The sequence below is a fragment of the Portunus trituberculatus genome, chromosome 50, assembly GCF_017591435.1.
Source record: "Portunus trituberculatus isolate SZX2019 chromosome 50, ASM1759143v1, whole genome shotgun sequence".
NCBI classification, from domain to species: Eukaryota; Metazoa; Arthropoda; class Malacostraca; order Decapoda; family Portunidae; genus Portunus; species Portunus trituberculatus.
The window spans coordinates 24,647,618-24,719,706 of NC_059304.1; the positions used below are offsets into that span (position 1 = coordinate 24,647,618).

At 40.3% G+C, this 72,089-nt stretch overlaps 5 protein-coding genes across 9 annotated transcripts in view; 3 read left to right on the forward strand and 2 right to left on the reverse strand.

The window, feature by feature from the left end:
* LOC123500083 (nucleolar protein 56-like) overlaps nucleotides 1–9,046 on the forward strand; it is a 14,802-nt gene extending 5,756 nt beyond the window's left edge. For both annotated transcript variants that reach the window (XM_045248729.1, XM_045248730.1), the window contains exons 5-8: nucleotides 1–393; nucleotides 2,047–2,232; nucleotides 7,763–7,863; nucleotides 8,105–9,046. The exon at nucleotides 1–393 is cut by the window's left edge and continues 197 nt beyond it. In XM_045248729.1, the coding sequence (XP_045104664.1) occupies nucleotides 1–393; nucleotides 2,047–2,232; nucleotides 7,763–7,863; nucleotides 8,105–8,440 (1,016 nt within the window). In that variant the 3' untranslated portion in view covers nucleotides 8,441–9,046. The remainder of the gene's footprint in view (nucleotides 394–2,046; nucleotides 2,233–7,762; nucleotides 7,864–8,104) is intronic.
* A 14,308-nt stretch (nucleotides 9,047–23,354) lies between these two features.
* LOC123499916 lies at nucleotides 23,355–24,392 on the reverse strand. The gene has a single exon (XM_045248449.1). It carries the CDS (start codon nucleotides 24,390–24,392, stop codon nucleotides 23,355–23,357), a length of 1,038 nt encoding a protein of 345 aa, XP_045104384.1.
* Nucleotides 24,393–26,598: 2,206 nt separating this feature from the next.
* On the reverse strand, nucleotides 26,599–47,476 carry LOC123500085. Its single transcript, XM_045248731.1, has 8 exons — nucleotides 47,414–47,476; nucleotides 46,938–47,015; nucleotides 42,390–42,540; nucleotides 41,104–41,260; nucleotides 39,258–39,421; nucleotides 32,875–33,009; nucleotides 32,302–32,493; nucleotides 26,599–28,614 (listed from the first exon to the last, which is right to left on the reverse strand). Exons 2-8 carry the CDS (start codon nucleotides 47,009–47,011, stop codon nucleotides 28,438–28,440), a joined length of 1,050 nt encoding a protein of 349 aa, XP_045104666.1. The 5' UTR covers nucleotides 47,012–47,015; nucleotides 47,414–47,476; the 3' UTR covers nucleotides 26,599–28,437.
* Nucleotides 47,477–53,730: 6,254 nt separating this feature from the next.
* Nucleotides 53,731–56,559, forward strand: LOC123499917. The gene has a single exon (XM_045248450.1). The coding sequence runs from the start codon at nucleotides 53,731–53,733 to the stop codon at nucleotides 56,557–56,559; it is 2,829 nt and encodes a 942-aa protein (XP_045104385.1).
* A 7,862-nt stretch (nucleotides 56,560–64,421) lies between these two features.
* The window catches only part of LOC123500086 (putative transferase CAF17 homolog, mitochondrial), a 12,580-nt gene continuing 4,912 nt past the window's right edge, over nucleotides 64,422–72,089 (forward strand). Inside the window, exons 1-2 of one of the 4 annotated variants that reach the window (XM_045248733.1) lie at nucleotides 64,466–64,717; nucleotides 67,376–68,562. In XM_045248733.1, the coding sequence (XP_045104668.1) occupies nucleotides 67,419–68,474 (1,056 nt within the window). In that variant the 5' untranslated portion in view covers nucleotides 64,466–64,717; nucleotides 67,376–67,418 and the 3' untranslated portion in view covers nucleotides 68,475–68,562. Of the gene's footprint in view, nucleotides 64,718–67,375; nucleotides 68,563–72,089 lie in introns of those variants that run through there. The other 3 variants (XM_045248734.1, XM_045248732.1, XR_006673169.1) reach the window with 3 other exon arrangements.

Here is a 72,089-nt window from a genome sequence, read left to right on the forward strand (position 1 = left end):
TCTCTCCCATTGACCTCATGAACATAGAGAGGTTTGCCAAGCGTGTCTCCAGCCTCTCTGACTACCGCAAACAGCTGGCACAGTATCTCAAGAAGAAGATGGACTTTGTGGCCCCTAACCTGGCTGTATTGATTGGGGAGGTGGTGGGGGCTCGCCTCATCTCCCATGCCGGTTCCCTCACTAACTTGGCCAAGTACCCAGCCTCCACTGTACAGATCTTGGGAGCAGAGAAGGCACTCTTCCGTGCCATAAAGACACGATCCAACACCCCAAAATATGGCCTTATCTACCACTCCACATTTATTGGGCGAGCTGCTTTGGCCAATAAAGGCCGTATTTCCAGGTACCTGGCCAACAAATGCTCCATGGCCTCCCGCATTGACTGCTTCTCAGGTTTGTTATTTGGTGACCTTATATTCACACACACACACACACACACACACACACACACACACACACACGGTCCCGGTAGCTCAGTGGTTAGAGCGCTGGCTTCACAAGCCAGAGGACTGGGGTTCGATTCCCGGCCGGGTGGAGATATTTGGGTGTGTCTCCTCACGTAGCCCTGTTCACCTAGCAGTGAGTAGGTACGGGATGTAAAAATCGAGGAGTTGTGACCTTGTTGTCCTGGTGTGTGGTGTGTGCCTGGTCTCAGGCCTATCCCAAGATCGGAAATAATGAGCTCTGAGCTCGTTCCGTAGGGTAACGTCTGGCTGTCTCGTCAGAGACTGCAGCAGATCAAACAGTGAATTACACACACACACACACACACACACACACACACACACACACACACACACGGCTCAATGGTAAAGTGGCTGTGTCTGTGTTGGCAGGCCTAGGTTTCAATCTGTGAGGTTTTTCTGCTGATAGTGGGGCAGTTAGTGTCTCTCCTGACCAGGGGACGATGGGGTCAGTCTTACTTGTTGATCAGTAAAGGCATTTTCAGTAGCGGCGCAGCTGGGGGCAAACGGAGGCAAGTTTTCGCAAACACGAGCAAACGCCTTTCCAAAGCGTTTGGTCTTGTTTGGCAAACGCTTTTTAGCCAATCAGCGTTGAGCAACCCCATCAACCTCATGGAATGAGATCAAGAAGGAGTTACATTTCGAATAAAACTGAATAGTAAGACGTATGTTAGGCCATAGAAGTGGGTACTGTAGATGTAGATTTACGTTTACATATTGTGCGGCATACTGGAGAGAACCGATATGAAAAACACGGCGTGAAATAAATGAAGGAGTTGGTGGTAGCTGGTGACATGTCGCATCTATCCGTCCTTGTTGTGGGTGTTATCCAATTCCATACTTCTAGTCATGACTTCGATACAATAATGGAGTTACTTTTCTATTATTAGGTGAAAAAATCATGTTTTTGCAAATCCTTATCATAAAGTAATGAATGATGGTAAAAATAGATTATCTGCTAATTATTGATTTAATTAAATTATATAACACCTTCAAAACAAGCCCGCGTAGATCAAACCACTTCCAGGACTGAAGATCTGTTGTTTTGATGAGTATTGCGCTGGTCGGCCCTCAGCATATACAAATGATGAAACACTGGTGACCTATAATACTCATCATCAAGGAATAAATCTCCAAACTCTTCCACTATGCTGCTGTGTTTACATCTTGACCACAGTGCTGGCTCAGGCGACTGATGTGTACGATAACTTCTCCCAGGGATTGAGATCACAGTGACACGGTTGTCTAGCACCACCGACGGTGTCCTCAGCACTGTCCTGTTCAGCGTGAACTCAAACATGTTTGGCCTTGCGGTTACGCTACTGAAAATGCCTTAATAGTAACCTCTGAGCTCAAACTGACTCGGTGACAGCTGGTGGCTACAGATCCACTCATGATCAGGTCATGGTGAGCACACTCATAAATGTCTCAATAATCCTTGTGACTTCTCAGAACTCAGGTAACATTGCCATTATCATTTTCAGTATCATTAATAAATTTATAAGTAGTTGAACTCATAAATGGTGTACATTATCTGTATTGTCAAGCAGTGTGACTACATGACATCCCTGTCTAACCCCAGAGAGTCTGTCTTCGGTGTTTGGGGAGCACCTTCGGGAACAGGTAGAGGATAGACTTGCCTTCTACGAGACTGGAAATATTCCTCGTAAGAATGCTGAGGTGATGAAGGAAGCCCTAGAGGAACACAATGCAAAGATGAAGGAGGAAAAGAAAACCAAGAAAAGGAAACTGGATGAATCCATCAATGGTAAGCCATGACAGTCATTTTAGCAACCTTTTGTAGGTGTTAAGAGAGAAATTCCTTGATTTCAGATTTAATGCATTAATTAACATGACATTTTCTTTAAAAAAAAAAACTCGCATATACAGATGGATCCAGACTTCATGAAAGCAATGTGTCATCTTTTGTTCATGGTAGCTATTATTGGCTAGAGCTGCCTTTAGAAATGATGGGGCTATGAAGAAACTAAACCTGATTGTGTGTGTATGTGTGTGCAAGAAAGATAAAGGGGAGAGAAGAACTAACATCCACATGTATAGAAGCTGATTAGATAGAGAAATGAGAGAGATTCAGTGCATAAGGAAATAAGAAATATATGCTTAGAGACACTCAATAAAAGTGATAAATTTACAACTAAAGGTACAGCAACCCCTGCTTACTGAACAGGTTACGTTCCAAAAAAACGTTCGTTGTGCGAATTTTCGTTAAGCAAACCCATTATAACAAGTTAGACCCCTGACTTGAACTTCCATTGAGAGTAAAAGCGAGAGTGCATCATAGTATAGTAAAGGTTTAATTAAAGTAAAAATTATGAAGTTAAACATTTAAGCAGTTTAATTTAAGACCGAGTCATTATAATGTACACTAATGTATGTATGTAAGTAACTTCGTAATGTTGATGATCTTAAATTTATGAAGGGAGGGAGAGTGGAGCAGGAAAGACACTACTAGCTGGCAACCTGTGGAATGTAAACAAAGGGTGCATCATTGTACTACATACAGAACTTGTGTACCACATTTCCACAAGGCTTTCCATTTTATCCATTGTAGAGTCACGAGTTCAGGTGGTTCTTTTAGCTTGTAATGAAGATATGGTCTCACCAACCTTAATAGAGTCTGGTGACTTGAAAATTGTAGAGACAGTAGATGGAGTCAAGATGGTGGCAAACAATGCTATTAGTTTTCTCACTCGTGTCTGTGAATAATATCCAACTTCACTTCGAGACTAAGAGACATCCTGGTCTTTTTAGCAACGCTAGGCAACATTGCAGGGCGTTTTGGTGGCATGTTGAGCATGAGATGATGAGCTGGTGCTGGACCCTGTTTTTTTTTTTTTTAACTAAGAGCGGGGAAGGATAGGAAAGTGAGTGGTGCACGTGTGGTCCACGAGAGGTGCTGGTGTATTCAAAAGCATGTCGGCTTGTGTGATACAGCAGGGCTTTCAAACTTGGAAAAAATTACCTGGATAAAATTTCGTTAAAGCAAGTTTGGTGTTCATTATATGAGCAGATGGTAGTAAAAGGAAACATTCGTTGTAACGAAGTTTCGTTGTGTGAATGTTCGTTAAGCGGGGGTTGCCTGTACTCAGTAAAGGTAATGATTTAAAGGCCAAGATATATTTAAATAAAACTTAAGTGAAACATTAATTTCCCTTGACCTTTCCTAATCAGTGTACCAGTCTGTTTGTTGCATATGAAATATGTCAATCCAAATAATTGATGTTTGTGCGTATGTGTTTACCTAGTTGTATATTACAGGGTTCAACCAGGGCTCATAGTGACCTGTCTTCATATCTACTTTTATCTGACTCTTCCTTAAATTTATGCACACTTTCTGCTGTTACAATCTCTTCGCTACATTCGTCTCAGATGTCCATCGTCTTATGTGAAAAACTAAACTATCTAATGTTCCTCAAACATTGACTTTTCGTGATCATATGTGAGTGTCCTCTTGTTCTTTTTTCTCCATCCTCCATCAGTGATAACAGGTCTTGTCTGTCTATCTTTTCCATATGGTTTTCTAACTTGTACATCATTATTAGATCTCTCCTGTCTATCCTTCGAAGTTAGTAGTTCCATTTCCTTCAGTCTTTCTTTATAGGGAAGATTCTTTATTTCTGGCACCATCTTTGTAATGGTCCATTGGATTCTTTCCAGTTTCCTGATGTCCTTTTGCAGGTATGGTGACCACACCACTGCTGCATATTGTAGTCTAGGTCTTATCATAGTGGTTATGATCTTTTACATGATACTTTTATCCATGTAATTGTATGTTGAAGCAAAGAAGCATTTATGTTTCTTTCTGGAGTCAGGGTGTCTAGTATAATCACTTCCAGGTCTTTCTCTTCTCTCCTTTTCATTATCACCTTTTTTCCCCATTTTGTATTCCCATGTAGGTCTTTATTACTCTTACCCATTTCCTGGTATTGAATTCTGATTTCCACTTTTGGCTCCATTCCCAGGTCTTGCCAGTAGCTTTCTGCAATTCCATGCAGTCCTCATTGTTCCTTATTACTCTCATAAGTTTCATATCCTCTTCAAAAAAAATTGTGTAGCTACTCATATCCTCTTGTATAATGTTAATATATGCTTGGAACATAATTTGTGCCTGCACTGAACCCTGTGGCATGTCATTAGTAACTGTGCTCCAACATGATGGGGTGTCTCTTATCATTGTTCTCATTTCCCTTTTTGTTAAATAGTCCATCATCCAATTTAAAATACTTTCCTGTATTCCCTCAGCATGTTCAATTTCCCATAGGGGTCCTCTATGTGGTACTCTGTCAAAAGCTGTTTTAGTATCTAAATTCACTGTGTCATTCCATCCATTTCTCCATTGTACTTCATCTATTACTCTTGTATAAAAGCTTAGTAAATTTGTCATGCATGATCTTCCTTTTCTAAAACCAAATTGTGAGTTATTTATTATTTCATTTTCCTCCAGATATTCTAATCATTTTTCTTTAATTATAATTTCACAGATCTTTCCCACAACACTAGTCAATGACACTGGTCTATAATTTAGGGAGTCTTTTGTATATCAGGACTATATTTACTTTTTTTCCATTCCCTTGGTACATTCCCTTCCATTAGAAAGCTGTTGATCACATCCCAAATTGGTTCCACCAGTTGTGCTTTACATTCTCTCATTGTCCATCTTGGCACTCCATCTGGCACCATTGCTTTTCTTATATCCACTTTTCTAGTAATTCAATAATTTTCTGTTTATGCACCACAACATTACTTAATCCCTCCTTCGTCACTCGGTTGTTTGGTTTTATAAAGTCTCCCTCTTCATTAAATATTGATTTAAAGCTCTCGTTCATAAATTTACTCATTTCTTCCATTGTTTCATATATCTTATATCCCGTAATTAATTTATTGATGGTCTCTGTCATTTTTCCACTTATATAGCTTGTCGTCGTCTTCACATCTCTTCACTACATCTTCAAAATTTCTCTTTCTTCGTTCTTATTCTAATGTATTTGTTTCGTGCCTCTTTTTACTGCTTCTTGTTTTCTTCATTTCGCTGCTTCCTTAATTTTTTTCCAGGCTGCATCCTTACACTTCTTAGCTTTTGTACATGCAGCATTATATCACATGTGTTTGTTCTCTTTTATTCTATTCAGGAACATATCTCAATACCCCCAATTGTACTTGTTTAGGATATTTCATACTCTGAACTGTCTTGCCTTGCATGATTCCCTAACAATCAATCATTAATTTCTTAATCCTTCAAAGTTTGTCTTGGCGTGATTCAATGTGCTTTTTTTGTCACTTATTACATTTCAAAATTTCCTGATCCTCTAATTCATTTTCCAGAACCACATGATCACTTTTTCCCATTGGGTTATGATATATAATGGATGGACAAGGCCTTTATATATATATATATATATATATATATATATATATATATATATATATATATATATATATATATTCTCTTGTTCTTTTTACCAGACCTTCCATTCTTCCAGTTTTATTTCACTTATCCCCTTTTCTGTTTGTACATTAGTGTCTAACTTTTCCTCTAGCCCTTGTATACAGTAATACTCCGCTTAACAAACATTCATCTAACGAATTTCCAGTTTAACGTATTATATAAGTTAGACCATAAAGTCCGCATAACGTACAACCACATCCGTTTTAGTGAATTTTCTGGGTTTGAATTTACCAGGTGAGGGACCGAATGCAGCAGCTTCACTGTGATTGTCTGGCTCCCCTCCTGTCTAGCGCTCCTGGAGCTGGATCCAAGATTCTTTAACAACCTCAGAGCAACTTCCTGCCGCGAAATGGCTTCCATGAATGCTTGGAGGGACGAGGACGAGGTTGCTCTGAGGTTGCTGGGAACACCACCTCTGGAGGTGGTTACTGTCTTGTATATGCATATATGTACACAAAATAACATTTCTATTAGCTTTTTACAAACCGTGTTCCCAAGGAAGGATTGTTTTGTAATGCATAAAGTGAAATCTTACATGGAATACCAAAAAATAAAGCAGAGATGATGAGATTGGCCACAGACGGCGGAGACTCCGGCGACTTGGCCGCTTCTTCTTGTGACCTTTTTAGCTTGGCGTGGTCTTTCACTACGATATTAAATTTGTTTCCACTCCTCTATTGCCTGCTATAATGGATATCATATCCTAGTATTCAATACGCTCATGCCATGAAGATAACCTGGACTCCTTGGCAGTGAGTGATAGTGAATTACTAATGAAATACCACAGTATTTCATTAGTAATTCACTCTCTTGCTTGTCACATTTCTCCCTTAGCTCTAGGTTTTCCACTATCAGCTGATCCTGCTTCTCAAATGCCACAACAATCATCTCCCTCAGACACCTAATTTCTTTTTCCACTGTTATTATCCTTTGCACATTGGTTTTTTCCTTTTTAAAGCCACAAAATTCCAACCTCCCAGCAGTTTTAAACCCATAGGTGTTTCAGTCATTTTGGGTCTTGCTCCCCTGTTTACATTGGTGGCAGCATCATCTATATTCTCATCTTCCATACTTTTTCGGGCTCAACACAAGCAAAGTCCGTATAACTTAAGAGACAGGATCAAAAGTTCAGCCCCCTCTCCCCCTCCAGTACATCACCAGGTTTGCTGGATTACTGAGTCAGCATTATATCCAACGCCGAAGCTTTTGATTACATGTCTGCCTCGGACAGTGTCACAACACATGCACATGTGTGTGTGTGTGTGTGTGTGTGTTTATTAACCTAGTTATATTGTACAGATTTCAAGCAGGGCTCATAGTGTCCTGTCTCCATATCTCCATTTATCTAAGTTTTCCTTAAAGTTATGCACATTATGTGCTGTAACAACTTCATTATCCAATGCATTACATTTTTCACCATTCTGTGTAGAAAACTGTATTTTCCAATATTTTTCACACACTGTCTCATCCTGATCTTTTGTGTCCTCTTGTCCCTCCATCTTCTGTCAACAGCACCAGGTCGTCTTTGTCTATCTTTTCAATATCATTAACTATCTTGTACATTGTTATTAGATCCCCACATTCTCTTCTATCTTGTAAGGTTGACAATCCCATTTCCTTCAGTCATTCTTCATATGTGACATCCTTTAATTCCGGCACCATCTTTGTAGCAAAGATTTGAGTTGATATGTTGCTTTACCTACAAATAAAAGCAGGAAAGCTGCTTCATCAAGTGTTGAGATGGGTGTACATGTGGAACAGAAATGTTATTTATCAATGTTGATGTGAAAGATGAGCCATTGTTTTTTATGAAAATATTAAATTTCCGCAGGTGGTGAAGAAGTGGCTGAGGTACCCAAAAAGAAGAAGAAGAAAGGTGCTGAAAAAGTAACTGTAGTAGCTGAGATTGAGGTGAATGAAGACCCTACTCAGGCAAGTAGTTTTTCATAAAAATGATGGACAGTAATGATTGTTAGAGAATAATGGCACTTACTGTTTGGTGATGGAGATAGGAGTGTGAAGGAAGGAATATGTGGTGCATTGTTTGAGTCATCCCATGCATGCATGTTGCCTGATATATACATTGACTTTTTTCAGTTTGCTTGTTACTGCTATTGTTTAATAAGTAGGAACTGTATGAGATCTTGCACTGTTAACATAATCTTACACACAGAATCTGGAGGATTCAATAAAGAAAAAGAAGAAGAAGAAGAAGCTCCAGCAACAGGCAGATTCAGAGAACCTGAATGTAGAGAAGATGGAGATGGAGGTGGCATCAGAAGTAACAGCAGAGTCTCCCAAAAAGAAGAAGAAGAAGAAGAAGAATATTGAAGAGCAACAGGAAGGGGATGCAGTGGATGTTATCAATGGTGTAGGGGAGGAGATTATTGCACTTGAGGAGACCCCAAAAGTAAAGAAAAAGAAGAAGCATGCAGAGGGTGCCATACAGGAAGAAATTATCCCAAAAGCAGAGGTATCTAAAAAAAAGAAAAAGAGGCAGTCTCTTTAAGAAATTTCATTTTTTCTTTTTTTCTATAACTATTGTTGAAAGTTTATTTACAGTTCTTTATTGCTATTTCATTAGACTTTTAAATATTGTCAGTTTTTTTTATTGCCTTAGCATTTACCATCTTCATTTGTTGAGATAATAGGTATCATTCATTGATCTGCTTATTTTGTGCAGCCTTGCATTGAGCTCAGACAAAGACAAGTACACTGAATGGTGTTCTTGTGTACCTGTTGAGTTTGTACTTTGTTTGATGCTATGTGGGGGAAGTCTTCCTTCTTAGCACCAAAAGTTCCTCTATTCATTTAGGTGTGTAAATTGATATTTGGTTTTAATGTTAAAAATTATGTAAGTAAATACTGGCTGTTTAAGTCAGCAGTGCTTTTGTAAATTATAATGTTTAATTAAGGTAATTATTTTCATTAGTTTGTGACACAATTCATTAGCATGGAACAAGATGATGCATCTGACTACAGGAGCTTGTTAGTGTAATCACATGTAGGGCTGGTGCTACAAATTGTGGGACCCAATTACTAAATTCATATGATCATGTAAAAGTTCAATCCATATTAAACAAAGCATAGATAATTAATTATATATCAAATGAAACCTTAGACTCTTTATTTTCATATGATTAACTTATATATATATATATATATATATATATATATATATATATATATATATATATATATATATATATATATATATATATATATATATATATATATATATATATATATATATATATATATATATATATATATATATATATATATACACACACACACACACACACACACACACACACACACACACACACACACACACACACACACACTTTGTCACCGGAGAAATACATTAACAAGATATTTGGGAAAACATATAACATGCTTCAAAATATTGGTCTTGCATTCCACTACCTAGATGAAGGAATGATGAAGAAGATACTATGCACTTTAATAAGACCCCAGTTAGAATATGCAGCTTGCATCTGGTCACCGCATATGAGGAAAAATGTGAAGAAGGTGGAAAGGGTACAGAGGCTGGCAACAAGGATGGTACCAGGACTCAGGGAGTTAGACTATGAGGAAAGACTGAGGAAACTGGGGCTGACCACATTAGAAGAGAGAAGAACAAGAGGAGACATGATAACTATGTATAAATTGGTGAACAAGATTGACATACTGGATAGAGAGTTGATAAAGGTGACCACAAGTAATCATCTCTGAGGACATGGAAAAAAACTAATAAGACATCTGTCTAAATGATGTGAGAAAGTAGTTTCCCGCATCGTAGTATTGATAAGTGGAATAAACTGAGCAGTGATGTTGTTGATGCAGTGTGTGTCAATCAGATGAAAGAGAGATATGACAGGAGTGGCCAAGGAGACAGGACACAGAGAGATTAGCTCGGGCCCTGTAATACACAAATAGGTAACACACACACACACACACACACACACACTGGAGCCATCAAGCAGGATGCACGCATCTGAGCAGCTTGCTGAGATTACTTCAAAAGGAGTTGGACCACAGGCCTACAGGGGGAGAGGGGGCCATAGGTTCTCCTATCTCCAAAGGAAATAAGTGTTAGACCACATATAGCTAATTAATGAACAACAAGAGATGGAACCAAGTAGCGCTGCCAGGCACACGATGGAACCAAAACATACGCCGAGTGAGAATCAATGCATTATAGAAACCCCTATAGGTTTAAGAAAACTGACTGATGATATTATGGATGAGGATTTCTTGGGTTTCCAGGATGAAAGAAGTAATATGAGAAGACTTGTTAATATAGAAAGAAAATTAAGATACATGAAGGAAGTGATGACCAGTCTTATGGATAAACAAGACTGACTGCTTGCAGAAAACACAGCCCTGAAACTAAGAGTAACTGAATGTGAGAAAGTAAGTGAAGTAAACCAAGAATTGAAAGAGGAGATTCTAGAAATAAGGAAGCAAAATGATGTTCTTAAAACATGTCAAAATTATGAAAGCTCTCTAAAGAACTTGCAGGATAAAGTGCAGCACGGGATTACAGACAGGGTAGAAGGTGGTCTAGGTGATAACAAGTTGAAAGAATTAAGAAATTAATGGAAACAAGAGCAAGAAGAGGAAAAAGTCAAATTTTAAGAAGTGGTAAAGGAACTCAGGTGAACACCAAAGTCGCCGTAATAGAGGTTATCAAAGAGAAGGAAGATTTAGTGCGAGATATAGTGGACAAGAAAAAAGCTTTAAGGGATGAGAGAAAAGAAAAATCCAAATAAATTCACAAGAGAATGTGAAGAAAGGGAAATAGCCAAAACAGTTATCAAACGAGTACAAGACAGCACACAAGAATTTGAGCAAGAGGTGGAGGAAGTGATTAGACTGGGAAGGTACACTGAAGGAGGAAAGAGACCAATGAAGGTGAAAATGAGATCTCAAGTGGCTGTAGAGAAAATTATGGCTACAAAAGGGAAGCTGGCCGATGATGTCGATCAAAAGGAAATATGGCTAAAAAGATATATGAACTTAGAGGAAAGGGAAAAAGCCAGATGTAATGTGTATTGTGGAAACAAAACTGAAAAAAAGAGATTCATTTCAACTTTAAAGAGGAAGGATATAATATCTGGAGGAGGGACAGGAAGGATAAAGGAGGAGGAGGAGTGCTAATAATGGTTTGTAATAACATATGTGTGGAGGATGTGCAATGTAGAGAGGATAAAGTGGAAGTATTGGGAGTAACCATCAGAACAGTAGATTTGAAGAAAAGTAAAATTATAGTCATTTATGTTCCACCAAAGACTAATACATGGGGATCAGAAGAGCATAAAGATATGCAGAGAGGCAATAAAGTGCCTAGATAACATGATAAGAAGAGATAGAAGAATACTCTTAGTTGGAGATTTTAACTGTAAAAATATAAACTGGAGAGAGATGGAAGTAATGGAAAATGCTGGGCAGTGGAGTGAGAAAGTGTTACAGCTAACTATGGTTAATACAATGGACCAGTGGGTGGAGGAGTCCACAAGGTACAGGGGGGAAGAAGAACCATTGTTGCTTGACTTAGTCTTCGCAAAGAAACCAGAGTCCCCTCCAATCATACAATACCTTAGTCCAATGGGGAAAAGTGATCATGTGACAGTAGAGATACAAATGCAGGAGGAAGACAAGATAAGTTACAGAGAGGACTATAAAGGAGAGAGATTAAATTATGCAAGAGCAGCTTTTGAAAAATTAAGGAGTTATTTTGCTGATATTTAGTGGAGTAATATTATGTGCAGGAAGACTGTACAAGAGAAATATGACATTCTTACAAAAATACTATGAAGGAGTAAAAAAGTTTGTTCCTGTTTATAGAGTTCAGAAAAAAAGTACATACATGGTACAATGCTAGATGCTTACAAGCAAAAAAGGCAAAGGATAAAGTGTGGAGGAAACTTTTAAAGCAGGGAAATGACTATAATAGTTGGCAGTACAAAGATACTAGAAATGAATATATTAGAGTAAGGAGAGAGGAAGAAAGAAAGTTTGAGAAAGATGTAGTGGATAAAAGCAAGAATGAACCAAAACTTTTCTACAAGTTTATAAACGTCAAAACAGAGAATAAGGAAACAATTGAAAAAATAATTAAAGAAGGAGACATACCAAACAGAGAAAGAAATGTGTGAAATATTGAATGAAAGCTTCAAAAAGGTATTCACTGAAGATGACTTCACAGAACCTAATAGGACATTGAATTGCCAAGGATTACAGGAGATTGCAGTGCACAAAGAGGATATTGGAAGATTACTGGACAGGTTGGAAGTCAGGAAAGCAATGGGGCTAGATGGTGTATCAGGCCAATGTAATACTGATATTTAAAGGAGGAAGGGCAACTGAACCACTAAACTACAGACCAATGTCACTTACAAGTGTCGTAGGGAAGTTATGTGAAATAATTATCAAAGAAAAGTGGGTTAAATTTCTAGAAGAGGAGCAAGTCATATCGAACAGACAATTTGGATTCAAGACGTTGGTCATGTGTATCAAATTTAATAAGCTTCTACTCCAGAGTTATTGCAGGACTTGAAAACAGAGATGGATGGGTAGACACAGTATACCTGGACATTAAAAAGGCATTTGATAAAGTCCCTCACAGAAGACTTGTTTGGAAACTAGAGAACATAGAAGGACTGCATGGAACCTTGCTCGAATGGACAAGAGATTATTTGAAGGATAGAGAAATGAGAACTGTGATCAGAGATACATACTCATCTTGGAGTAAAGTAACCAGCAGGGTGCCACAAGGGTCAGTGTTAGCCCCCATCATGTTTCAAGTTTATGTAAACGACATTCACATTGGGATAAACTGCTATATGAATTTATTCACTGATGATGCAAAGTTGCTAAAAGTTATCAAAACCAGAGAGGACTGTCTACTGTTACAGGAAGATTTAAAGAAGATCTATGAATAGAGCAAAAAAGTGGAAATTGGAGTCTAATGCCAAGAAATGTCACATAATGGAACTAGGAAAGAGTAAGAGAAGACCAGTATGGAACTATTTAATGGGACAAGAGCAAATAATGAAAACAAATGAGGAAAAAGATCTTGGAGTGATCATACAAGAAAATCTGAGCCCTGATAAACACATAAACAAGATATTTGGACTATCATATAAGATGTTGACTAATGAAAGAGTGGCATTTCATTACATGTATAAAGATATGATGCAAAAAATCATCACGAGCCTGATACACCCCAAGCTGGAATATGCAGCAGTAGTATGGTCTCTGAGCTCTAAGAAAGATATAAGAAAACTGGAAAGGATACAGAAGATTGCTACAAAGATGGTGCCGGAATTAAAGGACCTCACATATGAAGAACGACTGAAGGAAATGGGACTGCCAACCTTACAGGATAGAAGAGAACGTAGGGACCTAATAACAATGTATAAGATAGTAAATGATATTGAAAAAATAGACAAAGAAGACCTGGTGCTGTTGGCAGGAGATGGAAGGACAAGAGGACAGGAAAAGAAGATCAGGATGAGGCAGTGTGTGAAGGATGTTGGAAAATACAGTTTTCCACACAGAACGGTGGAAAAATGGAATGCATTGGATAAGGAAATTGTCGCAGCACATAGTATGCATAACTTTAAAGATAAATGGAGATATGGAGACAGGACACTATGAGCCCTGCTCAAACCCTGTACAATACAACAGGTAAGTACAACTAGGTAAATACACACTCAACCCTTGTTTTTTCAGGAGTAAATGATGCAGTCACCAAATGTGGATTTTTGTCACCTTAGACTATTTCAATCAATGCAAAATTTTATTATTTTCATTTCCCTGACCAACCAAACCACAGCAAACTTAACCTAAGTTAACTTAACACTAAAACTAACTGAACAGTACCGTATATTGCGGCTTATAAGTTGATCTGGCACATGTGTCGACCTCTATAATTTGACCCTAAGTGTTGTACTATGGGTGTACCTTATAGATAAGTCAAACCCCCTAAACTATTACTTAGCCTGGCCCAGTGTCACCCTGAGGCACTTAGTGCTGGGTAGTAAATTAAGTTTTACCTACAGGTAGATAAATAAAATAATCAAACATTGAAAACACCACCAACTTCAAGCATTTCAACTTAAACAACCAGTCAGGTTTTACCTTTTTACTGTACTTGTCTGTTTCACCATTATATCAGATGAATATTTACTTTGAAAAAACTAATGGTAAGTGTCCAACCATACAGTTCTGCTTCAAACATTGGAACAAAGAAATGAAAGTAACTTACTCATGGGGATTGCACATATTCCCAAAAGGAATATGTTCAAGGGTGATTTGAATAATTCATTGGTAAGGAGGGACTCATGGAGGCCAGATAGGCTCAGAGATGCCTCCTTCACCACTTGAAGGGGACTGACATCTTCTAGTAAGTGGGAATAACAATGTACCTCATTGTTGAACCTTGATAACTCAGACCCCAATAAGTCAGTTTTCGTGATAAGTCAAACTCGGACTGGCCCAGGGACTGAAGTTCTAGTTTTATTTCACTTTCCTATATCGTTTTTCATTGATATTATAAAAAAATCTGATTCCAACAAGAAATTCCATTTTAATTGTAGTTTAAAGTGATAACAAACAAAAGTCAGAGTTTATACCGATTTTGTGAAAAATTTCTGGTGCAAAAAAATAATTTTTTGAGATTCGCTCTAAAGATTTTTCATAATTTCATCCTTGTTATGTTATTTGTGTTCATCTAATTGACATGAAATTTTCACACATGATTGTTTATTCGATGGTGACTTATTGGAGCATGATAAGATGATAATGTGTCAGATACCCATTCCTTGAGAAAATATTCACTAATACATGAGGGTTTGGAAGGCGCCATCAGCAGCATCACTGCAATTTGGCATTTTACGACGGAACTGGACACTGTCTGAGTCATTATTAGTGTGTTGAAGTGAGATAAGGATACCGTGAAGTAATTATTACTATTGTCCAGCCTGATACCTTTGTCTCAAAATAATCTTTTGTGTAATGGTGTTAGTGTGAGAGTTATATAATGTATAGTTGTGATGATGAAGGTAGTGAGAAAAAAAGTTTGAAAAGATCGTAGCAGTTTCATTATATAGAGAGAGGATGAAGAAGCATGAGGTGTGGAGTGAGGTGAGGGTCTTGTAGGGGGAGATAACACTGGTGACGAAGGGGAGGCAAGGGTTCAAGGTCCAGCTGTTAGCCTTCTTGCAATTATATGTTTATTTTTTGTTGTCTATTCTTATTGAAGTTTCTGATTCTAATTCTCATCAATTTATGTCCGTAAGGGGATATTTCTGAAAAAATAAAGCTAAGTGACGTATGACCCCTCTTGATGCCTGGCCATGTACTGAGTCTCAGAGTGAGAAAGAGACACACACAAAAGGTTGAAATTTATCAAGAGAAAATATTCATGTAAAATTTTTTGCATAGACACAAATAATAAGTGATACGGTACATAATATTTTATGGTGAGTCATGACGTAACTACACGAGGCATTTGAAACTGGCTTCCTGATGGGAAAGGTATTTGATTATCAAAAAATAAACTACACTATCTGGTAACTTAGGGACTGAAGGTTTCAGAGAGACAATAATCCCAAAATAAATCCTGCACTACTTCCACTACTTTTTGTTTTGGTGTGATGGGGGGGTGGAATTCATATAAGTCAGACACTCACATTTCATCCTTTCCCCCTATTAGTTCGAGTTAGCGAAGGTCAACAGTAGTTTATTACTATAGAATATCTTACTGATACAAAAACTAAAAACATAATACCCAAAATAAAAAATATTTAAAAGCATAAAATGATATTCAAAATTTCGCACCTAAGCAGCTGTTCAAATGGAATGCTCGCCACTAGGTGGAAGAATTAAGCAGTCAACCATGATAATTTCATTACAAAATTATTGCATTTGTAGCTTTTCCATCAATAAATTCTATAGTAATTAACTGCAGTATTGTGTAAGTATGTTATGTTCCTACTTACTACAGTGTGAGTATGTGCAGTCTTCATGGTTAGCAGTTTCCAGTTTTTACTGTCTTGCTAGAATAATGTTTAAACACAGCCCTTAGGCCAAGGTGTCAAGAGGGGAGGTGCATCACTTAGCCCTCTTTTTAAATTTTTTTTTTTATTTATTTATTTATTTTTTTAGAAATAACGTTCTTACAGGCATAAATTGATGAGGATTAGAATCAGAAACTTGAAGAAGAGAAGACAACAAGAAAACAAGCAGATGTATCATTGGGGACAGCTGGACCTTGAATCCTCGCCTCCCTTCCCCTCCCCTCTCCATAACGCGGAGACCCTGCCTCATCCCACACCTCATTGCCACCTTCTCTCTATATCATAAGACTACTGTTATCTTTTCAAACACTTTTTTCTAACTACCTTCATCATACATCACATAACTCACAATAATACTATAAGAAAAGATTATGTTGATTGATTGATTTATAACTTTATTGTTGTAGAAGTGTATATAACAAGGGAGGGAGTCGGGTCATGCCGACCACCCCCTAAACATGGGATAAAAAGGATTTAAGAGTGCGTCAGGAGCCGAAGGTGAAGCATGTCCTGCCAACCTGGGACAGCGATACCTGCTGGTGCACCCAAGCGAACCCCCTCGGTCACAGCGGCGAGCTTGTCCTGCAGCCGGTCCAGTGTCTGAGCAGCCGTGGGTACCCACTCCTCCTCATCCATGTCCATGTCATCCAATACCAGGTCCGCCTCTACAGAGGGGGACCCAGACCGCGGAGGTGTGCGTTCCGGCACAGACAGGGGCTGGGCCGGGACCGGCAGAAGCGGTGGCTGTACTAAGGGCCGGTGGCTGGACTCACTGAGGCCGAGAAGTAGTCGGCACACCCTGGGGCTGGCTATCAGGGGCAGACTGGGGCGAAGGATGTACCGGGACAGACACTGGCTGGGGCCGCGGGCTGGCTGGCACACACTGGGGCTTGTTATCTGGGGCAGGCTGGACAGTAGCAGACACTGGTTGGGGCCGGGGGCTGGCCGGCACACTCTGGGACTTGTTATCTGGGGCAGGCTGGACAGTAGCAGACACTGGTTGGGGCCGGGAGCTGGCCGGCACACTCTGGGGCTCGTTCTTGTGGGCAGGTTGGGGCGCTGACTGGACTGGGGTGGAGGGCTCGCTGATTCCCGCTGTCACTCCAAGGCAGTGACCCTCACATGCAAGTCCCTGACCTCAGCTTGGATTCCCAGCAAAAGCTGCACCACGTCCTGGAGGGTCGCAGGCACGCCAGCCTGCGATGCATGGGCTCCATCCTCAGCCCCTACCACAGCAGCATATTGAGACAGAGGTATAAAGCTGGACCAGACGAGTAACAAATACTTCATTGTATCATTATCTCATTACAACACACTAATAACAACTCATAGAGTGTCCAGTTCAGTAGTAAAACAGTACATTGAAGTGATGCTGCTGATGGTGTCGCCCGAAACCCTCACGTACAAGTGAATAATAATATCTACATAGAGAAGCGGGATTTGATGCATTATCATCTTATCATGCTCCACGAAGTCACTATTGTATACATAATCATGTGTGAAAGTTTCATGTCAATCAGGTGAATATAAGTAGCAAAGCAAGGATGAAATTGTGAAAAATCTTTAGGAACGAACATCTTTAAAAGTGGTTTTTACACCAAAAAATTTCTCAAAATTGGTAAAAATTCTGGTTGGCTTTTGTTTGGTATCATTTTACACTAAAACTACAAATTTTTTGTTGGAATTGGATTTTTGATAATGTCAATAGAAAATGAGATACAGGAAAGTGAAAAAAGATTGTAAGAAATAAAAAAAAAACTGGGCAGGCAGAATTTAGCCCATGGGTTGGTCAGTGTCCAACTTATCAGAAAATCTGAGTTATTGGGGTCCAAGTTACCAAAGTTCAACAGGATGTGTGTGTGTGTGTGTATATATATATATATATATATATATATATATATATATATATATATATATATATATATATATATATATATATATATATATATATATATATATATATATATATATATATATATATATATATATATATATATATATATATATATATATATATATATATATATATATATATATATATATATATATATATATATATATATATATATATATATATATATATATATATATATATATATATATATATATATATATATATATATATATGAGGGTGACACGGATACTTCCCGATTTGAGAATGAAATAAAAACCTGTTCACACTTCACAATTCTTTATTCTTGTTTTATGCCTTTCACACAACATGGAAGATTTACACTGTTTTAAAGACCATATCTTTTAAATGTCCACCTCCATTCTCAATACACTGATTCAGACGATTTCAGAAGCTTTGGTCTACTCTCTCCAGCATGTTGAGCGGTATATTAGCTATTTCAGTTCGGATGGCGTTCTGTAGGTCTTCCAGGGTCTGGACTGTCGTTATAAACCAATCCCCACAGGAAATAACCAAAGAGGGCTAAATCAGGTGAGGGCGCAGGCCAGTTTAAGTCTCCTCTCAGGGAAATCAGTCGGTAAGGAAAAACTTCTCTCAGGAATCCCATTGAAATGCCTGCAGTGTGGGCACACGCTGATTTAGCCCCCTGTGATTATTTCCTGTGGGGATATCTCAAATCCCTGGTTTATAACGACCGTCCACAGACCCTGGAAGACCTACAGAACGCCATCCGAACTGAAATAGCCAATATACCACTCAATATGCTGGAGAGAGCAGACCAAAGCTTCCGAAATCGTCTGAATCAGTGTATTGACAATGAAGGACATTTAAAAGATATTGTCTTTAAAACAGTGTAAATCTTCCATATTGTGTGAAAGGCATAAAAGAAGAATAAAGAATTATGAAGTGTGAACAGGTTTTTATTTCATTCTCAAATCGGGAAGCATCCATGCCCCACCCTGTATATATATATATATATATATATATATATATATATATATATATATATATATATATATATATATATATATATATATATATATATATATATATATATATATATATATATATATATATATATATATATATATATATATATATATATATATATATATATATATATATATATATATATATATATATATATATATATATATATATATATATATATATATATATATATATATATATATATATATATATGTTTGTATAGCCAGGGAGGATATTTTCTTGTAGGCAGACGAGGTTGAAAGCTATAGAGTATAGAGCAGTGGTTCCCAAACTGGGGGGCGCGCCCCCCTAGGGAGGCGTAAAGAGAATTCAAGGGGGGCGTGAAGTCATCGGTCAGTTTGCTAAAGTTTTTTTTCGCTCCCTTTCAACCAAATGTGTTTAGTTTACTTAGAAAAAATGTCTCTGGAATGTACTATTATTTGTTTGAATGGCTTTCATTATTAAAATTTAATACAAACAGAGATCTGTTTTCCTGAACAATGCTAAGAAATAAATGCAATAAAATAAAATAAGTTCACATGAGCAAAAGAGGAAGTGGGAGGGGGGGGGCGTGCGGGTCTACTGGAAGCAAGAAGGGGGCGTCAGGTAAGATAGTTTGGGAACCACTGGACTATAGAGCATTCTCCTTTGTTTAACTTTTGTGTACGGTTTCTATGTGCCGTACTGTTTTTCTGTCTTTTTCTCTTAGTTGGTGAAGCAGTTGGCTAAAGGTCAGCGACGTTTCGGAGATATCTCTCTCCATCTTCAGGCTGTGGTTGTGTGAGGTTGTTTGTTGTTGTTGTGAAGATTCGCCAATCCCAAGGATTGGCATGGGCCTTTACTGCCTTGGTGGCGGCCCATAAGTGTTTGCTTTCATTCTGCGTTTATAATAGGTGTCCATCGTTGCTCTGTTGCCAGTGAGAGTCTTGTAGTGTTTCAAAGTTTCAAAGTTTATTGAGAAAAGGGGGGGAAGATACAAACAAGGGGTGGGACAGTGCAAGATACAAAAATCCTGTGTATCCTTTGATGTTGCCCACGAAGCGGTTTTCTTCATGAATGTAGACGCCAGACAGCACGTCTTCGCGGACTTTCCCCGTCCGTTTCTCTCGCCTTAACTTGGTGACGGTGGGCGACTCACGGAGGGCAATTGCTGGCGTGGTTTTCCGTTCGGCCTTCGGAAGCACCAACCTATAGGTATTAGGTGAAGGCCTTTACTTCGTCGCCGCTTTGTCTTGGTGACCCAGCCGTCGTCTTCCTGCTTGCCGGAGAGGGGCTGGGGGTCGGAGGGGAGATTTGGCTTGCCGCCCTGGAGAGAAGTAGCCTCCCCTTCAACTTCCGCTACCCAGGACGTCCACTTCCTCATCCTCCTCCTCGTCGTCTTCTTCGTCGTCGTCGTCGTCGTCGTCGTCGTCATCTTCATCTTCTTCTTCTTCTTCCTCTTCCCCCGGCACGTCGTCCTGCGTCTCCTTCAAGTTCCGGGGTTTGTCTCCCGTTGGCTCTGCTTCTGCTCCTGTTGTTGGTAGTTGGGTGTTTGGAGCAGCCACGGGTGACTCCTCTGTCTTCCCCATAGCTCCGGGAAGACCTCGCCGGGAGAGCCTTGGGTTGGCGCGGGTGTTGGCAGGCAAGGCGCTTTTGGGGATGTAAACTGCAGGCAGGCCGTTGTGCTGCAGGATGACAGGGATCAATTCCTGAAGATGGCGATGATCCCCACCTGCCAACGCCTTTGCCGTATATATACAAGCGTATATCTTTGCCTGGATATCCTCTTCGCTTCCACCTTGTCGCGGTCGCGGTGAACGGTTCCAGGTCTTCGAAGGGAGAGATGTGCTGACTGGCGCAACGTCCCACGCCTCTGGTCCCCTAGCTCCCTCCCTAACGGCGAGAAGAACTTGGTCTCCTTCTCTGGGAGGGCACTCCTTAAGAGGACGGGTGAGACCAGATGCGTGGCAAAAAACATCTGTACCCGTGTTTTGGTCCTGGATGAACCCGTAACCAGCTTTCACATTGAACCATTTAACAAGTCCAGGGTGGTGAGCAGGACTTGCCATGGTTCGGTGGTGGGCTTGGTCGTGTCCGTGTGTGTTCGTCGTCGAGAGAAATGTGTTGTAGTGTCTGAACTGAATGTAACAGATAAGTGGGATGAAGCGATATAAGGGGTTGTACAGATGAAGGAAATAGTGAGAAATAATGAAGTAAAGTCAGAGATAAAAGTGTGTGGGCATGCCACGTTGCTATTTTTACAATGGTTTGTTAAGGCTAGATTATCATTCATCGCTGGTGCTAGGTTTAGACGTCCCAACCTAGAAGAATTTATGTTTTTATATGTTGTTGTTTGCGTGGATGAATATGTTTTAGGGTTTTTATGTGTATAGTGCTAATCTGGCGTTGTTGTGCATGTATAGTGTGTATGTGTGTATTATGTTGGATGTTTCTTTGTTTGGAGTGTGTATATATGATTTTTTTTTTTTTTTTTTCTTTTCCTTTTCAGGTCATCTGGTCATGAGATGAAGATTCCCAAAGGTAAGTGTTGGTAAGTATCTTTTATTCATTTCATTTGTTAGATAATTAATTTATTATTTCTCTGTAAAAATCCCATCTAATCAACCTTTTTTTTTTTCCCTGACAAAACCCATCTACCCTACCAAACAATAACTAAGTCTAACAACAAGAAGTCAGTGGTGGGTCCTAGGAACAAATATGAGGGTTATTAGTGCATTTTCTTTCTAGAATACTTACTGATGTCACTCACTCTTATCAAGTCCTTCCAGCTCTTTGTCCGCTACCGGGTAGCTGCAGTACCATTGGGGGTGATCACCCCTCGCCATGGAGAAAAACTGCCCGGGGGAGCCACCCAGCTGCTCCAGTTATCGGTTTCAGCTACCCCCTCCCGACGACTCAGGGCCCAGATCAGAGGTTGGGGACTCGGTTTGTGTGAGAATTGAATTATGTAGCACTCATTGCTTTCCTTCCGAAATGCTGAGTGTGGACGCTAGGGTGCACGGCGTCATCTTCCTCCCCCCACTGCCAGATGCCATGCTGGTAGAGCTGGTAGACACCACCCCTCACCTGGGGGAGAAGCTACCCGCGGGAAGCCACCCGCTTCTCACAACCGCTTCTGACAGCCCCCCCACCCAGGCGACTCAGGGCGTGAGGCAGAGGACGACTCACCCGAACTTCCCCAGGTCCATTGCTCTTCAGAAGAGCTTAAGTATTGGTTTGAGTAGTGATGAAGTGAGATGGTAAGTAAAACTTCCTTATTTGTATTTTGGTATGATGTTAAATTGTATTTTTCCAGACTGCTAGGATAGTCTCTGTGGTATTTTCGAATGTTATCTTTCTTTTGTATTAATTGTAGGTATGTCTCATTCTGTGTGTGTTCCAGAGATGACCATATTTTTTGTGCTTGCTCGTGTAGGAAAATGTTTAGTGGTTTTGTGTTGGTATGTATGTGTATTTCTTCTGTTGTCATTGTGTATGGGTAGTATTGTTGAGTGGAGAATCTGAGAGCCTTATTTTGTACCTTTTGTAGTGTACTTAGTTGGGTATCACTTATTGCATGTAAGGGGATAGGGGGATATTGTAGAATTGGAAGAATTAGTGCTTTGACCAGGTGGGTTCTTATTTTTTCCGGTAGACTTTTTAACCTGTAGATTTTATTTAGTGCCATATTTGCTTTTATTTTCCTATTTTTTACGTGTGAGATGTAACCGTTTGAAATTATCAAGCCCAAACTTGTGCCTTCTCTACAGAAGTCTATGTAATTTTCATCTATTGTAAGAGGAATAGTGTTTTTTACTGCTATATGTAATGGAGTGAATTTATTTAAGTTTGTTTTAATTTTCCATCTTTTTTCATAAGTGTTGATTGTTTTAATCTCTCGTTCTGTAATTAGGTTCAGCATTTTTTTGGACTTTCCTGGGTACCCTGTGATTTGTGTAATATCATCAGCATAATATATATTGGTTCCGTGCCTAGGATGGGGGATGTCACTGGTGTATATTGTGAAGAGAGTCGGAGAGATGACGCTTCCTTGAGGTACACCTGATTGTATGTGTATTACTTGGCCTGTGTGATCTTTTATTTTTATTTGGGCAGTTCTGTCATCAAGGAAGTCACATAGTAGCTTTTCTATTGTTGTTGGGATGTTTAGCTGTAAAATCTTGTATTTGAGCGCTAAATGCCATACTTTATCGAAAGCTTTTGAAATATCTCTTAGAATTACTTGACATTGGCCATTATCACTTTTATTCTGAGCTATTTGTTCCGTTATCAATGCTAGGATTTGCCATGTTGTAGTGTGAGGCATGTGCGCGTCTTATATATGTTTCCGTTGGGTCAGAGTAGGGAGGTGATGCGCAGCGCTGCGCTATGATTGGCTGGATTAGTTAGGTGGCTCTGTGTGTCTGGTCTGCGCGCTGGTTGGCTGCTCGTCATTTCAGAGTGGGGAGGATTTGTAGGTTCTCTGTTTGAATGTTGATGGATGGCTGCATTATGTTGATATAGATGGCTTCAAGGAAAAATAGTCTTCGGGGGTCGTTTTCTCTGTCTATGATGACGGTGTTGTCCACAAGGTTCTGGAGAGTGATTTGGTTGTGATTTCTTCCATTGTAGTGTTGCTTGATTGCTCCACTGCTAAGGTGACATGTCAGACGTCTTGAAAGTGTGGTTCGTGTCATCCCAATGTATGAGCAAGGTCCACATTCCTTGCTGTTGCAGGTGTGTTGGTAGATGACATGATCCTCTTGCAAGGGCGTCTTGTAGTCAGCAGGTCGGTTGCGGAGTAGGAGTTGGCTTGTTTTTCTTGATTTGTAGTAGATGGTGAGGGTGATTCTGGTATTTTCGTCGGTAGGTGCAACATTCTTGTATATGATGTCCTTCATAACTTTCTCTTCTGTTCTGTAGTCGGTGGACATGTATCCTCGGTAATATAGTTTGATCTTTTCTTCTTCCCTCGGTGTGTCTTGCTGGTTGTGCCATCTATCTAAGTAATTCTTTATGGTTTGGGATACGTGAGTGTTTGAGTATCCATTGTTGACAAGGACTTGGGTGACTCGCTCTAGTTCTTGGTGTGTTTCTGCCCATGTAGAACAGTGCGTGAGGGCTCGCCTCACGTATGCGCTGATGGTAGATGTTAGGTAGCGTTTAGGGCATTCGCTGTCCCCGTTGAGGCAGAGTCCTTGGTTGGTGGGTTTGGTGAAGACTGTTGTTTTGAAGCCATAGTTGCTGGCAGTGACCAGGATGTCCAGGAAGGGGAGGCGTCCATTGCTTGACTCTTCATAGGTGAAGTTGAGTCCAGTGGCGTTGATGAAACGTTGGCGGAGGTTTTGAAGCTCTTGTAGATTCCTGACTCGTATGAAAATATCATCCACGTAGCGGCAGTATATGGAGGGACGATCGGTGGTGAGGAGTGCTGATTCGATGGTGCCCATGAAGAAATTTGAGAAAAGTACGCCGAGTGGGCTACCCATGGCGACTCCATCGATTTGTTGGTACATCTTGCCGTCTGGAGAGATGAAGGGGGCTTCTTTAGTGCAGAGTTCTAGCAGGGACTTGAGGTGTTTCTCCGGCATGTCCAGTGGTGTGGTGTCGCTGCTGTGGTATACACGGTTGAGGATGAAGCTAATAGTTTTGTCGACGGGACGTTGGTGAAAAGGCTCTCCACGTCAAGGGAGGCGATGATGGAGTTTGCTTGTGGTGGAGCGTCGCGGAGAATCTCGAGGAAATCAGTGGATGAGTTGATGCAGTAGGTGTTGGGGACGTATGGTGTCAGGAGCTGGTTGAGGCGTTTAGCTATGTTGTAGGTGGGCGTTGGGATCTGCGAGATGATAGGGCGGAGTGGATTGTTCTGCTTGTGGGTCTTGACGTTGCCGTATGCGTAGCCTGGTGAGAACTCTCCAACTATCTTCTGAAGCTTGAGGTTGTTGCTGCCAGCATTGATGGATGTGATGGTGGCATTCACATGCTTCTTGAGGGATTCAGTGGGGTTGCGAGTAATTCTTTTAAATTTTGTGGTATCACTCAGGATGGCATTGAGTTTGGTGTCATAATCCAACGGAAACATATATAAGACGCGCACATGCCTCACACAACCACAGCCTGAAGATGGAGAGAGATATCTCCGAAACGTCGCTGACCTTTAGTCAACTGCTTCACCAACTAAGAGAAAAAGACAGAAAAACAGTACGGCACATAGAAACCGTACACAAAAAGTTAAACAAAGGAGAATGCTTTATAGCTTTCAACCTCGTCTGCCTACAAGAAAAAAAAAAAAAAAAAAAAAAAAAAATATATATATATATATATATATATATATATATATATATATATATATATATATATATATATATATATATATATATATATATATATATATATATATATATATATATATATATATATATATATATATATATATATATATATATATATATATATATATATATATATACACACACACACACACACACACACACACACACACACACACTTACACGGCCCGGTAGCTCAGTGTTTAGAGCGCTGGCTTACAAGCCAGATGACCGGGTTCGATTCCCCGGCCGGGTGGAGATATTTGGGTGTGTCTCCTTTCACGTGTAGCCCCTGTTCACCTAGCAGTGAGTAGGTACGGATGTGAATCGAGGAGTTGTGACCTTGTTGTCCCGGTGTGTGTGTGTGCCTGGTCTCAGGCCTATCCGAAGATCGGAAACAATGACCTCTGAGCTCGTTCCGTAGGGTAACGCCTGGCTGTCTCGTCAGAGACTGCAGCAGATCAAACAGTGAATTACACACACACACACACACACACACATATATATATATATATATATATATATATATATATATATATATATATATATATATATATATATATATATATATACACACACACACACACACACATATATATATATATATATATATATATATATATATATATATATATATATATATATATATATATATATATATATATATATATATATATATATATATATATATATATATATATATATATATATATATATATATATCCACACACACACACACACGCGTAGTGTAGTGGTTAGCATGCTTGACTCACAATCGAGAGGCCCGGGTTCGAGTCCCGGTAAGCGGCGAGGCAAATGGGCAAGCCTCTTAATGTGTGGCCCCTGTTCACCTAGCAGTAAATATGTACGGGATGTAACTCAAGGGGTTGTGGCCTCACTTTCCCGGTGTATGTTGTGTGTTGATGTGGTCTCAGTCCTACCCGAAGATCGGTCTATGAGCTCTGAGCTCGCTCCGTAATGGGGAAGACTGGCTGGGTGACCAGCAGGCGACCGAGGTGAATTACACACACACACACACCACGTAGTGTAGTGGCTAGCACGCTCGACTCACAATCGAGAGGGCCGGGTTCAAGTCCCGGTAAGCAACGAGGCAAATGGGCAAGCCTCTTAATGTGTGGCCCCTGTTCACCTAGCAGTAAATAGGTATGGGGATGTAACTTGAGGGGTTGTGGCCTCACTTTCCCGGTGTGTGTAATGTGTTAATGTGGTCTCAGTCTTACCCGAAGATTGGTCTATGAGATCAGAGCTCACTCCATAATGGGGAAGACTGGCTGGGTGTATAAATATTGAGAGAGAGAGAGAGAGAGAGCAGACAGACCCAAGTGAATAAAGTAAAAATATCAAATTACAGGACATATTTTATTTTTATATAAGAAGACAATACTATAATGATAATAATAGTAATAACAAAAATATAGTAATGACAATAACAATAATAATTATTACTGATAATTCTTAACTTTATTCTTTAATTTACTTCTTCAATAATAATATTGGAGAGAGAGAGAGAGAGAGAGAGAGAGAGAGAGAGAGAGAGAGAGAGAGAGAGAGAGAGAGAGAGAGAATGAAAAACAACTTCAAATAACATAAGAAATCATATATACACTAAATTGATATTGCACCTGTAAGTTAATAACTCAAGACATGCATACATTTACGAGTATTTTCTATACAGTAATTCAAACTAACATAAGTAAACATCAGCACCAGCTCTGCAGTCTCTTCAAAGTGAGTGTCTGAGTAGGAATAGTGTTGTCATATCTCTGACAAATATGCATCAATCACTGAAGTACTAGCAGCATATACATCAGTTTTAAATATTTAGCTATTTTAGTTCCTAGCCCCACCAGTCCCTTCTAAAATTTACCAATGTTATTCTGGCATTACTTCCGGTCACAACCCTCATCTTTTCATGGCTGAGACACATTTAGATGTGAACTTTTCCATGCTGTTAAATTTTATTGTCTTTGTTTAAACTTTTTTTTTTGGGGGGGGGAGGGAGGATTATGGAAATATCAATACTAAATGATGCTGACTTTACAGAAAAAACAGCAAATGTACATGGAATGAAAACCATTGCTCTAACTTTTAGTTTTTGTTTAAATGAAATCAAGGTAAAACTGCCCCTAAAATAAACTTTAGAAGGAAAACAGTTTATATTTTGAGATACGAGTCAGTGTCAGTGAAGCTTATCGATCAGTCTTGCATTTATTATAACACACTAGGAAGTTTTTCAGGTATATGTTTTTTTTATGATTATCTACAATCTGGTAATACAATCAGATGTACTTTTAAGCCTATCAGATTGGTAGTCCCAGCCCTGGCCTCCCTAAAGGCAAAGTATCCTCTGGTGGTCAAGCAAGGGATATCACAGTTGGCCTCACTCCTCACTGCTGCTAGGTTTGATGCTTACAGTTAGAAGCCACCACAAGCTGTGCCCACACCTTGCTGTGAAGGCAATGCTCAAAGCAGGCTAAAAACAGAATACAGCAGGTAAATAATGTGCAGCAGTCATGAGTCATCCATTGCCTTTCACAACTACACAGGCACCGATTGTCCTGAGCAGAGCTGAGGGCCTGGCAGCCTGGCACCACCACCACACACACTCACTTTCAATGTTACCAAATCATATTTACTAAAAAATATAAAGATTTTGCCTTTTTTTTTTATTTTTCTTAGGGGAAAAAGACCTATGATATAAATAAACACACATGGTGTAGTACAGGACCTTTGAATGGAATTTAACATAAACAATTGTACATTTCACCACAAGTCTATGAAATAATAGATAATCCCATTTTTTTCACAAAAACTTATATTTTCATATTTGTTGTCAAATGGGATGCTGCCCTTAAAAGGATGGTCACGGTAGGTAGATATGCTCTTGTTTGGTCCTCAGGCACGCTGGCATACTTAATCTAAGTATCTCATCTGGAATTGCTGACATTTACCAAACATACTAAACTTTTGAAAACTTTAGGCTTCAAAAGTTTAGCATTATGAAGCAGATCCCATGAACATTCAACCATGAACTAAATTAGGTTAACTTGAGTCAAGATAGGTTAGCTTAAGTAACAATGTAATCTAACATAGCCTATTTTAGCCCATGCCAGAAATAGCTGGTTCAGTTAAGTTGGCTTAGTTACTCTTTAAGAGAGAATGATTGGTCTTATTGTGCCAATTCCTAAGGACTTCTGTACTCAGATCTACATCCATTCTCTTTGAAATTTCTCTTCAACATCCTCCACTCCTTGGCACTGCTGTACAGGACGTTGGCACATTCCCTAACATCGTTCTCTGATGAACAGTTCCAGCAGTACTTGAAGAGGCCACTCAGTTTAACAAGCTCATTCTTACTCACCTGGAAGAAATAGGCCACTGATTTACAATGCAAAATTGGATTAGTTTAATTACAGTAAGATGAGCCACATGGAGGTCACCTGTTTGTATGTACCATTTGTATTTTTACAGGACTCGATCGTGCTCACGTTATCCTGTTTCTTGAAAATCAATCTCCATGTATATAGACAGACAGACAGACAGAAACACACACACACACACACACACACCAAATTTTGGGAGATTAAAGTTATTTTGGTAGTATTGATTGGAAAGAAATTATGCATGGAAAGACAATTCAAGGAAAGTACAGTTATACCTCATGATACGATTGCCCCAACATACAATTTTTTTTATATACGACGAAAAATTTCATATAATTTACACCTTGAAATACGACGATATTTTTAAGATACGAATAGCTATCGGTAGGTGGTGCAGCGATCGCTCGGCTACCCGCGTCCACCTGAACATTCAGCCCGTGTTGTGTATCGTTGTTCATCCTTTGTGCATGTGTCTGTGCTCCTCTGCAGTGTGTATTTTTTCTTAAGTTTTGTGAATTTAAGACCCCATAATCATGGGTCCCAAAAGTAAAAGTTTGGCGAGAAACACACAAAATAGCCTGTATTCAGATACTGATTACACTTAGAAATTCAATAAACGAGTGAGTACAAGCAACTCTTCCTCTTTGCAATGCAAATAACCAGAAGTCTCTAGATGTCATGGTTACCAAAATATCACAGGTTGAATGAGGTAGTATCATCAGTTTACGTGGCCTTGCGTCCGATCGGGTTCAGTGGCCTTGGCTAGAGAGAGAGAAAACAGGCCCCTTGTATCCTCTCTCTCTCTCTCTCTCTCTCTCTCTCTCTCTCTCTCTCTCTCTCTCTCTCTCTCTCTCTCTCCTGTCGCCTGTTCTGATACCACTCTGATTCAAAAGTTGTCTCCCCGTAACATGATGAGAGACCCGAGGTATAGAAGTAAGGTGCGCGGGAGATGTGGAGGAATAAGACACAGTGAAATCACTGTCGCTCTCCTACCATTCATCGTTGGTAACACAGTGACATAGAGCATATGTTTCCTCCTGATGAGTGTTGCCAGCTCACAAGTAAAGAAAACGGGAAGAAAATAGCCAAAATATAGCCGTAAAAAGCCTAAACATCTATCGATGTGCCCTGAGTCTTGCATGAACGTCTATCGATGTGTCCTGAGTTTTGCAGGTTAAGTTGTTATTTTGGGCAATATAGTACATTTATATAATGCATACAATAAACTTTGTATTTATCTTGTATGAAATCTATATTTGGTTGGTATTCAAAGCATGTTAAATTTTTTTGGGGGGTGGATAAATTCATATCACAAGAATGAATTAATTCTATTTCCATTAATTTCTATGGAAAAAATTTATTTGATATACAATTTTTTTTATATACAACGATCGTCACAGAACGAATTAAAATCGTATGTCGAGGTATCACTGTATGATATATTTCTAGACAAGTATAATGAGAGGATAAAGAGATAAGTTCCTGAATATAGAGTAAAAAAGAGCAAACACACCTGGTATAATACTATATGAGCAAAAGCTAAAAAGTGCAAGGATGCAGCATGGAAAAAATTAAGAAGGCAACGTAATGAAATAAATAGGAAGCAGTATAAAGAGGCACGAAATGAATACATTAGGATAAGAAGGGAGGAGGAGAGAAACTTTGAAAAGGATGTAGAGAAGAGATGTAAAAACAAACCCAAGCTTCTTTATAAGTATATAAATGGTAAAATGACAAACAGAGAGACCATTACTAAGTTGCTTAAGGGGAATATGATGTATGAAACATCGGAAGAAATGAGTGAACTTTAAATCAGTGTTTAATGAAGAGGGAGAGTTTATAAAGCCAATCAACCCAGTGGCACAGGAAGGATTAAGAGACATCATGGTAAGAAAACAGAAAATTAGAGAATTGCTAGAAAAGGTGGATGTGAGGAAGGCAATGGGACCAGATGGAGTGTCAGGATGGACACTAAAGGAATGTAGTGAGCAACTGGTAGAACCAATTTGGGATGTCATTAACAACTCTTTAAGGGAACGGAAGGTACCAAAGGAATGGAAAAGAGCCAATATAGTCCCATTATACAAAGGAGGAAAATGACTGAGCCCTTAAATTATAGACCAGTGTCACTAACCAGTGTGGTGGGTAAGATCTGTGAAATTGTCATCCAAGAAAAATGGTTGGAATATCTGGAGAGAAATTAAATAATTAATAACTCCCTATTTGGTTTTAGAAAAGGAAGATCATGTATAACAAACTTACTAAGCTTTTATACAAGAGTAATAGATGAAGTACAAGGAAGAGATGGATGGGTGGATGCAGTGTATCTAGACATTAAAAAGGCTTTTGACAGAGTACCACACAGAAGACTCCTATGGAAAATAGAACACATGGGCAGAATTAAGGGAAATATCTTAAATTGGATGACAGATTACTTAACAGATAGGGAAATGAGGACAGTGATAAGAGATACACCATCAAGTTGGAGCACTGTAACCAGTGGCGTACCACAGGGTTCGGTGTTGGCACCAATAATGTTCCAAATATATGTCAACGATATACAAGAGGGTTTGAGTAGCTACATAAATTTGTTTGCAGATGATGCCAAGCTTTTGAGAGTTATAAAAAAACAAAATGATTGTATGGAATTACAGAAAGATATTGATAAGATCTGGAGATGGAGCCAGAAGTGGAAATTAGAATTTAATACTAAGAAATGCCATGTAATGGAAATGGGTAAAAGTAATAGAAGACCTACATGGGAATATAAAAAGAGATTATAATGAAAAGAAGAAAGACCTGGGAGTGATTATACAAGACACCCTGACTCCAGAAATACATATAAATGGATTATTTGCTTCAACATACAAGACACTAACGAACATCAGGGTAGCATTCAATTACATGGATAAAAGTATGATGAAAAAGATATTAACCACTACAATAAGACCTAGACTAGAATATGCAGCAGTGGTATGGTCACCATATAGGCAGAAAGATATCAAGAAACTAGAAAGGATACAAAGGGTTGCTACAAAGATGGTCCCTGAAATAAAAGATCTTCCCTATGAAGAAAGACTGAAGGAGATGGAGCTACCAACTTTGAAGGATAGACGGGAAAGAGGAGACCTAATAACGATGTATAAGTTAGTAAACCGTATGGAGAAGATAGATAGACAAGACCTGGTAACACTGACGGAGCAGGGAGACAGACAAACAAGAGGACATTCCAAGAAAATCATGAAAAGTCAGTGTCATACGAATATCAAGAAGTTCAGTTTTCCACATAGGACAGTAGACATCTGGAATGGATTAAGTGAAGAGATTGTAACAGCAGAAAGTGTGCACAAATTTAAGGAGAAGTTAGATAAATGTAGATATGGAGACAGGTCACTATGAGCCCCACTTGAACCCTGTAACATACAACTAGGTAAATACAACTAGGTAACTACACACACAAACACACACACTTATCATTCACACTGTTATCCCCATCAGTTCCTGATAGAAAGGACTATCTCATTGACCACCCTACTACAGCCCAGGACCTCAGGCTCTGCACAGCCACACCCACATGCAACCAAATAGAACTCAACTCAATTCAGTAAAATGTAAATATGTTTATACAAAATACAGTGATATAGTGAAATTGAGGCATGACCTACCTCCTCTAGGAATCTGGCAGGACAAACAGCACGGCAGAATCGATTCTTGCTCCCACACTCCACATATTGGTCCAGCATCATGATATAGGTATAGCGGTTGAAGCGTTTCTCCCACTCACTCTCTGTGCTGAAGTCTCTGTTCTGAATCTGACGCAGAAACTGAGGCGACAGCACCGGCACCACAGCATCAACCTGAGGAATGCCAGCAAGCGTCACCTTATGGAATGCTTCCATTTTTCTCACAGGAACTGTTTGCTGAGGGCATGGAGACTACAAGTCTGGTTCTTGCATTAAGGTGTTGTTCCCACAATCCTTGTTGTCATTAGAACCATGAAACACTATTGAAACTCACCTTAACTTCCATTAGAGCTTGCTAAAAGTGAGAAACAAAGTAATGCAACACTTGAGAAAGCCATCCTCTGAGCAAAGGATGTGGATTTGTGAGAGAAAAGTAGCCAGTTGTTTTGCACCAATGAAGCCATAGTGGAGGTGATATGTCACCTTTAAAAGAAGTGCACACTATGGCCTGCCCTGCAACAGAATTAAAACAGTGTGGGTGGAGTTTTTCTGTACCTTCATGAACCATTTGTGGATGCTGTTCCATGGGTCACACCTCAGGCTGCTCTTAACTAGTGAGTTATCAGACTCTTGCAGAAGCAATATGTACACTCTCTTGCCATCCATCGGATTCCTCAGCTGAGATGCCAGCTATGGGAAGAATTAAATACAATAGTAATAGTCTCTTAAGATAATAAATACAACTAGTAAATCACACATGGAGCAATACTAAGCATATCACATATACAGTGATCACCAACAAACATGCAAACTTATTCTCTTATGCCAAGCAAGGTCATGGTGTCATACAATACTTATACATCAATAACAGCACATATTTTCTTTAACTCTCAAAAGATATTATGCAGATTACATGACAGTTTACCCATCAGTATCAAATTTTGATCAGCTTCTCCATAGTGTAACAATGAACTTACAAAGCTATGCCAATAGTGCTTTTCCCATCAGCTCACAATAAACACTAACAAAACTTGTATTTTACTATAGGGGGAGGTAGTACACACCTACTGAAATGATAATTTACTCCCAGCAAGGTCTAATAGCACTAGTTCAGTAGTTCAGGGGGTGCTGTGAACCTTCCATTAAAGCTAGTTGTGATCTCACAACTCAAGGGGGCAGTCACAGCTTGCCCTCTAAAGACAACTCTCCTTCACACAAAACTACATCCACTTATCCTACATACACCCTTCACTTGAAAATCAAATTTAAAAGAAAAATGGCGACTCCAAACCATACCTCGGAGGCAGACTCCTCTCTCAATAATGACCCCAAATGCCTTGACACCTCGCTCAAATTTTTCTACATTAACTTCTGCAACATTCGTAGTCTTAAATATAATTTTCATCTGTGGAACATCACCTCTCCTCTACTAAACCTAATCTTCTTTTCCTTACCGAAACACAGCTGTCTGAGGCAACTGACAGTAGCCCCTTCTCTGTCCCCTCTAACTTTCTCTATTCACATTTTTTTTCAAAAGCTAGATGTTACGTCTAAGTACGCAACAACTTAACTTGCTCTTGTACCCACGCTCTTGAATCTTCCAAGTTTTCCACCATCTGGCTTCAACTCAACAGTCACTTTCTAACTAAATTCATTTGTGCTGTTTATCTCTCCCCTAACTCTTCTGATTAGTAAATTCTTTGACTATTTAACTTCCAAAGTGGAGCACATTCTGTCCCTCTACCCTTTTGCAGATTCCCATTCTTGGAGATTTCAATGTTCACTACCAGCTTTGGCTCTCCCTTCACTAACCATCCTGGTGAACTAGTTTTCAACTTTGCTATCCTCCATGACCTAGAGCAACTGGTCATTATTCTTGATAATTTTGGAGACACGCCCAACATTCTTGATCTCTCCTTCACCTCTAATCCTTCTGCTTATGCTGTCACCCCTTCATCTCCGTTGGGCTCCTCTGATCACAATCTCATTTCTGTATTGCGTCCTATTTCTCCAATCCCTCCTCAGGATCCCCAAAAGTGGAGGTGCCTCTGGCATTTTGCCTCTGCCAGTTGGGGGGACCTGAGGAGGTATTATGCTGATTTTCCCTGGAGTGATTACTGTTTCCGTGTCAGAGACCAATCTCTTTGTGCTGAACGCCTAACAGAGGTGATAGTGTCTGGCATGGATTCCTCATTCTTTTTCTCAACCTAAACCTTCTAAATCTTAGTTTAACACAGTCTGTTCTCGTGCTATACATGATAGAGAAGTTGTCTGCAAAAGGGACTTCCATCTCTTGAATCTCATACACCTTTTGTCTCTGCCCAGAATCATGTCAAGTCTGTTCTTCAACTTACCAAACACTCCATAAACAGAAAATTTCAAAATCTTTCAAACTCAAACTCCTCTCGAGACTTCTGGCATTTAGCCAAAACATCTCAAATAACTTCACTTCTTCATCTTTTCCTCCTTTATTTTATCCTGATGGCACCACTGCCGTCTTTTCTGTCTTTAAAGCTGAACTCTTCTCTCAAACATTTGCTCACAACTCCACCTTAGATGACTCTAGGCTTGCCCCTCCCTCTCCTCCTCCCTCTGACTATTTCATGTCTACAATTAAAATTTTTCATAATGATGTTTTCTAAGCCCTCACTGGCCTAAACTCTCAGAAGGCTTATGGTCCTGATGGGGTCTCTCCTACTGTTCTCAAAAACTGTGTGTCCATGCTTGCACCTTGCCTGGCTAAACTCTTTTAACTTTGTCCATTGACTTCTACCATTCCTTCTTACTGGAAGTTTGCCTACATTTAGCCTGTTCCTAAAAACGGTGACCGTTCTAATCCTTAAAACTACTGTCCTATAGCTGTAATCTCTTGCTTGTCTAAAGTTTTTTAATCTAATCCTCAATAGGAAGATTCTCAAACATTTGTCACATCACAATCTTCTATCTGGTCGCCAGTATGGCTTCCGTCAAAGTCACTCTACTGGTGATCTTCTGGCTTTCCTTACCGAGTCTTGGTCATCCTCTTATAGAGATTTCGGTGAAACTTTTGCTGTAGTAGCTTTAGACATATCAAAAGCTTTTGATAGAGTCTGGCATAAAGCTTTGATTTCAAAACTGCCCTCCTATGGTTTCTATCCTTCTCTCTGCAACTTAATCTCAAGTTTCCTTTCCGACCGTTTTATTGCTGCTGTGGTAGACGGCCACTGTTCTTCTAAATCTATTAACCCTTAAAGTACGGTGATCGTTTCAGAACGATTGTAGCGTCGCGTGCGGAGAGGCGGGGATTGTTCCGGTAATCGTGATTTTTCTGCGCTAAACGTTTGAATCTCTCCCGCTCACTATTGGTCCTGGGGCAAGTGGAGGTATCTGGCGTTTAGGTGGCATGTTGAGCGAGGGAAGACGAGGTGCTGCTGATGCTGTTATTGTTTTGAACTAGAGGGAGTGAGTGGTGCACGTTTTGTCCACGAGAAGCGCTGGTGTATTCAAAAGCCTGTCGGTTTGCATGATACGGCGGGGCTTTCAAACGTAGCCTATTCCCCTTGAGCAATGCGCTGGTGTGTGTCACCCCTGCTTGCCTCTACAAGACTGTGCTTGTCGGCTAAGTCACGTGAATTCCACTGCTAATAAGAGTTGCCAGATTCCAATTATTATAGAAATCCACAATAATTGTAATACGTGGTTTCTTTTTCTTTTCCTGTTTTACACATCATTTCATATATCTGAGTTTGCATTTTCTTGACATGAAAGTCCAAAAGTTCCTACTTTTACATCAAATTTGAATGCCCAAAAGGAGAGAGAGAGAGAGAGAGAGAGAGAGAGAGAGAGAGAGAGAGAGAGAGAGAGAGAGAGAGAGAGAGAGAGAGAGAGAGCGGTATTATCAGAGCTTGGGGGGTATTTCTTAGCGGTGGGTTCTGCCATGAATTTTTTTATATGCAATAACTTTGCTCTTAGAGGTCATAACATGTTAAAAACTACATCATTGTACTCAGAATAACACAAAGAAATATGCTTTTATAAGGAAAAAAATATTTTTAGCATTTTTGGCAGGTGTGATTTTTCCCCGTTGTAACAGACGGAAAGTAAATCAACCCTCCATACTTTAAGGGATAAGAGTGGTATTCCTCAGGGTTCTGTCCTATCACCCACTCTCTTTCTATTATTCATTAATGATCTTCTTAACCAAACTTCTTGCCCTATCCACTCCTACGCTGATGATACCACCCAACATCTTTCCACGTTCTTTCAGAGATGACCAACCCTTCAGGAAGTCAACAGATCACGCAGGGACACCACAGAATGCCTGACTTCTGATCTTTCTAAGATTTCCGACTGGGGCAGAGAAAATTTAGTAGTTTTCAATGCCTCAAAAACTCAATTCCTCCATCTATCAACTCAACACAACCTTCCAGACAATTATCCCCCCTTCTTCAATGACACTCAACTGTCTCCCTCTTCCATACTGAATATCCTTGGTCTGTCCTTTACTCATAATCTTAACTGGAAACCTCACATCTCATCTCTTGCTAAAACACCTTCTATGAAGTTAGGCGATCTGAGGCATCTCCGCCAGTTTTTCTCAGCCATCCAACTGCTAACTCTGTACAAGGGCCTTATCTGCTCTTGTATGAAGTACTCTTCACATGTTTGGGGGTGTTCCAGCCACACAGTTTTACTAGATAAGGCGGAATCAAAAGCTTCTCCTCTCATCAACTCCCCTACTCTGACTAACTGTCTTCAGCCTCTTTCTCTCTGCTTAAATGTTGCATCTCTTTTTATCCTTTATCGCTATTTTCATGCTAACTGTTCTATTGATCTTGCTAACTGCATGCCTCCCCTCCTCCTGCAGCCTCGCTGCACAAGGCTCTCTTCCTCCTCTCATCCCTATTCTGTCCAACTCTCTAATGCAAGAATTAAGGGGGAAATTCGTTAATTTGGTCAAAAAAATTGAAAAATTGGAAACTTGGTACTTGGGTTCGTCTCTGGAGAGGGAAGCTATGGCCGAAGTTGCCAGGCGCATAACGCACTGCTTACCTGGTAATGGCGGGTTTAAAGGGCCGGCCCTTTAAATACCCAAGCGCACACGCCCTTTTTCTTCTAGTCTTTGTTTTGCTTGTATTTATTTCCTTTTTTGAGCTGTTTTTTTTTTTTTTTTTGCGTGATGTACTTGTACGACAGTTTAGGATCAGGCAGTGAGCCTGAGTGAGGGTGAGGAAGATGCTAAATCCTCAGTACCAATTGATACAGCCTTAGGAAGTGTGCGTGCCTGCAGCCTACCTGTTGATCGTACTTTACACGTGTTGAGTCCCCAAATTGTGACAATGCCACGTGTAAGTGGTAAAAGAAAGACTCAGGTTGAAACAGCCCGCCAGAAAGCCTTGAAAAGGTGGAAAAGAGAAGAAAGTGAGGAGCCTGAGACACGTGGTGGTAGTACTGGCGAGGCTTCCACCTCCGCCGCCACCACCCCTGCCACTCCCGACCCTCACGTGTCTGCTGCAAGCTACAGGCATAGTCTCCTGCCACCAGAGGAGAGTGAAGTTCACCAAACTAGTGAGGATAGTGCCTTGTTAGTGATATCATTACAAAGACTGCAAACAATTTTCAATTTGGTGAAATGTGAATGTGGCAACGGAATCACCGCAAAAGTGACAAGTTATTTGTTTGATTGTACTATAAATCTTCGGTGTGACAAATGTGACAGTGTTGTTCACCATTCAGAACTTATCAGTGATATGTTATATATTCTAATATGATAATAACGGGACCAGGAGCCTGTAAGGCTGACAGGCAAGTGAGAGCTCACCATTCAGAGAGGCTATATAGACGACATTCCCATGATGTAACATGGCCTGAAACTATCTAAACAGCCACTACCAGCCTCCAAACAGTTGTCAAGGGATTATGTAAGTACATATCTGAGTTTGGTACATATTGGAGTGAGTTATGTGGGGTTTTGAAGATGTTCACAGAAAAATGCGTTTTCTCGACTTTCAGTTTTTCAGCATATATTGTTGAATAACTTTTCAGTAATTGGTCAATTTCAAAACTTTTGCAGCAAAATGATCAACAACCTCATCTTAACAAATGCCAGCATGATAATGCATGAACTCACTCAAATAAATTTACAACAGGCTTATAAACTCAAATTTTTTATGAAAAAAAGGTAACAATTTGGCGTGTAATGAAATTTTTATAACATAGGTTATGTGTATGCCGATGCTGACATTTATTTGTTGTTATGTATATTATATGTAGTTAAGAGGAAATTGCCACACTGTTATTAGTTTTGATTTTATAATGGTATTTTGAATTATTTTCTTATCGCCGAAAAAATATTTATTGCAAAAAAACTACGCCACATTTCTGTACCAAATTAACACTGAAGATGTACACCATAAACGTACACCTTGTGTATAAATATTATTGAATTCAGTGAAAAAATAGGAATGGGAGAGCCAAAAAACCGATATTGATATCGAGTCATCGAATTTCCACCTTAACTAGTACTCTCAATCATTCATACTTTCACTGGTAAACTCTGGAACTCCCTCCCTGCATCTGTATTTCCGACTTCCTACAACTTGTCTTCTTTTAAGAGGGAGGTATCAAAGCAATTGCTTCCTAATTTTGGCTGACGCTTTTCTTCTTCGTGGAGAACCAGCACTCAAGTGGGCCTTTTTTAACCTTTTTTTAAATTTTTTGCCCTCTTTCCTAAAAATAAAAAAAAAATAAAAAATAAAAAAAAATAAAAAAAATCATTTCTAAAAATATACAAATAGTTTACAAAGCAATTACTAAAACAGATTAATCTAAGTTTGTTGATAATAAATGAGGTATTGAGTAAAAGTATAATATAATGAATGAAATTAAGAGATACAGCATTTTCATATCATTTCCCGAGGTAAGGTGGCTGGCCAGCACAGCCTGACTGAGGTACCCACCTCCAGTGCATCCTCCTTGGTGTCCTGAGCATGGATCAGCAGCACCTTTGCCCGAAACCCTGACTGCTTGCTGTCCACACTGGCCAGGCTGGATGCTGCCACCAACATCTCCGGCTCCCTTTGGATAGACACAGTGAGAGTCTTGGCAGCCTCACTGCTTGTCACTGTAAATAATGTGACAGATTGCAACACATAACATAACATATAACATAACATAAATAATAGGATAACAAAGGGCCACCAGGGCCCATCTAGGTTATCCTGTATCAGTCGCACAGCGACCTCGTCATCAGTACTTAAAGATACACTTACAAGTACACAATACATTATATGCTAATTCTAAATATTTGGCCCATTAACAGGGCTAAGTCCTGCAGCGAAATCCTCTACAATTTGTGGTCCCCATACATGGGGATCATGTCTTGTTTAACTATAGTAAATTTCTTATAAAACTATCATGCAGTGCTATACATAATTATAAATCTAATAAATTTAAGTGCTTATCTAATCTGTTTTTAAACATTGTCAAACTAGTGCTATTTACAACCGTCTCTGGCAATGCATTCCAGAAGTCTACCATCCTATGACTAAAGAAATATTTTCTTATATCTAACCTGCAGCCTTGCTTTCTAATCTTCCTGCCATGATTTCTAGTCCTATTTCCCTCCTCTAAGGTAAAGAAAGATCTCACATCTATGTAGTTTGTATCTGAGAACATTTTAAATAACTCTATCAAATCCCCTCTCAAATGAAAACATGTTTAATTCCTTTAATCTATCTCTATACTCCAGGCGCTTTAATGCTGGTATTATCCTAGTTGCTCTTCTCTGAACTGCTTCTAACATGTTGATATCCTGCCTATAGTGGGGTGACCAGGCCTGTATGCAATACTCTAAATGGGGCCTAACATAGGAATTATATAAGCTACGCACCACTTCCTTACTTTTATAACTAACATTTCTATTTATAAAACCCAGGATCCTATTTGCCCTATTTCTTGCTTCTAAACATTGCTTTGAAAATTTCATAGTCCTTTATATCACTACTCCTAAATCCTTTCCTTCCTCTACTACCTCTAGCCAACATCCCTCCATCTCATAGCTAAAGTTTGTGTTGTCTTTACCTAAATGCATAACCTGACACTTTTTAGAATTAAACTCCATCTGCCACCTGTCTGCCCATGCTATCAGCCTGTCCAGGTCTCGTTGTATTCTGTAATTGTCCTTTTCACCCTGTACTGCACATGCTATCTTAGTATCATCTGCAAACTTTGATACTTTACTACTAATTCCTATATCTAAATCGTTAATGTACACCAAGAAAAGAAGAGGTCCTAGCACTGATCCTTGGGGTACCCCACTAACCACTTCCTTCCACTCAGACATTGCCCCATTTAATACTACTCTCTGTTTCCTATCAGAAAGCCATTCACTAATCCAATCAACTAACCTATCCCCTATCCCTATGGGATAGGGGGTTCAACACTTACTATCAACCATGACTACACAAACAGTCTCCTACTCAAACCCATTTCCAACTGATTATTATAACAAACCAATCTAACATTTCAATCAGATGAGTGAGATGTCAAGTCAAGACAGGCTCATGTAGTGGCCAGTCAGAACAGCAGAGTGTGTAAGGAACTCTTTCTCAAACAGAGTGGTGGATGAATGAAATACTCAGTACTGAGGTGGTAAGTAATGAATCATTAGGGAGCTTTTAAAAAGAGATGAACAAATTTAGGGATGGGGATAAGTGAATGTTCAATAAAGGAAGTGCCACGTGTAAGCCTGATGGCTCCTTACAGCTCCTCTTGTCCACAGATCAAAGTGTTGAAGTGACTCACTCAGGCGTGCAAACTCCTCCATCTTGGAGAGAATGTCTCGGCGGTTGTGATGAATCAAGATCTCCAGGAATCTCTTGACGGTGAGATGCTGGAACTGTGGGTACTCCTCCATCGTGTTGAATACTGCACGTGTGAAGGTCCCACTCCTCTGGCACCGCTGCAAGGGACCACCGCATGTCACACTATCACAGTCTCTCTTAACAATATGTACATGCTTACGAAGACTTCACTTATCAATTAACTAACATAATAAAGAAAAAAAAGCGAAGAAAATTATATCTACTTCTTATCACGGCCTTTGTTATTTGAATCTGTGGTCGCAACAATCCATGTAAAGGTGAAACTGTGGAAATTGAATCCATGAATGATAAAAGATGACTATTATCATTATCATCATTATCATTATTATTACTATTATTATTATTATTATTATTTCTGTTATTACCATTGCTGTGGGAGGCAACCTCAGCACATGTATGCATTATTATCATTTCTATATTTGTGTCATCCATTTGCATGTACTGTACTACACCTAGTGCTATTACTAGTCTCTTTATAAAGGGACAGTGATAAACCAGACCATGCTGTTGGGCCTTGCAGTGGCAGTATGTGTCCAACTGTGCTCAAAATGTAGATAAGTAAAGCTAATCTAAAATACAATGCATTAGGAAAATAACGAGCCACTGTACTCACCTCTCACTCATGTCCTTATCCAGACCTTGAAGGATGAAAGTTGCATGTTACTTGGTATGAACAACTGCAGAGTTAATGTCTCATGACAATGGAATAAAAAGGTTGACAAGGAATGGGTTGTGGTGCAGAATGGACATTCTGACACAAAATTGGAGAGCAGAGACCAGCCAACAAGTGAAAGCATTAGTGGTAGAGGTGATGATTCAAGGTACAGGTCAATTAAGGAAGAAAAACAAGATTAAATAAAAATTAAAATGAAAATAAAGGGGAAGGAAACAGGATAGTGAATAGGGAAAAAGGAGATGAATTAAAAAACTGTTGAGAAAGGGAACAAGACAGGAAATGAAAGAAAAGATAAGAGCACTGAGGATGAAAATTATGCTAATACCTGAAAGAAAAGGATGTGGCTTACAAAGAAGGAATCATGATGCTAATAAGAAAAGGAAGGAACATGGCAATAAATGAGAAAGGGAAGTGGTATAATGACTATACATATATAAATGGAAACATAATGGTAATGTGAAAGGAAGCAAATGGCACCACAAATTCAGTGAAAAAGCTTCAATCAGCTTCTGAAGTGGTGATGAGCCAACCTGTATTTGGGCGTTGTTGAGCCCGAGACTCTCAGCAATGGGCTGCCACTCAGAAATGTCCATTTCATCCTCCAGGCTCCTCATCACCACTGGGTTCATGGCTCGGAACTTCCATATGTTGATGTCGAACTTTTCCAACCATGGGAATGTTCTGTAGGACACCAGGGCATCAATAAATGGTAGTATTTTTTTCCTTGAAGAGAAACACTGGCAAAGGACAACAAAAAAGGAAGGAGGAAAAAAAGAAAGAACCCCACATACACACCAATCCCTTAATCTCTTCAGTCCCAGGACATGCTTTCATATTCATTCTGGTTACTATTTGGCAATTTTATACAGCTTTAAAAATATATATTGAAGATTAGAATAATAAAGACTCTGGCAATTAATCTTTTGACATCCACAGAACCTTCCTGATGTAAATAAAATCATCTAATCATACTAAAAAAATCAAGGTAAAAATGCATTTCAGTACAGAATGGACTAAAGAAAAGCAATAGGGATCATTCAGAGCTAGAGGATAAGTGTCTGGATATCTCATTCTTGAAAGGTCAACTTGGGAAAGGGGAAATATTGGGATATCTCAATCTATATACTATACATATCTTTTAAACCAAGATTGAAAGTATGACACCCTCGAAAATACCAATAATTCTCTACAGCCACTTAAACTATCACTTGGCACTTGTCTTGAAAGCATCTTTTAAAATTACATTAGTTTCCATTTCAGCTGATTATCACTAGAATAAAAAAAAAATCTCAAAAATTCCAATTGTCTCCACTAGTCTGTTAAAACTACCACCACAATCTTAGCATCATCTTTGAAAAGCCCCAGCAACTCCCACATTAACTTATCAAGGCAGGATGGCACATAGAATTAATCCCTTCAGTACCGTGATGTTTTTCCATATTTATTCTGGTTACTATTTGGTGATTTGTACAGCTTCAGAAACTCATATGGGAGATTGAAATAGTGAAGACTGGCCATTAAGCTTTTGATCATCACAGACCCTTCCTATATTATCAATAAAATGGTCCAATGGTACATAAATCTCAAGGTAGAAATGTGTCCCAGTATTGAAGGGATTAATCCCTTCCTGGTGGAGGATCTATATGATGACATTTCAAAACTGGGACTTTTTGTCAGATTGTCTATATATAGATACACATTTGTTCTGATTTTACTGCACTAAGTTATAGCATGGTCTTTATATAGACTATTCCTTACAAATAACAAAATCCATAAAATAAATCATTACTTGGCATCTCAAAAACCCAGACTTTGTCACCACTGCCTTTCAAGGCCGGTCACCGCTTGTGTTTTGTTGGTGGCAGATGTGCTATACACATAAGGTAAAACTGGGATTTTTTTTTGCATTTTTCTACTTTCTTTTGTTATTAGTCTGTCATTTCAAAGAGAAAGAACTGTACCACACACCCGCAGCATTGCCTGAAAATGAATAGGTAATAACAAGTACTTGAAAAAATATGAAGAAAAGGGGAAGTGAATTACATTCAAGTCACAAGTTCTGGATATGAGTACCTCCAAACATTCATATTAATATACTGACATACATTATCATCAATAAAACAAAACTAACATATATAGATAGATAGAACTGCTTGTTCAGTTTTGTAGCAGTCAGTCTCTCTCTCTCTCTCTCTCTCTCTCTCTCTCTCTCTCTCTCTCTCTCTCTCTCTCTCTCTCTCTCTCTCTCTCTGTGTATATACAGTAATCACCTGTATATCTGGATTACAGCAGCCAAGGCCCCAGCTGATACACAAAATACAGCAATACTTCGAGATACGATCGCCCCAACATACAATTTTTTTATATATGACGAAAAATTTCATATAATTTTTGCCTTGAAATACGATGATATTTTTAAGATGATAGCCATCAGTAGGTGGCGCAGCGATCGCTCGGCTACCCACGTCCACCCGGACATTCAGCCCGTGTTGTGTATCGTTGTTCATTCTTTGTGCATGTGTTTGTGCTCCTCGGCAGTGTGTATTTTTTCTTAAGTTTTGTAAACTCAAGACCACGTGATCATGGGTCCCAAAAGTAAAAGTTTGGCGAGAAACACACAAAATAGCCTGTATACACATACTGATTACACTTAGAAATTCAATAAACGAGTGAGTAAAATGATGTTCTGCCCACAAGTAACTCTTCCTCTTTGCAATGCAAAAAACCATAAGTCTCTAGATGTCATGGTTACCAAAATATCACAGGTTGAATGTGGTAGTATCATTGGTTTACGTGGCCTTGCGTCCGATCGGGTTCAGCGGCCTTGGCTAGAGCGAGAGAAAACGGGCCCATTGTATCCTCTCTCTTTTGTTCTGATACCACCCTCATTCAAAAGTTGTCTCCCCATAACATGGCGAGAGACCCAAGGTATAGAAGTACGGCGCGTGGGAGAGGTGGTGGAATCAGACACAGTGAAATCACCGTCGCTCCTACCTTACTTCTATACATCGGGTCTCTCGCCATGTTACGTGGAGACAACTTTTGAATGAGAGTGGTATCAGAACAGGCGACAAGAGAGAGAGAGAGAGAGAGAGAGATAGGATACAATGGGCCCGTTTTCTCTTGCTCTAGCCAAGGCCGCTGAACCCGATAGGACACAAAGCCACGTAAACCGATGATACTACCTCATTCAACCTGTGATATTTTGGTAACCATGACATCTAGAGACTTCATATTTTTTGCATTGCAAAGAGGAAGACTTGTGGGCAGAACACCAATTGTACTTACTCATTTATTGAATTTATAAGTGTAATCAGTATGTGAATTCAAGCTATTTTGTGTGTTTCTCATCAAACTTTTACTTTTGGGACCCATGATCTTGAGTTCACAAAACTTGAGAAAAAATACACACTGCTGAGGAGCACAGACTCATACATGCACAAAGGATAAATAACGATACCCAACGTGGGCTGAATGTTCGGGTGGACGCGGGTAGCCAAGCAATCGCTGCGCCACCTACCGATGGCTACCCATATCTTAAAAATATCGTCGTATTATGATATGAAATTACTCATCGTATATAAAAAAAATTGCATGTTTGGGCGATCGTATCTCGAGGTATTACTGTATATATATATATATATATATATATATATATATATATATATATATATATATATATATATATATGTCACTTGTTCAGTTTTGCAACAGAGTCTAATTATAAATGTCAATCTGGAATGCCCATTTGTAGGGAAAGTACATATAGACGTATGGATGAAAATCAGGAGTCTATAAATATCTGCTAGTACATACATCTGGAATGTCGCCGGGAAGGGGTTAAAAGACTACTGGTATACATTACACGGTATCATTTTACTTTAGCATGAACAGCAAGTTGGCTTTCGTTACCCTTCTCATCTTAAAGGCCTTGTTTTTCTGATCAATTTGAACCCATACATTCCCATCCCAAATTGTTATTTATTAACTTTTTTCAAGATTAAACTCACTGCTGTGTCAATGGCGGGAGGCGACGCACCACCACGTGCCATGGACAGGCCGGCACTGAGGAATGTCATTTTGGTGTGTGCATTCATGTGCATATGTTACATTATTTGCGCAAGCACGATACATTATGACGGTGATTGGTTCTTTTGTTTCGACATGAAACCATTAGCCAATAATAAAAAAAAAATAAATAAAAATAATTCAGTGTTATATTTCAACGTGTGGTGAGAGAAGGAGTTCAATTTAAAATATTTGAATCAGTCTTAGGAAGATGTAGCGTGCATTACTTCCTTTCACCGAAGTGAGCTGTTCATGTTACCTATTGTAAAAATTTACCCAGCTACCTTCTTTCAGTGACGTCTCCAGCAACGAGGAAAGACTGGACCACCAATAACGTAATAACTTCCTATGCATATCTTACCCATAGCAGTTAGGTTGGGTTAGGTCAGGTTAGGTTACTTTAAATTAGGTTAGGTAAGGTTAGGTTAGTTTAAATTAGGTTAGGTTAAGTAAGGTTAGGTAAAGTAAGGTTAGGTTAGGTTAGGTAACGAAAGGTTAGGTTAGGTAGGGTTAGGTAAGGTAAGGTAAGGTAAGGTAGGGTAGGGTAGGGTAAGGTAAGGTAAGGTAAGGTAAGGTAAGGTAAGGTAAGGTTAGGGGTATGTAAGTTTAGGTTCAAGTTAGGTTAGGTTAGGTAAGGTCATGTTTAGATTAGGTCAGGTAAGTTTAGGTTTAGGTAAGGTTAGGTTAAGTTGGTGTATATTAATTGAAAACAGGTAAAAATATACCAAAAAAAAAAATGCTTCATTTAACCAGAAACTCGTAATTCGCTTTGAAAAAGAAAGTGCATATTTATTCAAAACAGGTCGAAATTTAACATAAACAAGAGTTGGTTCGTTTTACAGCAAAATAGTGTTTCCGTAAGGGTGGGAAAAAAAAAAAAAAGGATTTGCGAGGTGCATATTCACTAAAAACAGGTAAAAATCTACCAGAAAAAAAAATTTCATCTCGAAGTGAGCTGTACATGTTATTATAAAACTTTACCCATTAGACTTCACATTATATACACACACCTCTCTTTTTCCTCTTTCAAGAGTTCTTCCACCTCCTCCTTCAGCTCCATGCCCACCTGTGAAACATCAGGCATTTTTCTGAAAAAAAAAGTTAAAACAAATAAATGAAATAAACAAGTACAACTAAACCCTACCTACTACGGTTCACATTGTAAAACACTTCTGCACCACCTTCCTTGACTCACCTGTGGCCAACCAAGGTCTCAGTGACAGTAGTGAGGCAAGTCTATGTTGGTGCTGGGAGAAGATATCGAGTAGTACTTTCTTGGCCCTCCTGGCTCCCAAGTCCTGCTCTACCGATCAGTGTTCACTACTCACCTCACCGCCTCCCTGCCATTGCCTGCCCTACACTGCTCCACTGCTGCCTGGCCTGCTACTGTGTTTAATACTTGTCGCGTGAGTATTCTTAACAGACTCTAGGCCATATTCAATCAGACGTCCGTAAGTACGGACACTGAATACTGATAAACACTCACTGTTTTCCTCCTTTGGTGGGTGTTTTTAACAGTCCCTCTCTTCTTTGGTTGTCGAATCCGCTCAACTTTTTTTTTTTTTTTTTTTTTTTTAACTTACCTACATTATCCCTCTTTCTCCTTGTGGCTCACTCACTCACTGATTTGTTAAATAACAAAATAGCACATCAAATATAATGTAAATAATAGTGAGAAGGGAGAATAAGAAGTAGTCTAAATGTGAGGTAAAAATAAGCAAAGGAAGCAGAACAAAATATGTATCTATATCTATCTATTTATCTATCTATCTATCTATCTATCTATCTATCTATATACTATATATATATATATATATATATATATATATATATATATATATATATATATATATATATATATATATATATATATATATATATATATATATATATATATATATATATATATATATATATATATATATATATATATATATATATATATATATATATATATATATATATATATATATATATATATATATATATATATATATATATATATATATATATATATATATATATATATATATATATATATATATATATATATATATATATATATATATATATATATATAAATATATATATATGATATAGATATATATATATATATATATATATATATATATATATATATATATATATATATATATATATATATATATATATATATATACTGATTGATTGATTGATACATTTATTGTTGAATTAATAAATAATTACAACAAAGGAGGAGGATGGGCCTTGCCACCCATCCCCCGGGCAAAGACTTAATTAAGGTTAAAGTATCACAGAAATAACTCTGGATAGTATACACAACAAGAATACAAGTATTTCAATAAATAAATACACATATTGCACACCTTATTGCCTAAACATTCTACAGTATTGGGGCAAACTGAGGATATTCCCTGAGTATTTCCCTGAGGGTGGCAGAGTCTAGATTATATATAGAAGGCCTAGAGCAACTGGTGCAACACCCTACTCGTATTCCTGATCGTCTTGGAGACACGCCCAACATTCTTGATCTCTCCCTCACCTCTAATCCTGTTTATGTTGTCACCCTTTCATTTCCGTTGGGCTCCGATCACAATCTCATTTCTGTATCGCGTCCTATTTCTCCAGTCCCTCCTCAAGATCCCCCAAAGCTGAGGTGCCTCTGGCGTTCTGCCTCTGCCATTTGGGGGACCTGAGGAGGTATTATGCTGATTTTCCCTGGAATGATTACTTTTTCCGTGTTAGAGACTAATCTCTTTGTGCTGAACTCATAACAGAGGTGATAGTGTCTGGCATGGAGGCGTACATTTCTCATTCTTTTTCTCAACCTAAACCTTCTAAACCTTGATTTAACACAGCCTGTTCTCGTGCTATACATGATAGAGAGGTTGCCCACAAAAAGTACTTCAGTCTTCCATCTCCTAAATCACACACACTTTATATCTCTGTCCGGAATCATGCCAAGTCTGTTCTTCAATTTGTCAAACACTCCTTCATAATAGAAAATTTCAAAATCTTTCAGATTCAAACTCCCTTCGAAACTTCTGGCATCTAGCCAAATTCATCTAAAAAAACTTCACTTCTTCATCTTTTCCTCCTTTATTTCATGCTGATGGCACCACTACCATCTCTTCTGTCTTTAAAGCTGGACTCTTCTCTCAAACCTTTACTCACAACTCTACCTTGGATGATTCTGGGTTTGTCCCTCCCTCTCTTCCTCCCTCTGACTATTTCATGTCTACTATTAAAATTCTTCCTAATGATGTTTTACTTGCCCTCGCAGGACTAAACCCTCAGAAGGCTTATGGTTCTGATGGGGTCCCTCCTATTGTTCTCAAAAACTGTGCTTCCGTGCTTGCGCCTTGCCTGGCCAAATTCTTTCAACTTTGTCTATCGACTTCTACCTTTCCTTCCTGCTGGAAGTTCGCCTACATTCAGCCTGTTCCTGAAAAGGGTGACCGTTCTAACCCCTCAAACTACCGTCCTATAGCTTTAATCTCTTGTTTGTCTAAAGTTTTTTAATCTCTCCTCAATAGGAAACTCTTAAACATGTCACTTCGCAATCTTCTATCTGATCACCAGTATGGTTTCCATCAAGGTCGCTTACTGGTGACCCTCTGGCTTTCCTTATTGAGTCTTGGTCATCCTCTTTTAGAGATTTTGGTGAAACTTTTGCTGTTGCGTCAGACATATCCAAAGCCCTTGATAGAGTCTGGCATAAAGCTCTGATTTCACAACTGCCCTCCTACGGTTTCTATCCCTCTCTCTGCAACTTTATCTCAAGTTTCCTTTCCGACCGTTCTATTGCTGCTGTTGTAGACGGCTCATAAAACTATTAAAAGTGGTGTTCCTCAGGGTTCTGTCCTATCACCCACTCTCCTTCTGTTATTCATTAATTAATGACAATTCTTAACCAAACTTTTTGCCTTATCCACTCCTACGCTGATGATACCACCCTACATCTTTCCACGTCCTTTCAGAGACGACCAACCCTTCAGGAGGTCAACTGATCACGCAGGGACGCCACAGAACGCCTGACTTCTTATCTTTCTAAGATTTCCGATTGGGGCAGAGAAAATCTAGTAGTTTTCAATACCCCAAAAACTCAATAACTCCATCTGTCAACTCGACACAACCTTCCAGGCAACTTCTCTTCTTCAATGACACTCAACTTTGACCCTCTTCCACACTGAATATCCTCGGTCTGTCCTTTACTCATAATCTTAACTGGAAACTTCACATTTCATCTCTTGCTAAAGCATCTTCTATGAAGTAAGGCGTTCTGAAGCATCTTCGCCAGTTTTTCTTGCCCCTCCAACTGCTAACTCTGTGCAAGGGCCTTATCCACTCCTATATCGAGTAATCTTCGTATGTTTGGGGGAGTTAATCTCAAACCGTTTTATTAGATGGGGTGGAATGAAAAGCTTTTTTGTCTCATCAACTCCCCTCCTCTGACTGACTGTCTTCAGCCTCTTTCTCACCACCGAAATATTGCATCTCTTTCTTTCTTTTATCGCTATTTTCATGCTACTGATCTTGCTAACTGCATGCCTCCCCTCCTCCAGCGGCCTCGCTGCACAAGGCTTTCTTCTTCCTCTCATCCCTATTCTGTCCAATTCTGGAACGCAAGAGTTAACCAGTACTCTCAATCATTCATACCTTTCACTGTGTTACGTTCACCGGTTAAACGGGTAAGATTGGCATTGGGGAGCCGGTGAACAATAACAATAAAAAAAAAAAAACACTGCAGGATCAACTGGTGAGGATATGCAGAGAGGGCACTTAAGAAGCTATTTAATAACCCAATAATGTAACTGACATACACATGTAAATATAACATAAAACACATGAAACTGACATACACATATACATATAACACATAAATAGATATAACAAAGAACCCAACTTAATACCTAACATTAATACTATTCCTATATGGAGGCAATGTGGAAAACACGGGACGAGGGGAAGTGATACTTATGAGGTGTCGCAGTGGTGAAGTGCTGGGTGAGGTGGATTCCACTGTAGTCCAAGAGGCGTTGTGTTCACTGGTTGAGGCCTTGACCTCGACTAACTTCCAGAAACCAGGGAGCTTGCTTAACACTTCCGCTTGAGTCACATGAGGCCGCGTGAATCCAACTTCGGGACAGTAGCCGGGCTTCATGAGATGGTGACGTGGAAGGTTCATGAGACGGTGACGTGGAAGGTACATGAGACGGTGACGTGGAAGTTTCATGAGACAGTGACGTGGAAGGGAGGTGGAGAGGTGGCGAACAAGGTAGTAGGCGGAGGAGGTGATGGTAGTGGAGTATGTTACGGATGGGCTGTAACATTTCCTCCCCCATAAGACCTCCGTAATGGGCTCATGAAGGAGGTGAGACGGGAGATCTTGATAAGGCGTCGGCAATGATGTTGTCCATCCTCTTCATATGGTGGACTTCCAAGTTGAAGGGTTGAGTTAACAAGGCCCACGTAAGAATGCGTTGGTTTCGGTTCTTCATGGCGTGAAGGAAGGCCAGAGGGTTGTGATCGGTGAAGACCTTCGTAGTTTGAGGGCCACGATGAAGGTAGCACTCAAAACGTTGGAGCGCCAGGACGAGTGCCAGAGCCTCCTTCTCGATGGTGGAGTAGCTGAGTTGGTGTTTCTTCAGCTTGGCGGAGTGATAGGCGATGGGATGGAGGATGACACTTGTGGGGTCCTCTTGTAGGAAGACAGCACCCACTCCAACTCCACTCGCATCCACTTGTAGATGGAAGGGACGGGAGTGATCTGGCGTCCAGACCACTGGCTCCGAGGAGAGGAACGCCTTGAGATGTTGGAAGGCTTGGTCACAGGTCGGGGTCCAGTGGAAGGGGACGGAAGTGCTGATAAGGTTTGTCAAGGGGGCGGCCAGGGTGGAGAAGTTCCAACAGAATCGTCTGTAGAAACCAGCCATCCCCAAGAACCTCATGAGAGCTTTCCTGGTGGTAGGGACAGGGAAGCCAAGGATGGCCTCTACGTTGGCTCTCTTGGGGCGAACCTTGCCGTTCCCCACCACATGTCCCAGGTAGACCACCGTAGACTTCCCGAAGGTGGACTTGGCCAGGTTGATTGTAAGACCGGCTTCCTGCAACCGACCCATCAGCCTCCGGAGACGGGTCAGATGTGTCACCCAGTCGTCCGAAGTCACCACCAGGTCGTCCAGATAGGCAGATGTTCCCTCCAAGTCCTGGGTGATGTAATTTATAGCCCTCTGGAAGGTGGCAGGAGCATTAGACAAGCCGAAGGGCATCACTGTGTATTGGTATAGCCTGAAGGGGGTGATGAAGGCGGATATTATTCGGGCCTCGTCCGAGAGGGGAATCTGGTAGTAACCTTTAAGTAAATCTATAGTGGTTACAAATTTGGCTACTCCTATGCTATCTATAAGGTCCTCTATCAAGGGCAATGGGTAGGAGTCTGGCACTGTCACTTTATTTAATTTCCTGTAGTCGGTGCAAAATCGACTACTACCATCTGGCTTAGATGTTAACAGGCAGGGAGAAGCCCAGGGGGATATACTAGGTTCTGCAAGGTGATGACAGAGCAGATAGTCTACCTCTTTTTTCATCAAGTTTCTTTTAATGGGTGAAATGCGATAGGTTGGTTGTCTTATAGGCTTGATGTCATTAGATATTAATGTTATATCATGTTGGATAGTAGTACAAAGTCCTGGAAGGTCACCTGTGATTTCTGAAAAGTCTAGCAATAACTTTTTAAAGATCAGACTGTTGTGAAGGTGTTAAAGAAAGAAAAACCTCAACAAGGTTGGACATAATTTGGTTGTTTGAGGGGCGTTCTTTAGGTGATGAGAAGAGGAATTCGATGTCGGACTTTTCCTCGAGGGGCACAAGACCAGCAGACTCCTTCCCTACCAGACATACAGGTACAGTGCGAGACAAGTCGTCCTCTGGTTCTTTGGAGTGGTAAGGTTTCATTAGATTAATATGAACTAGTTGGGAATCCTTACGACGGTCAGGAGTGTGGACCACATAGTTTAAGTGAGGAACTTGGCAGAGCGATAATAAAGGCAACCTTGGAAATTACCTAGATTATACTTAACCCCTTCAGTCCCAGGACGCATTTCCATATTCATTCTGGTGACTATTTGGTGATTTTATACAGCTTCAGAAACTCATGGGGGGATTAAAATAGTGAAGACTGTGGCCATTAATCTTCTGACCTCCATAGACCTTTCCTAATGCAAATAAAATGGTCTAATCACATAGAAATCTCAAGGTAAAAATGTGTCCCAGTACTAAAGGGGTTAAGTAAACACTTATGAGTACAATCACTAATGAGGGGGTAAACTAGAGAATTACAGCATTAAGAGGGATCCGGATTATTCTAGTTACAAGACTTGAGAGGATGAGGAGTGAATTGTACTGAGACTTGTTATTGATAAGGAGGCGGATTAGTCTGAGGGACTAGTTAAAATGGCCAATTATAACTAGCGAGAAAAATTATCCGCGAAGTGAGGGGATTGAGGGTTCGCAGGAACATATGATGATCCCAACACTTGGATAACACTTATTACACACCTGCCTATGTGCAAAAAATAGATAAGTGCTATCGGTGAACACGCCTTTCTACCTGGTTTCCTGCTCTACCACTGCTATGCGATACCAATGAAAGTCACGAAGCACTTTTAACCCAAAGGGAGCCACTTGATCGGACAAAGGTAAATTTAAACCACACGCAGAGTAAGTCACAGAAAAAAAACACATCAAAGTCACAGCACCACAGAAAAATAATGTAATCACAGAAAAAAAGTCACTGGAAAAATGGAAAAGGAAATTAATCACAGGGTGAACAGATTGCGGAAAATTTTCCGCAGGTCACGCTCACAAGCCAACCTTGAGCTTCTCAAAGAAGCTGTGGCCCATGCGCGACAGGTAGCCCGAGAAGAGAAAGAGGCCAAGTGGCTAGAATGGTGTGAAGGCTTCAGCCAATCCACATCACTCAAAGACCTCTGGGCCTGCCTCCGGCGCGCGACTGGAGGGAGGACGAAAAAGAGCCCCGCACACCCTAATGCCAGGGAGGAGGCTGAGAGGCTCATCCTCTCTTACACACGAAGAGCCGACACGAGGCAACTCCCCGCAGATGCCCAGAGACGCCAGGAACAGCTGCTTCCTCAGCGACTCGCCCGTATCAGAGCGGCTAAGGAACGCCCAGCTTGCACAGACCAGCCTTTTACGCTGCAGGAACTGCAGAGGGCTGAGAAAACTAGCAAAGACACCGCCCCAGGTGAGAACAGAATAACATACACTATGCTGAGAAGCATGGGACCAGCAGGGGAGAGCGCTTTGCTCACTCTCGTCAATGCCTCCTGGAGAGCAGGAAGGCTACCGGTTAGCTGGAAAACGGCAGTCATCCACCCCATTCCGAAACCCAAGGAACCAAGTAAGACCAGACCTATCTCGCTGTTAAGTTGTGTAGCCAAAACAGCCGAGAGAATGGTTCTAAATCGTCTCAAGTGGAAACTGGGTGAACCACATGAGAATATATATGGTTTTGCAGAAAGGAGAAGCGCTGCGGACAGCATCGCCTCGCTCCTAGCGGAGATAAACAACAGACCAGCTATAGTAGTCTTTCTCGATTTAGAAAAAGCATTTGAGTTGGCCTCACCAACCTCTATAGCTGACAAGCTGGTAACGAGAGGAGTCAGTGGCCGCTTACTCAGTTGGACCCACGACTATCTCACCGACCGCAAAGCTAAAGTAAAATTCCAGGGCCAAATCTCAAACGTTTACCAGTTTGAGAACGGCACACCGCAGGGAGGAGTCCTAAGCCCCACGCTCTTTAATATCCTCATGGAAGCTCTTGTAAGCATGCCCTTCCACAGAAACGTCACTCTTCTCAGCTATGCTGATGATCTGGCCCTCGTTTCTACTGGCCAGGGAGACAGAGTTGCCAGAGCGCAGACTGGCCTTGATGCAGTAGCCACTGTATGCATGGACCTGGGGCTTAAGATCTCAGCTGAAAAGTCACAGGCAATGGCCGTGATGACACCTACCCCTGATAGGAGTCTCAGCATCCAGGGTGTTTGCCTACAATGGGTGCCGGCGTACCAGTACCTTGGAGTTTGGGTGGACCAAAGACTGACCTTTAGGAAAGAGGTAGAGTACCTCAAAGAAAGAACGAAGACGCGTCTAAGCGTCATGAGAGCAATAACTAACACTAGGGCTGGGGCAACCCACCGTGTGTTGCGACTGTATTACGTACAGGCTGTCCGATCCTTGATTGACTACGCAGCAGTGGGGTTAGTGTCCCTTGCTGATAGCAACAAGAAGAGCCTGGAGACAATACAGAGTCATGCATTGCGAACCATCCTCGGGGCTCCCCGATGGACCAATGTACTGGCCTTACAGAATGAGGCCGGCCTACCTCCTTTATCAATGAGGATCGAGCAGCTTGCAGCCACGTTTGTTGCCAAAACTGTTACCAGCTCCAATAATAGCCCGGCTCGCCGGCGCCTTTTTGCCACTCTCCCACAGGACCACAGGCTCTTCACGGAGAAGACTTGGCTGCGCAGCATGGTGCGCGCCACACAGCTAACGCTCCATGACGTGGACCTGGTTGGAAGGGGGGAGGACAGACGGATTGAGGGCTACATGGATTCACCACCATGGACAACAGTGGCAGCAGCCACCATCCACACGACTACGCTACCATGCAAGAAGACACAGTGCCCGCGAGATATGCTTCTTGCCAGGGCCAATGACACCTTTCTCCAGACAGGTACAGTAGGTGCTCGGGTATATTACACAGACGGCTCTGTTGATCCGAACACAGGTAGGGCAGCCGCAGCATTTGTGTGCGGCGAGGAGAGACATGGCTGGAGGACGTCCGACCATTGCTCCACCCTGCAAACCGAACTTGTAGGTATAACCTCCGCTCTCTTACACGCCAGACAGCATAACAACACACACATAATAGTTTATACAGATTCAATGACATCGCTGCAGGCCCTAAGACGCACCCCAGTCAGGGATAACGTCAGGCTTATTACCATGACCAGGCTCTTGTTGTCTCGACTGAAAGACGAGGGCAAAAGGGTGACACTAGCATGGATTCCTAGTCACATAGGTATTGAAGGGAATGAAGCAGCAGACAATGAGGCCAATAGAGCACTGACACAGGATCAACCGTCAATTAATGTTCCTCTTAGCTTCCAACAGATTAAGAAACTAGCACGGTTGGCTACCACACAGAGGGCACGAGAGCTGCGGAGAGATGCAGAGGCGCATTCCGCCACACTCCAGTGGCAGGCGCTAACGACCAATGGCGAACCACTGGTGTTACCAAACTCCATCACAAGGTGTGACAGAGTAAGTATACACCGATTACGCTTGGGTTATCCCACAGTCAGGTCGCTTGGTGAGGACTTCCAAGGAGAACACTGCAGACACTGTGGGGACTTCTCGGAGGAACCTCTGATCCACTATTTGCTGGACTGCGAGGCAACGGGTCCGCTTCGTGCACTGGCAGCGAGGCACGGCCACGTAGAGAGCAGCGATAGATGGACATCTGCAGCGAAACTGGTCAGGTTCGCAACAGACGACTACCAGAAACTACTGGATCACATACGAAGGTATGCACCCCCTAGATAGTAGACAGGCACAAGCTGGACACAGACAGCCCCGAGTTGACGGTCACCACTCTTCCTTTCGACCTGTGACGGGCTGTGACTAGCTGGGGCTCCGTACGTATGTGACCAACATCGGGAATCAAGTACCAGGGGTCACTGCTGCGGAGGGCAAACTATCTGTGTGCGGCGCCCTCAAAAGGGAAGTGCACAGTTGCAGTGGTGTGACCGGAGCTGGGACCTGATGGACTGCTGCCTCCCTCGAAAGCGCCAGGTAAGGCTGCCGCCCCACCCCATAGCTGTCACGCTGTGTTCAGTTTTGTCTAGTCTTGTCTTGCGTTTTCAGTCCTTTCTTTTTGCAGCGACACTAACGTGATACCGACAGGCCACTTCCAGACACTTCACCAATACACTTGTAGGTATGATCCTCTAATTAGCACACAGACACAGGTTGGACGCAGATAGCCCCGAGTTGATGGCCACTACTCCTCCTTTCGGCCTGTGACGGGCTGTGACTAGCTGGGGCCCCGTACGTATGTGACCAACATCGGGAATCAAGTACCAGGGGTCACTGCTGCGGGGGGCAAACCATCTGTGTGCGGCGCCCTGCAAAGGGAAGCACACAGCTGCAGTGGTGTGACCGGAGCTGGGACCTGATGGACTGCTGCCTCCCTCGAAAGCGCCAGGTAAGGCTGCCGCCCCACCCCACAGCAGTCACACTGTGTCCTTTTCCTTCTATTATTATTATTATTATTATTATCTTATTTTATTTTTATTTATTTGTTTATTTATTTATTTATTTATTTATTTACTTATTTATTTATTTATTTATTTATTTATTTATTTATTATTATTATTATTATTATTATTATTATTTAGTCCTTTGTGCTGGGTCCACGTGGGACTCAGCAGGTTTTGTTGTGGCGGCGGGGACCAACAAACCCAAGCAGGGACGCTTATTTTTAGTCTCCAGGCCTATTTCTGGCTGACAAAACGGGCCTAGACCTCCCTCAGTAGCCACTGAGTAGGCGTGATCACTCCAAATCACTTCTGATTTCCGCTTGTGGGGGCTGCCACTCATGTAAGCAACAGGGTGGTATATATGTCCCTCCAACACGGCAGTGGGGATGAGACTGTCCATGTAGTATTTTCAATGGGCGGTCAGCAAACGGCAATGTTTTGGGTGTAAGGGGTATAGAGGCAAGAGTGAACTAATAGCTAGCGTGCTGCATGGCTTCACTTTTGTAATGTCATGCCGTCCTGTTATTTAACCTCCTTGGATGGAATCAAAAGCTTTTCATCTCATCAACTTTCCTCTTCTGACTGTATGTCTTCAGGAATAGAGAGAAAGATTGGAGGTCAGGAAGAAATATATGACAACAGAGAAGCATCAACTATATTATTCAAATGCTGAACCAACAACCTTAAAATTGGAGACAAAAAAATTTTCAGGACCAAGCTTGAACTAAAAGATCATGTCATGTGTGGAACGGATAAGGAAGACCTAAATTCCTCCTACCTACACTGCCCAATACCAAACCTACACCTATAAAAGATCCTCAGACATAGCTTTCTATCGGCCGCCATCAGGGTAGTAAAGGCCCATGCCATTCCTCGGATTGGCAAATCTTAACTCTGACTCTCTGAAGGGATCACTGACACCCCCCTGTATCATGATCCTCGTACTCCTACAACCCCATACCTCAGGAAGATCTTGGGAGTACTGACAAGTGTAGGTGTAGCCGAGGGCTGTATTAACGTTGTTATGTCACCGCTACAACCCGCCTGGAACCCTCATCGTGTCAGTGTTGATATTCAATCTCTGCATCAGCCCAAGAGGGTCTGGCTCCCTCATGTGCTACAAGACATGTTCATGACTAAATTGTCCAAGTACCCACACGTTCAGGCTATTCAAGTTTATTGTGATGGGTCAGTCAATGGCAGCAGGTCTGGATGTGGGCTGTTCATCCGTGACTACATCTCTGCCAGTCTCTACACTGACACTGAGGTTTCCAGGCGGCTCCCTGCACCCATGTCTTCCACTAGAGCAGAACTGTATGCTGTACTGGATGCGCTCCATATTGTGGCGCCTCTCCATAAGAATGTATATTTCTTTATTGACAGTCAGGCTGCATTGTATACCATTCAATCCACCTCCCCATGGACTGTGATCTAGTTAATAAGTGTCTTGATCTCATCCACGCTCTAGAAGGTGCTGGTGCCACGGTCCATTTCATCTGGATACCCTCTCATGTGGGTATCCCGCTAAATGAAAAAGCAGACCGCCTTGTTCAATGTGCCCTTCAAGACGACACAGTGGACGCTGGCACTGAGTAGGTACACTCTGGGTTATGTTAAGAGTAGCATTAAGGACTTTGTACATAGTAGCATTAGTGATCAGTTGCAGTAACACTAGTTAGTCTTCACTATGCACGTGTCTCCCAGAGCTGGGAAGTCAGTGCTTCCCCTGGTGTGTGTTGTGTGCTATGTGCTGCGTCACTATATCATGGAATGTCCTCTCATTGCTAAATTTAGGCCACAAGGTCAACATGACTTGTATAGCCTCATTGACCATCTCCTAGACTCAACCACTCTCAGGGATATACTCAGGGAATATCCTCAGTTTGCTCCCAAGCTGTAGTATGTTTAGGCAATAAGGTGTGCAATATTTGTATTTATTTATTAAAATACTTGTATTCTTGTTATGTATACTGTCTATTGTTATATTTTTGATACTTTAACCTTAAGGGCTGTACGAAGAGTCGCGAAGGCCAAGGCACGGACCTTCGACCAGCAAGGCAAAGCCTTCGCCCTTACCTTCAATCTGTACCAAGAGTAGCCGTGGAAGGTAGGGCCGCGAGAGGTCTGCCGCTAGCATGAGTTGGTAACAGTTGTTTCGGTATTGGTATGACTGTAATCCGGATTTGAGCTCCACGAACGACAACAAAACCACAGTGCGCGCTACAAGAATGGAGGGAAGAAGCTGTGACCGGGCCTCGCCACTCACGCACGAACAGAGAATAATGATTCTCAATCTTGTGAAAGAGAATAAAGACTTGCAAGACCGCTCAACAAACCCAGCTAGCCTTCACAAGAAAAAAAATTAGCTTGGGAGGAGATCACCAAGTCATTTAATGCCATTAACATTTTTTAATATTAAGATATTTATAGCTAAATAAAAATTCAAGATTTTAGCATCAGCTGGTGCTTAGAGAGAAACTGACAATGCGAAAAAGAGGCAGACTCAGGTAGTGAGTAACAAGCCCACATGTGATCAGAGTTATTGAATGTCTGTGTCCTCAAGCATTCCTTATTGAAACCTGGCTTGCCACACACTTAAATAATTTTTCTTCTTTTCAAGTTTTGTATATGTATAGCAGTACTGAATGTTTATTGTTGTTGCTCAATTTCACTATGTATTTATAACAGGTGTATTCAACAACTTTACAGACTGCAGTGTTTTCATAATTTCCAGAATTCTTAACTGTCTTTTTTTCTGTATCCTACCATTATCCCTAGAGTGGTAATTTATCATGTGTTTGGAAATCATTGTCCTACAAAATCCATATCAAGAAGCAGTGGTAGTTCATTACAAGAGTTGAGAAATTTGTATTCTTTGGGATCTGCTAGACCACAATTTGTATGCATATCATTAAAATTTCCATAGTTAACACATTAGTATAGTCAATCATGAATTACATTAATCATGGCCTGAAATGGTTTGCATACAGGACTAATACATCTTGAGAACTACAATACTGTCAGTATACCTATACGTATACTTAATTAAATCCTTGCACATCACACCCAACTCAGTGAAAAGTTATCTGTTGACTTAGCTTTAACATTATTGCACTCAATGCTTATGTCACTCACTGTCTTTGTTGAGAGAGAGAGAGAGAGAGAGAGAGAGAGAGAGAGAGAGAGAGAGAGAGAGAGATAAGAAGTCCTGGGTTAGTGTGAAGTGGGGTACTTGTGAAATTCTCTGTCTACATCCCTACATAGTAGTACATCTTTGTGGTTTCGTTTTAAACCTGCTTATACAGGCTAGTATTTACCTTGTGAAGTTGTGACTGGCTTTTCTTTGCATACTTTGACAGCCTTCTGTCTGTTGGCAGTTCACCTGTCACTTCCTATTCTCCATTAACCCATGCACATATTTGGTCTTTAATAGGCTTGGATGATGAGCTCACTAAAGAAAATATTTATTACCATGAAATAAACAGTGTAACTTTCCTGACAGACGAAAACAAGCTTCATAAAACAGCTAGGTGGCGAGCTTTCTGGATCCACTGCGTTCTTCCACCTCGCGATTTTAAGACGATCCTTCACTATTATAAAAAGAATAGTAACTTACGTGGAAACATAACTATCGGTTTTCCGAGATTGAAAATATTACTTGATGTTGATTTTAATTCATACTATTCGTTGGTTACTCCAGCTTACGAAAATTATAAAATATTTCTTCGAAGGTCATGTGGAAGACACAGGAGCACCCATTCCTTCCCTTTTACCTTCCCTCTGCTCTTCGTTCCAATAATGACAGCGACTCTTGGTACCACATTACCTTCTAGTCCAGGCTACAGGAAGGTGGACCTTGCATTTCGATATATATAATGTTTTTTTGTTGAACCTAGTCAATTCGTGGGTGCTGAATCCAAATCCGATGTATGCCAGACTGTAAATGTTGAGCATTTTTTTCTAGAGGTGAAAATTCAAAATGGCCGACGAGAAATTAAGTTTTTCGTCAATAACTCTAAAAATATTAGCTTAAGACCCTATATATGTATTGAACATGAATATAAATATGGGTACTGCGGATTTATTGGTGTCAAAATTATGGCTCTATCTTACGTAGTCTCTGTGATATGGACTTTTCATTATTTTATTTTCACGAATCAAAACCAACACAGTATCATGCAGGTAGCTCGGCATTGAGAGAGATAATTTTGTAATTCTAGTCACACAGAGTCAAGTTGTTTGGTACAAATTTGGGTAATAAATTCTATATATATATATATATATATATATATATATATATATATATATATATATATATATATATATATATATATATATATATATATATATAGGGTGCATAGAAATACCAACATTGGAAGAGAAATTGTATGTAATGGCTCAAGGAAAGAAAGTATACATGGCTTAACCCAAGTAAACATTATTGACTGTACATGACGTGCAAGCAGAACATTGGTTTGCTTACATTCAAATAAAAATAATAATATCAAAAATACACTTATTATAATTGTTGAGAAAGTCACATGGATAATTTTGGCACATTCAACAAAGAGAGAACGATGATTTAATGAAGTGTCAGTGATGGAAACTTTATAGAGAGTTTGTTCGCAGAAGTCCTACTCATCTTCGTCCTCCTCCTCTCCACTAAGCTCTTCCGGTGACACACTCTTCACAACGTTCTCACAATTTCCTTTTGCTTTGCATTTGCAGAATTCTGTGCATGCAAGACTGAACTTAGAGCAGTTGCACAGTGCTGATCTGCAGCCCGACTTGCAACCACAGCTGATGATATGTAGTACCTCGTTAGGTATCACAGCCTGACCATCAGGAAGATGTACAGGCTGAAGAAGAGAATATCTCTTCTCCCAGCCAAACTCAAGGGGGTCTAACTCAGGAGGCGAAAACATGCCAGCAGAATTCCACAGAACAGCCTGATAGTGGGCACGAGCACAGTGTAACTTGAATGCCGGCATAGTAGGAGGCAAACTGCTCAGTTTTGGAGGTGAATGTCTCTTTCCTGCTATCTGTCGTGTGAAGATATTAGTTCTTATGGTATTGAGAGAATCACAGGACTGTTGTCTGTATAGATGGCACACATAAGGCAGACAGGAGTTGACAACTTCATCCAGGGGAGTTGATGGATTTCCAAGCTCAATGGGGTTAGCGAATGATTGCAGTTGCTTTAGAGCTGTTGTCTTGCCTATTCCTGAAAAGGAAGATACAGAGTCACATCCAGTTAACGCATGCATTGCCAAGAGATTGGGCATGACCTTTGCATGTTTCTTTACAACTTCATTTATATGTATGACAGTTCGGTTCTTGGTGCAGGATTCCATGTAAAGTTGTACTGTGCTTGGCATATTGTTGGTTTTTGCATGGAGATGGTGGGCCAGGATAACAAGGACATCTGTGTCGTCAGACACCACCTTAATAGAAGAATGACCAGCCAGAGCCTCATTGATCGTGTGATGGGCCATAAGGACGTCAGCTTCTTCGTGTGTCAGTGGTGGAAGCTGAGCATCAGAGCCCAAGTCGATGGGACGGGGATCAGGTCCTGTTGTGATGATCTTCTTACCCTCAGGAACTTTAACTGCTCTCAAAGCATTCACTATCATTCCTATGATCTGCACTTTGTTGGCTATGACATTCAGTGTAACACTTTGCCTGGGAAGTGGGGAATCAGGTGCAAGTTGATACACTCTGCTAATACCATTTGCTCGTTGAACACGGCACTGTGATTTAATGCTTGTCCCATAGTACCTGTCGAATACGATGTGGAGAATTTTTGCCTCATCGACATGACGTACTAAACTTGATACAGCAGCTTCAACAAATGTTGAGACTTTTGCAGGTGCTGCAGGCCAAGGTATTGTCCAAAGAACTGCACAGCCATCAACAATGACAACATCACTTGGATCATGTTTCCTTAGACTACATTCGACTTTGATCTTGGACTTCAGCACTGATTTAGATGTTGTTCTCATTTCCCCATCAGCACCAAACAGAGCAGATGGAAAGGGTGCTAGTTCATGAGAGAAGAGCGTTTCAGTAGATACTGTGTCCCTGGAAGAGGCCATGACACCAATGACTCTGGCATAGATGAGCTCTGTATTCACAATCTCATGAGTCGCCTTTTTCATCTGTTGGTTTGTAACAATGATCATTGGTTTCACATTTTTGCTTATCTTGTTGTGAAAACCACTTGGCCAACTCATCTCATACTCCTGTCTCTGCTTTCTACCAATTATCAGAGACTCATCAACATTGATATCTTTGTCTTCCACGACCTGACCTGAGAATATGTTGACAAGACTTCCAGGAGGATGCATGTCACTGTCAAACACATCAATACAGGATGACAAAGCTTCACGGATCTTCAGCCTGTCAGCAGAATCTGCTGTGATACCCAACACCCGCCAAAATGTTCATGCATACATTTATCTCCAGGTGAATTGTAATTCATACAGATATCTATTCATACATACAGCAAAGCTCTATATCGTGTTCTATTGCACATAGAGCTATGAAATTGATACCAAAATGTCCGCAATATACAAGTTTGTATTTGAGTTTAATACATACTTGGGTCGTATCTATAATATTTTCGGAGTTATACGCAAAAAAACATATTTGTGGGTATATTTTCGGCTATAAAAAAAATTGCTCAACATTTACAGTCTGGCATACATCGGATTTGGACTCAGCACCCTCGAATTGACTAGGATCAACCAAAAAACATTATATATATATATATATATATATATATATATATATATATATATATATATATATATATATATATATATATCGAAATGCAAGGTTTTACTACAGAGCCTATGGGGCTGAAGCCTGGACTATTCCCTTCTACCCTCGACTTCAAACCTTCGTGACTCTTGGTACGGGCCAAAGTCTTTGCCCAGGGGGTGGGTGGCAAGGTCCATCCTCCTCCTTTGTTGTATTTATTTATTAATGCAACAATAAATATATCAATCAATCAATCAATCAACAAAAAAAAATTATCTAGAAAATGAAGAAGAGTTCATAGGATTTTTTTTTTTAATCTAATATAGAGGAAAATAAAGAAATTGTGTATCATTTTTGGAAAATAAGAGAACATAAAGTAGAAAAAAATAAGTAATTACTGTTACAGACCCACACCTAAACAAAAAACCAAACCAAAACAAATCAGTAGTGCCGATATCCAGACTACGACAAGCAACTGAACTGAACTGAACATATTATCTAATCAGCTGTTGCTGTTTTCCGTACAAGGTAGGTGCGGTGTCACGGCGTGAAAGCTGCACCGCACTACCCGCAGGACCCACAGGCGATAAGAAGTAAGAACAAGGGCGACTTACAGTTATGTTGAACAAAAGATATTACTGGCCACAGTAAGGAGTTAAATGAACTGCAGGTTGAGTAAGGTACAGAGTAGCAGATGGGAAGCGTATCGATGCTACACACATGGTTATAAGTAAACAAGTACATGAGTTGTACTAATTTAGTTATGACCATTGTGTCTTGTCAGTGAACTGACAGAAAGAGAGAAGAATGCTAGATAATCAATATAGGTATTATAAATAGTATGTACCTACTAGAGAGAAAAAAGAAAAACAAGTGATAAGATGAACAAAAAAATGTGCTCAATTTCTACTCTTGCATCAGTCTCTTCTGGTCTATTTTTTTTTTTTTCTTCTTTCTTTTGGTGGGGGGCTTCTTTGAATCACTGTGCATCTTCTGTTCCCTGTAGATCATTAGTTTTTATGTGTTACTCTCATCAGGAGATAATGTGTTGCAGCAAACACTCACAGCAGAATGGTAGTACAAAGCTGACAGAAATCTGCCAGAAAAAGAAGTTGTGTCTTCATACCTAAAATAGACAACACAGTAGTAACACTTGATCACAATGTTCCCTTGCCAGTTGTTGCATGCCAGGGCTGCCACTGGCTGTCACCACCACCACCACTACCCCACCCAACCTAACCTAACTTAATTGTATCTACCTAACCAAACTATCCTAATCTTATCTAACTAAACAATAATCTGACATATCTAAACTAACCCAATATAAGAAAACTAACCTAAGCAAACTAATGTAACCTGATTAATTAACTAAGCTAATTTAACTTAACTAGCAAGGCTAAGGAATTAATATGTAGGGAATACTTTATTTCTCTTTGTAAAATCTGATGATGCACTGGAAATTATCAAGGTGACACCCACCTCCAACAGACTTATCTTGATATTTCAAATGTGTCTGCTTCTCCCTCCACAGGATGAAAGATAATGTTTTGATTGGCTAGAGTAATTATGTATTTTTAATTGCCTGGTGACTGCATTCTCAAAAGAAAACAAGAAAAAAAAAAATCACCAGGACTAATTTAACATTTATGCAATAGACGGTGGCATAGTGGATAAGGTGGTGAGCGTGGGATTGGGCAAATGTCCACGCATAGGTTCAAATCCCACCATATACCACTTTCAAGCTATGCCATTTGTCGAGTGATTTAGTTACCTACATGTCACCATGATACTCAGTTTCTAGGTGGTTACACCAAAGATGCACTTGAGTGGTGATATAGGTATCACTATAAATTAAATTGCCTGCACCACTAATGGGCAGAAGCTTAACAGTGCTTCCCATATATACTCTTCAAGTATGTCTACAGGCTCTATAGGCCATAACATAAATGTACGAATGAACACACCTTCAGTGACCTGCCTCAGTGCCTGGCTGTCCATCACACGCACCAGGGTCGGCTTGTGGAAAAATATAATGGAGGGACTGTGTCACTGCAAGCTTCACACAACACTATAATAATAATAATAATAATAATAATTAAAAGTCAAATAATAAATAAAAATTAAACAAAGGATTTTATAAACTTAAATTTGTACCATATATCGCAATGTAAACTTAAGCCTTGGACTAAGCGTCTATAGAAGCAGGCTGAGCTGCACCAACTGCAGCTCAACAGTCTTAGGTGTAGTGCCAAAAAAATCTTAAATTATCGTATAGCATGAAACTTCTATTTTTGTCTCATTTTATTGCAAATTTTCTAAATTTAGATATAAATATTTTGAAAAAACGTAACATGTAAGGACTCTTTGTCATGACATAATTTGTTAGTTGCATATATTATTCTAGTGTGAGATTGATGGAGTCATACACCTGGCAGTTGAGTGTCTGTGGCTGGAGGGACTGCAGCCCCATAGCTCCTGTGGATGAGCCACCACTGACAGGCACGGTTGTGTCATTTCCCAGCATTGGTGTGACAATAACTTTGCTTGTTTCCACAAAAACAAATCAATATATAAGAAATGGTGTCATCACCATAAACAATTTCCAGTAGGTATACATGGCCTGAATTGACTACGAGTGAGAAGCTCTATATGATAAGGGTGAGAAAAGCTATGTTGAGACTAGTGCAAGAGTAAAAGAATACCAGATATGCTAATCACTTCTAGACAGAACCAAGTTGTGTTAGTTAACACAGTGACAAGTATGTATGGTATATTCTCTCTCTCTCTCTCTCTCTCTCTCTCTCTCTCTCTCTCTCTCTCTCTCTCTCTCTCTCTCTCTCTCTCTCTCTCTGTTAACTTGTGGAGATATCATTTTTTTTTTTAGTTGGCACTGTAGTTATGTTTGTTATTTGCACTATTTTTAGCAAAGCCCATTGTAGAATTGATCAACCAGTCATCTAGGGATTACACATAGGATTTTTTGTTTCAGAGCTTATACTGTTCAGTTCTCATGAATGTCCGATCAGTCATGAACTAAGTAAAATTACCTGTTAGTTTTAATAAAATCAAAACTGTTTGAATATTTCAAAATACTTGATAGAATAGATCAATTATTATGTATAAGTGGGAGGGAAAAAATGTCAGTAGCCCAATCAATCAGTTGTTGTGATCAACAAGGTAGATGCATGACATCTTTATTATATAGTGTATTATAAGGCTTTATTTTTTATATGTTATCTGGAGTAAGAGCAGATTTATTTAAGTTATGAGCACCTTGTTATGTAGGATTATTTCAAGATTTTCTGTGGCCGACATTTCCCATGATCTTAATTTGACAGGTAATTTCCTGGTGTAGGTGACATCAGGTAAACCATCACCACCATGCTTCCCAGACTGAGGCACTACGTTACTGCTGCAGTGACATACAGAAGAATTGGGTCATTGCTAGCTTCTGCGCCCAAAACTGGCTTGTACGCCGAGCAACAGCGGCAACGCGGCTTGGTCAGGGTGGAGGGAGACGAGGCAGCAGATTTTCTTCAGGGGCTTGTGACCAATGACATCAGGCACCTGAAAGGCAACACGTCTGCCATTTACTGCCTCCTCCTCAACAGACAGGGGCGTATCCTGTACGACTCCATTGTCTACCAACCAAGCCACAACACCTTCCTGCTGGAGTGTGATGCTGCACGAGCCAGCCAGCTGGAGAGACACCTCAGAATGCACAAAGTGCGGCGGCGCCTAGAGGTGGAGGATGTCACGGCTGACCTCAGTGTGTGGTGTGTCTTTGACCCTGCTCCTGACAAAATGCAGCAGACACAGCTTAGTGCAGAAGCCCTCTACATGAACCCCAAAGTGCAGAATGAGGTGACACTGGATCTGGCTGGAGACTTCAGAGATGTAACAATAGTGGAGGACCCCAGAGTGCAACAACTGGGCCATCGTCTGGTGGTGCCAGCAGCCACACAGTCCCTGAGGGAGTTGCTGCTGGGTGTCAAGGAGAACACAACAAATCACACGTTCAGGAGCCTGCGTTATAGACTTGGAGTGGGAGAGGGACCAGAGGAGCTTCCCTCGGCTAAATCCTTACCACTGGAGGCAAACTGTGACTACCTCCATGGAGTCAGCTTTCACAAAGGGTGCTATGTGGGCCAGGAACTGACTGCCAGAACCTATCACACCGGAGTTATCCGAAAGCGCCTCCTGCCTCTCGTCTTTAGTGAGAATGCTTCAGAGGTGTCACCAGATGCCAGTGTTGTGGATGAGAGAGGACGGGCGGTGGGAAAAGTACGGGCCTGCCTGGGTTGCCATGGGTTGGGACTGCTCAGAGTGGAAGAGTGTCTTGGTGCTGAGAAATTAACAGTGGAAGGTCATGTAGTACAGACCTTCCGGCCATATTGGTGGCCTCTTCAAGCACCCAAGAGCAAAGCAAGTCTATGATGGACAAACTTTATTGTAATATGGCAGTCATGCATTATGGAAAGTGAGAAGTAGACAATTTGTAAAATCAAAATAAAGATCATGTTTATTTATTATTTTCAGTCAATTTGTCAATGTAATATATAACACACACACACACACACACACAAGATAGTCAATGGCATTGAAAAAGATAGATAAGGAAGACCTGGTGCTGGTGATAGAAGAAGATGGAAGGACAAGAAAACATGTAAAGAAGATCAGGATGAGCCAGTGTGTGAAGGATATTGGAAAATAGTTTTCCACACAGAACAGTGGAAAAGTAGAATGCATTGAATAATGAAGATGTTCCAGCATATAACGTGCACAACTTTAAGGAAAAATTGGATAAATGGAGACATGGAGACAGGACACTAAAAGCCCTGCTCGAACTGTGTACAATACAGCTAGGTAAATACAAACACACACACACACACACACACACACACACACACACACACACACACACACACACACACACACACACACACACACACACTGTATACCATATGTTTGGCCAATAAGATGACCCCCAAACCTCAGTGTGAATTTGATGGTTTTATCTGATAATGGTGATATAAGATGACATCATAGTGCAGTACAAGGATTGAAATGCCTTCATCTTATAGTGCAAAACTAGACCTAAAATGAAATTCCCATTGGATGCTTTTATGCACTTTCATGAAAATGGATAGGTAGACAAAGGTGATGTAGAATTATGGATAGGCAATATGTAGTACAATTAGTTGCCCTAAACATATATGGCCAACAGTCTGATATGCACAACCTGTGCATATCAGACTGTTGGCCATAACCTTGTGTATGTCATGCTTCCTTCAATTAGATTCACTGATAATTTTTTTTTTTTTTTTTTTTTTTTTTTTATTTTTTTTCTCCAGTACAGGCAACCCTGCTAACGAACACCAAACTTGCTTTAACAAAATTTTTTCCAAGTTTGAAAGACCTGCCGTATCACGCAAGCCGACAGGCTTTTGAATACACCAGCGCCTCTCGTGGACAAAACGCGCACCACTCACTCCCTCTAGTTCAAAACAATAACAGCGTCAGCAGCAGCTCGTCTTCCCTCGCTCAACATGCCACCAAAACGCCCTGCAATGTCGCCTAGCATTGCTAAGAAGACCAGGAAGAGAGAGGTGAGAAAACTAATAGCATTGCTTGCCACAATGGCTTAACCCCAGTGGCTAGACTCCATCTACTGTGTCTACTATTTTCAAGTCAGCAGACTCTATTAAGAAGACTGATGAGACCATATCTTCCTTGCAAGCTAAAAGAACCACCTGAACTTGTGACTCTGCAATGGATAAAATGGAAAACTTTGTGGAAATGTGGTACATAAGTTTTGTATGTGGTACAATGATGCACCCTTTGTTTACATTCCACAGGTTGCCAGTTAGTGTCTTTCCTGTTTCACTCTCCCTCCCTTTATAAATTTAAGATCATCAACATTATAAAGTTACGTAAATACATACATTAGTGTACATTATAATGACTTAAATTAAGCTGCCTAAATGTTTAACTTCATAATTTTTACTTTCATTAAACCTTTCACTGTACTATGATGCACTCTCGCTTTGTTTACTCTCAACGGAAGTTCAAGTCAGGGCTCAAACTTGTTATAATTGGTTCACTTAACGAACATTTTTTTAGGAACGTAACCCGTTCGTTAAGCGGGGGTTGCCTGTACATAATGAATTTATCCGCTGGTGGGATGAAAAAATTTTAATAACCCATTCTTTCACTACCACTGGACTATTACAACTGCACCACGTGGCCAAGTAGCTTAGTGGTAAAAAAAAATAACAAGGGCAAAATAGTAAATTATTACAGAAGACTGCTGACTTTAGTCGTGTTATTTACCATAAAAAACCAGGAGCAGATCTACGAGCGCTCCACCAAAATAAGTTATAAATAAAAAGTGTCCATGGGGAATAAGAATGAGAACCCCTGATTAAGCTAACAACCAGATCCATGAACAGGTATGAACTGGCTGAATCCCATTGCTGTCTTTGTCTCTTTACAACATCACAAGTGTGATAGATTCATCTTTTTTCAATGGGAATGCATTTCAGTGTATTTTCTCAAAAAATGGATTCCTATTTTACCATGTTGAACTTCCTCAAAAGTTGTGCAATATTAAGTCAAAACAATTCAAAACAGCATTACAATGGTATTTTCTACAAAATGTGTTTATAAACATCAATCCTCAGTGCTATAACAATGTATAGAGCATCAATATATTGCATCTTTTGCACTCCTTTATTGCTGTTTCACACTAATTGCTCTTTTGATCTTGCTAGCTACATGTCTCCCTCTTCTCACGACCTCACTGCATAACACTCTTCTCTCTCTCATCCCTCTCTTGTCTGTCTCTTTAACTTTAATACAACTCTTAACCAGTGCTCTCACTGATTTATCTCACTCTGGTAAACTCTGGAACTCCCTGCCTGCTTCTGTATTTTCTCCTCCTTATAACTTTAAGCTCATTCAAGAGAAAAAATTTTCAAAACATATATATGTTTTTTTTTATAATAATATCTGACATTGTATTGGAAATCATATTATAAGTAGGCCTGATTTTTATAAGAAAATTTTGTTGCTTTTGGCTAGTGGCTGTCTTACATAAGAGAGAGAGAGAGAGAGAGAGAGAGAGAGAGAGAGAGAGAGAGAGACCAAAAAAACTAACTCATGATTTAACTCTCCACATACATGATGTGCTATCAACATTAATAACTACTACTTAGTTACTATATTTTAAAATTTCTTTGTACAGTAAGCCCCCGCATTTGGCGAATTAATTAGTCTGGTGAAACTGCCGCCAAATGCAAATTTCGCCAAGCACGACTCCTTTATACCATATAAATTGCGTAAAGAATGCCTCGATCAGTCTTTGGTCATTGCCAAAGTCGCATTTTTTAACCTTTAAAATACCATTTTTCAAGCTGAAATGAAATCTTTTGCCTTCACATATTAGAACACATGTACAAAACAGAACTATAAACAGTAAATAAAGCTAATAAGACATAATATAAAGGCTGCAACTCCCGTTTTTCACCCCATTTCCCTCGCCCATTTTCATCCTAGCAGCCACCATCATTGTCCTTACCCCCACCAGTACCACCTGTTGCCATGGTAGAGGCCATGTTGGCAGTAAATCGCCAGAATTCATTCCAACACTAGCAGAACAGAGGGTAGCAGAAACAAAATGGCAAAATGGGACTCTCACACTGCGTTCTGATAGGTTTAGAGAGAGGTCTGGCATCACCGCGGAGCCGCATGGTTCACCATACGGCCGCCAGGGGACCGCCAGTTTTGAATTCAAATTGTCAAACATGGCCACCCTACTGCCAAAAGTGAATTTTGTCAAGCTGAGATTCGCCAAGGGCAGGGGCTTACTGTATTTGAGGCGTTGCGTGACGGAGGGAATTAAGCGCCACCATAGACGAAATTAAGTTATGTATAGCACTGTCTTCGCCAGAGTCTCCGCTTTCCAGCGGTACCAAACTTAGGAGTAAGCGCCAACGCCTTCATGGTAAAAAATCCCATAACGTAACATTAACTTTTCTCCGTACTGTAGCT

Bases quoted from the DNA above. Each gene is read 5' to 3' on its own strand.
- LOC123499916 (XM_045248449.1), bottom strand. From the start codon at position 24,392: ATGGGTAGCCCACTCGGCGTACTTTTCTCAAATTTCTTCATGGGCACC.
- LOC123500085 (XM_045248731.1), bottom strand. From the start codon at position 47,011: ATGCCTGATGTTTCACAGGTGGGCATGGAGCTGAAGGAGGAGGTGGAA. The intron at 39,422-41,103 runs GTGAGTCACTTC...CATTATTTACAG, and splicing joins GGAGGAGTTTGCACGCCTGA to TGACAAGCAGTGAGGCTGCC. The intron at 32,494-32,874 runs GTACAGAAAAAC...GGCATTCCTCAG, and splicing joins TCCACAAATGGTTCATGAAG to GTTGATGCTGTGGTGCCGGT.
- LOC123499917 (XM_045248450.1), top strand. From the start codon at position 53,731: ATGGAAAAGGAAATTAATCACAGGGTGAACAGATTGCGGAAAATTTTC.